Here is a 72,089-nt window from a genome sequence, read left to right as displayed (position 1 = left end):
TGTGGCTGCCTCGCTGCTATCGCTCTGAACTGTTTAGATTTGGGTTCGTCGCCCGCTACTTCTCTGCCTCTAGCTTCACTGTGGTGGTTTGGAATGTATAGCACTCCTAGTGGCTGGTGGCAGTAATTGCCACTCGGACTACTTTAATTGAACAGACTGTTTTAGGGTATTTGTGTGTGGTTGCATAATGAACTGTTTGTCATGACATTATTTTAATAGTATATTGCCAATGAAATAACTTATAATAAAAACTAAATTAAGAGTATAATCCTTGTCTTGGAGTCATTCGTCTGCCCACCATAATTCCCTGTATATTGGTAAATTCTGCCTGGTCACGGGCAATCCAGTTAGTGGACCGGTGTGACATTATATACATTTAATTCTTATTCAGAATTATTTTGTAGCTATGCACATATGCACCTCAAACTCCCGGCCCGCGTCCGGCCCAGGTACGGCCCGCGACTTGATGTCAAAATAATAATGTAATTCGGCCTTAAGGGTATTTTTAATTGCGATAAACAACAACACTGATTAAAACAGACGGTAGATCAAAGTACGGTGACAAATCTCATTTGTACTCCCCACTAAGGCCAGGCTCTACAGTCTACATCCACCTACACTTCAACTCAATGCAAAGCGAACTGTAGGGGGAGGGCGTGATTAGGCTACTATGTGAATGAAAGAGAGAGCAATGCAAATTCGGTGAAAACACGTTTGAGGCTAGAATAACAAAATCCCGAACGATTTTGAAATTCCGCCCGGACACATTTTTAGGTTTCAAAAAGAGGACATGTCCGGGCAAAAGAGGACGTCTGGTCACCCTAGGTAATTATTGTTTGGTACACCAGGCCCTGTAGTCGTTCCTAATAATTCTGATCCTGCTGGTCCTAGTGAGCATTTATAATTATTCTTTAGCCTTATATCCCCTTCTTCTATTTGTTAGCCCTTTTGTGCAAAGGAGGGCTACATAAAACGTAGGCTGCCGTCTCTTCAAGTTTTAAGACGGTTGTCTTCCAGCTTATTATATGACTTGACTTGTGACTTGCTTGACCTAAGCTATGACTTGACTTGACTTGACTCGACCTAAGCTATGACTTGACTTGACTTGACTCGACCTAAGCTATGACTTGACTTGACTTAACTCGACCCTCACAAAAAAATTAGACTTGAAGGTTAAGACTCGAGACTTGCTTGAGACTTGCATATGTGTGACTTACTCCCATCTCTGCCTCAAACACAACAACCTGTTTGAAAAGTTTCAGTCTGGTTTCCGTCCTGGCCATAGCACAGAAACAGCCCTGGTTAGGGTCACCAACGACCTCCTGATGACAGCAGATACTGGTTCCCCATCTCTGCTCATCCTTCTGGACCTAACAGCTGCTTTTGATACAGTAGACCACAACATCCTCCTACATCGCCTGCAGTACACCATTGGACTCTCAGACAATGCCTACAACTGGTTCAATTCTTACCTGACCGGAAGAACCGAGCATGTCGCCCTGGGCAGGGCAAAATCACATACCCAAAATGTCACCTGTGGTGTCCCTCAGGGTTCTGTGCTGGGCCCCACCCTTTTCACCATCTACAGCGCCCTCCATAATTATTGGCACCCCTGGTTAAGATGTGTTCTTTAGCTTCTAATAAATTCATTTTTTTCCCAAATAATATAGGACCACAATGAAAAAAAGCATAAAATCCAACCTTTAATACAAGTGCATTTATTTAGAAGGGAAAAAATCCCACATTAAGTAATAATTATTTTACATCAAATCATGTGTGCCACAATTATTGGCACCCCTGATGTTAATGCTTTGTACAACCCCCTTTTGCTAATAAAATAACACCTAATCTTCTCTTATAATGTTTCACAAGATTAGAGAAAACAGAAAGAGCGATCTTCAACCATTCCTCTTTGCACAAAATCTCCAAATCATCCAGCGACCTGGGTCCTCTCCTCTGCACTCTCCTCTTCAACTCACCCCACAGGTTTTCAATGGGGTTGAGGTCTGGGAACTGAGATGGCCATGGTAGGAGCTTGATACGGTGTCTGGTATTTCTGTGTAGACTTGGCCATATGTTTAGGGTCATTATCTTGCTGAAAGACCCAGTGACAACCATCTTTCGGGCAGAGGCCATCAGATTTTGATTTAAAATGTCCTGGTATTTCAAAGCATTCATGATGCCATGCACCCTAACAAGGTTCCCAGGCCCTTTGGAAGAGAAACAGGCCCACAGCATCACCGATCCTCCACCATACTTCACAGTGGCCATGAGGTGCTGTTCTGCATACTCATCTTTTTGTTACGCCAGACCCACTTAGAGTGTTTGTTGCCAAAAAGCTCTAACTTTGTCTCATCTGACCAAAGCACACGGTCCCAGTTGAAGGCCCAGTACCGCTCCAGACGTTTGTGCTTATGATTTTGAGTGAGAAAGGTTTTTTCCGTGCATGCCTGTAGATAACGCCTGATGGTTGTTTTGGATACTTTGTGACCCCAAGATGCAACCATTTGATGCAATTCTGTAACAGTGAGTTTTGGAGATTTATTTATTTCTCTTACCATCCTCCTCACTGTGCGTGGTGGCAAAATAAACGTGCGTCCTCTTCCAGGCTTGTTTACCACTGTTCCAGTTGTTTTAAACTTCTTAACGATTCCTCTGACCATAGATATGCGCAGGTGTGCGAGTGGCTATTTTCTTGTAGCCATTGCCTTACTTGTGAAGGTCGACACACATCTGCCTTACTTGAACAGTGTGCGGATGATACACAATTATATATTTCCATAAATGAACCAACCCCGTTAGCCAAACTCAACACATGTCTGAGAGACATAAAAATTTGGATGACTAATAACTTCCTGCTATTGAACTCACATATGTCAGGACCCTGTCGGGTCTGTGCGCTCTGCGCCAGCCCCGCCCCTTTTCCCACTCTGTCTGTCCATTGCAGCTGGGTGGCTGGAGTCGAAGCAGGTGTGTTAACTTAGGCCTGATGACCTGCCCATAAGAAGGCTCTGCTCCAAGGGGCAGACGAGCTCCCTCTCCGCTCCTCCGTCGACGTTTTGTTCAGTTACTCTCACACCCTAGACAGACATTTTGCTTTCTCGCCATATACACTGATATTTATATTCTATTTAAATAAACATTCTTGTTATTGTAAACCTACGTGTGGACCTCCCTTATGTTATTCACGCTTTGAGCCAAGTGTGTGTAACACATAAAACAGAAGTTATGGTTTTAGGTCCTAAAAAGATTAGGGACATCCTATCTACATCACAAGTTACATATAGTGATCTCTCACTGACCTCATCCACAAGTGTTAAAAATCTAGGAGTTATAATCAAGAACTTCATAAAGCAGATCACAAAAACTTCATTTTTCCCATTTAAGGAACATCTCAAAGATAAGGAAGTCCTTATCCTTACCAGACGCTGAAAAATTAATTCACGCTTTTGTCACTTCTAGACTAGACTATTGTAATGCACTATACGCCGGCTGCAATAATACCTGTCTAAAAAGCTTACAGCTTATACAAAACGCAGCTGCTCGCACACTCACTAGGACCAAAAAATATGAACATATTTCTCCCATCCTAGCATCTCTACATTGGCTACCTGTTAAAAGTCGCTCACAATTAGATGTGAACAAGGAACATATTTGGCATTATAAAGACTTAATTATGAGTTATTTTTACACTATTAGCACTGTTGGCTTAGTGTCTAATTCCATTCAAATAGGCCGTCTTTGATAAGTATTGTTAGGGGTGAATAACTGTTCTTGTGGTACTACCACCTTACAAGCCCCATACTGAGTCATGCATATTCAGGTCATAATTCATATGGAACAACTTATTTAATAACTATGAATAAGGGGTAATTAGGAGCTTACATAGGGGAAATTCTTAATTCTAATAAGGGTAGAATAAGGTCTTGCAGAATAAGGTACTAATTAGTGACTTATAATGACTAACAAATGGCTAATATGCGACTAACACATATGTTAGTAAGCAGCTAACTAATGGTGAATATGTGTGTCTTAATATAAAGTGTTACCAAAGTCGCATTGACTTCAAAATTCTACTTCTAGCATACAAAGCCATAAATGGCAGCACACCCGAATATATTAAAGATCTTCTATCTTCTATTCCCATATAATCCACCTAGACCCTTACGATCACAAAATACTGGACTTCTTGTAACTCCAAGAATTTCAAAAACTACAGTAGGAGGCAGAGCTTTTTGTTACCGCGCACCTCTCCTCTGGAATAATCTTCCTCCCTCAATTCGTTTAGCAGACACCCTCCCTATTTTTAAGTCTAGACTTAAAACATATCTCTTTAGTGCTTCCTATAGTTAGGTATGGTGCAGTGTGGAACTGCAACCACTTCAGGGTCTCATTGGAACGGACCACCTCTGCTGTGGGCTTGTGTGACTGGTGCTCCAGTCATGCCTCCCATGGTGGCTACTGACCACACCTGTGCTGGTGCTGACTACCCTCCACCATGCCTTAGTTATGCTGCTATGGCATAGCACTGTCATGGACTTCTCATGTGTCATGCCATACAACTCTCTCCCCTCTCCCTCTGTCTCTCTCAACTCTCCCTCCTCCCTCTCTCTCTGTCCTGTCATTCAACTCCCTCTCCCCCTCTGCCTTTTCCCTCTATAGTATAATAATTATATCCCCATTGATATACTTATATCAACCATCATGACTTACAGAAATACTAACACACTTTATTTCTCTTCCCTTTCCCCTATACCTCACCTGTGAGGTGAACCATTACCAGTCATCAGCCATCTTTGTGCCTGGCCCTCATCACACCTGAAGTCCCATCCCCCCGAGTGCCATTGCCATCATCATCCCTATGACTGCCCTACCATTACCTGCTGTGGTTCCCTGCCAGGATTCCCGGCCCACGCATCCCAGCGACCCATTACCCTCCAAAATTACTAATGGATTACTGATGGACTATTTATTCCCTATACTGGACTGTTTGAACCTTCTGATACTACAAATGACTTTGCTCTACTGTAACTGACCCTAGGCAGATGGGTTGGGCCCTTGAGTCGTGGATCTGTCTGAGGTTTCTTCCTATATGTATCTCCAATTCTAGGGAGTTTTTCCTTGCCCCTGTTGCCCATGGGCTCTCTTTGAAGGTTTAACACTCTGTAAAGCGCCATGAGACATGTGTAATGTTTTGGCGCTCTATAAATAAAATTGAATTGAATTGTTCCTTTGTCTTTCCCATGTTGAAGAGAGATGGCCTCTGTGTCACGTCATATTTATAGCCCAGGGAAACAGGATGTTAAGAATTACTAATTAAATGTTCCTATATACTCTGATCGACTTTGTAAACTACTGTAGAAATGACAGAAATACTTTAATTACATTTATTTCCTAGGAATTGTGGAACAGGTGATTTTATGAAGAATAATTATTTCTCAGTCAGCGATTTTTCCCCCACCTTAAAATTCAGTTGAGTTGTAGGTTACATTTTCTACATTTTTCAGTGTGAGAGTATGCTTCTACAATAAAAACTGAATTTATTTTAAGGCTTTTAACCAGTGTTGGGAGTAACGCGTTACAAAGTAACGCATTACTGTAATTCCACTACTTTTAGCGGTAACGAGCAAGTAACTAAGTATTTTTTAAAATCAGGTAACGCAATTACAATTACTGAAATTTAAATGAGTTTGTTACTCGCGTTACTCTCTTTTGTGAAAATCGAAAACTTGCAGACAAGAAGACAAGAGGCTCACTTCTGACCTGACGTCGCAGGGTGGCACACACACCAATCGAATCAATCAATGAGCATTAAACCACATCATGGCCGACAGTGCGGATAAGATGAGCTTTCTCTCCTGGAAGTATGGACATTAATTTTCGCTCGTCGAAATCAAAGACAGAAACGTAGTGGTGAGTTGTAAAATAGCCTACGTGCAGGTGCAAAGACCCCACATCTAAGAGTTCAACCTACCTATGTAAATCATAGAAGTTAACATTGCAAGACACTTATCTTTTCTATGACGCCAGAAATATCCTCTTTACCTTGTTCGTTTTTTTAACATTAATTTTATTTAATGAAAACATGTCAGTGAACTATGCGTGACTTTCCCCGTTAAAACCGAATGAAACCTAATTACATTCACGTACCTCTTAAAGTGACAGTCACTCAATAAGACCTACACACCACTCCTGTAGGCTAATGTCATTAAAGACAAGTGTAATCAACATGAAGTGGCCTATTCAAATTACTGATTATTTTTAGCTATAAGTAATTATGCAGATGCTAAAGTACTATTAATTGTTAACAACATATATTTAGTTTATGATTATGAATTCAAAATATGAAATAGAAACAAGATGAACCATTTTCTGTGGGTTGAGCAGACTAGGATTGCCACTGCTGTGAATGATCTGTGATTTTTTTGGTCACTATAACCGTGTCCATACCGTTAGGTATGTTATCGATGACATGCATCCTCTGTCAACTGTTGAGTCAGTGACCCACTAGGTCTAAAAAAATATGTTTATTGTGTTTGACGACCCACTAGGTCTAAACAAATATGTTTATTGTGTTTGACTGTTCAGTACTGTTCGTATTTACATCTAAAGCGCAGACATAAAAGTAACTTAAAAGTTACTTTTCTTAGTAACTAATTACTTTTGATATACAGTAACTGGGCAAGTAATTCAATTACTTTCAAAAGAAGTAATTAGTAACTGTAACTGAATACTTATTTTCAGTAACTTGCCCAACACTGCTTATAACCAGTCATTTGTGATTTGCACCCCCATGGTGAAAATGCAATGTAATATTGCTTTAATTGCCCCTATCTTCAGATGAGATGTTATGAACTGCACCAAAATTCATTTGTATGATTAACCTGACACCCTCTGGGAGTATGCCAAGTTTTGTATGAATTTCATCCATGGGGGGCTATGAAATAAATGGATTTATGTGTACATTCAGGACTGTATACCCATCGGCCTGTAGATGGTGGTATTAACCCTCTGGAGTCTAAATCCCCCCCTGGGGATTAGAAAAACTGTTCAAAACATCTCAATCTCTGCTAGTTTTTGTCCTAAAAACATATAAGTGACACCATTTCAGAAACCTTTAATCAACTAGTTTCCAAATATATATGTTTTAAAAGAGAATGGTTTCTCTGGGTGCAACAAACATACAAACATGCAGGAACACACACACACACACACATAAATACACACACACAGACACATACCTACACACACACGCACCAGCATATACACACATGTACATAAAAAATTACACAAACACATGCACAAACACGCCCACACGCATGCACACATACAGTACACCCTTACACACACACACACACACACACACAGACACACAGACACACACACAGTACACACCTCACACACACACACACACACACACAGTGCACACACACACACACACACACAGAGATGCACAGTGCACACATAAACACACCTCACACACACACATACACACAGATGCACAGTGCACACACACAGACCTCACACACACACACACACACACACACACACACACACACACACACACACACACATCTTTGAGCACGTTTTGTGAGACCACCGGAGCTGAGAAGTGAGTGTGTGTGTGTGATGTACTATAACCTGTGTGTGGGTTCGTTTCTGTGTGTGTTTGCATGTGTGTATATGTGTGTATGTGCATGTTCTGTGTGTGTTCTCTTTCTTTCTCTCTCTCTCTGTGTCTGTGTGTGTTCTGTGTTATCTGTGTGTGTTCTCTCTTTCTCTCTCTCTCTGTGGGTGTATCTGTGTGTGTACCTGCGTGTGCGTGTGTGTATGTGTGCGTGTGTGTGAATGTGTGCCTGTGTATGTGTGTGTGTGTGTGTGTGTGTGTGTGTGTGTGTGTGCACACGCGCGCGCATGTGTGTGTGTGTGTGTGTGTCTGTGTGTGATCTGATATTGGAGTAACAGTGACGGCAGAGAACACAGTGAACATAGAGACACATAAAACACACACACACACACACACACACACTCATAGACAGAGAAGCACTCATACACAAAAGCAAGCGCACACATGCACACACTCATTTACATACATAAAAGTTGCAGTAGGGGATGGAGTAGGCGAAGGAAACAAAAGCGTGATTGATATTTGCGGAGAGAATGTGCAGGACTGAGCGGCGGTCATATTGTGTATCGCTTTGCGGTAGTTATTTATTATTATTATTATTATATAGCAGAGTAACCGCTATGAATACTCTATGATAAACCTAACAGCTATCTCAATTACCTAGTAATATTAACACAGACCACTTTCCATTCAATTCAACTTTCCATTTCCACTTTCTCTCCATCCATTTACTTCCAACTATTCATTACTCTATTAAACTGTCCTCCTATCAACATCCGTTAATCTACCTACAGTAGAATAGAATAGAAGAATAGAATATATACTTTTTTTTTATCCCGTGAGGGAAATTCAGTTCTCTGCATTTAACCCAATTTAACCGAATTAGTGAACACACAGCACACAGTGAACACACAGTGAGGTGAATCACACAACCCAGAGCAGTGAGCTGCCTGCCCAACCAGCGGCGCGCGGGGAGCAGTGAGTGGTTGGGTGCCTTGCTCAAGGGCACTTCAGCCGTGGACTCGTCGGGGATCGAACTGGCAACCCTTAGGTTACAAGCCCGAAGCACTAACCAGTAGGCCACGGCTGCCCCTAGTATATACATCCATTAAACTATTTGTCTATCAACATTCATTAAACTATCTGTCTTATCAACATCCATCAAACTGTGTCTATTAAACTATCTGCCTATCAACATTTATTAAACCATGTCAACCTTGCAACCACCATGTTGTCCTGGGAGATTTAAATATTCATGTTGATAACCCCTCATGTCACCATGCAGCTGATTTTCTTCAGCTACTAGACACTCTCCACCTACAACAACATGTTGACATCCCAACACATTCTAGGGGACACACACTTGATTTGGTCATCTCTAACTCCGCCCCCATCAGCAACCTACAGGTTTATGATCTTGATGTGTCTGATCACAAGGTTGTGTCAATGGAGCTGTCTTTCCCCTCCCCATGCACCAAACCAAAGCGACAGATCCATTTCAGAAAATTGAAAAACATCAATGCGGATGCCCTGGCCCTGGCCCTCCAACTTCTCTCTTCTGGCTCTACTGTCTTCCCCTCTGTTGCTGACTCAGTGGATTTCTACAACCAGTCACTGAGCAGTCTCCTGGACCTCCACACTTACATCCAGGTCAGTCTCATTTTCGCGCTCAGCACCCTGGTACAACTGTGAGCTGCGAAAGATGAAGACGGCTGGGCGTGTTCTTGAGCGGCGGCTCAAGGCCTCTGGACTGACTGTTCACAAACAGGCATACAGAGAACACAGGAGGGAGTATGCTCATGCTCTAAGAGATGCACGGTCCAAGTTTTACTCCAACATTATCAACAACAGCCCAGGTGACTCTAAACAACTGTTTTCAACAATAAATCACCTTCTCAAGCCACCCTCATCCTCCCACTCTGAGACCACTGAGGAGAGGTGCAACATGCACATTACTTTTTTCAAACAAAAACTTAATAACATCCGCTCCCACCTCTCTGCCAATGCTGTCCTGCCCCTCCCAACTGCTGACCCACCGTTTCAGATTGTCCAGCCCCTCTGCTCTTTCTCTGATGCCACACAGGAGGAGGTGGAGCACATCATCAAAAAAATGAAGCCATCCACCTGTGCTCTGGACCCTTTCCCTTCAGCCCTGCTGAAAGCTAACATCTCTGCCGTCTCTCCACTCATCACCAGCATCATAAACCACTCTCTCATGGCTGGCCATATCCCTTCTGCATTAAAAACGGCTGTCATCAGACCTTTGCTGAAAAAACCCACACTGGATCCAGAAGTTCTCTCCAACTACAGGCCCATCTCCAATCTTCCATTCCTGTCAAAGGTTCTGGAAAAAACAGTTGCAGCACAACTTTTTGATCACCTCAAACACAACAACCTGTTTGAAAAGTTTCAGTCTGGTTTCCGTCCTGGCCATAGCACAGAAACAGCCCTGGTTAGGGTCACCAACGACCTCCTGATGACAGCAGATACTGGTTCCCCATCTCTGCTCATCCTTCTGGACCTAACAGCTGCTTTTGATACAGTAGACCACAACATCCTCCTCCATCGCCTGCAGTACACCATTGGACTCTCAGACAATGCCTACAACTGGTTCCACTCTTACCTGACCGGCAGAACCGAGCACATCGCCCTGGGCAGGGCAAAATCACATACCCACAACGTCACCTGTGGTGTCCCTCAGGGTTCTGTGCTGGGCCCCACCCTCTTCACGATCTACATGCTCCCCCTCGGCAATATCATTAGCAGACACGGAATAACTTTCCACTGTTATGCTGATGACACACAGCTCTACCTCAGGACAACCCCCACTTCATCTGCTCCCCTGCCAACATCCACACTGACCACATGTCTGGAGGAGATAGAGGCTTGGATGAAGCTCAACTTCCTTCAATTGAACAGCTCTAAAACAGAAGCAATTCTAGTTGGCTCATCACATCAGCTCCGCTCTTCCACCATAAAAAATATCACCTTCTCTGGACAAAACATCTCCCTGTCAACATCTGTCACCAACTTGGGTGTTAAAATGGACCCACAACTCACTTTTGACACCCACATCAAACATCTCTGCAAGACTTCATTTTACCACCTCAAGAACATTGCCAAACTCCGTCCAACTCTCACCCTGGGCGATGCAGAGAAGCTCATCCACGCCTTTGTTTCCTCCAGGCTGGACTATTGCAATGCACTCCTCATTGGGATCTCTGGCAAGAGCATCCAGAGACTTCAATACATCCAGAACAGTGCTGCCAGGATCCTGATGAGGGTGCACAAGCATGAACATATCACCCCCATTCTGAAAAGTCTCCACTGGCTCCCGGTTAATTTCAGAATAGAGTATAAGATCACACTCCTCACCCACCAGTGCATATATGGACATGCTCCCCTCTACCTACAGGAACTCCTCACCCCCCAGACCTCCTCACGCCCCCTGCGGTCAACAATCATTAACACCCTCCAAATCCCCAGAACCAAGCTTCACAGGATGGGTGACAGAGCTTTCTCTGCTGCTGCTCCCAGGCTATGGAATGCCCTCCCTGACGACCTGAGGGCCCCACAGACATTGAACACTTTTAAAAAAAACTTTGAAAACATATCTTTTTAAAAAAGCTTTCTGTTAAATGTATTTTGTTGATGTGTGTGTGTGTGTGTGTGTGTGTGTTGTATGTGTGTGTGAGTGTGTGTGTGTGTGTGTGTGTGTGTGTGTGTGTGTACCGTAAAACTCCAAACAATAGCCCGGGCTTTTATTTTGCCAAATCGCTAAAATGCACCGGCGTGTATTTGAGACAGGCGTCTATATGAGACAGGCGTTTAATTTAGTGTTGCTAGTTGAGTGTAGGTTTATTGTAGGATTATAAATAACTACCCAATAGCATAAGCAGACGGAAAGCATGATGACAGGAGGTTACCACATTATATTACGGTAGGCTACTTTATTTAGCCTATAATTCGAATGTGTTTCACAAATCAGATCATATTAGAATTAGCCTACTATATTAGATATGTCTTAAATTATTGGCAGCTTAAAATAGGCCTAACAAAACGATGTGACAGCGGGCTGAACCTGTGAACTTGTTGCCCCTGATAACACATCAACAATAAAGAATGAATGCTACCCTGTAAAACAACTGCAATCGTGTGATTAAAAATGATCCTATTAATCGCTATCACCGTGATCCTCAACTAGGCTACTACAAGTTGATTTGCGAATTCCTCCTCCTCATCGCTCTCCTCCACTTGCCTGCTTTGCTTGCGCAGCTCCCGATGCGCAGGGCTCTCCCTCTTTGGAGACAGACGTTAGCTCAGCCTTTACGCACCCTCTTTGGATCAACCGAGAAATATCTTGCCGCTGCTTCTCCCGAATTTTGTTTGGCAAATTTCACAACTGTCAGCTTAAATGTCATTTAAATCAAGTCTTTTTCTTTTCCGCCACGGTATTGAGAGAAATGCGGAGAAACGCGGAGAAACGAGAGAAAGTGAAACTAAACAAAGAAAGTTCGTGATAAAATATGTTGTCTAGTGCGCAAATGTAAAAAAAATGGCATTAATTAAGTAATGCAGGACATAGGCCAATGTCGAAAAAAGTTAAGCATTTGGAACTCTGGCTTTCACCTCCGCAGTCATGCAATTATAAATGTAGTGTGCGCAATCTGCACCATGCTGGCGATCTGACGGGTATAAGAATAAATACAACCCGAAACTAAAAAAACAGACCAGGCTTCTGTTGGAGACCGGCCTTTACCCCAAATCTGTAGCCACACCAGGCGTTTAAAAGAGACATGCGTCTATTTGAGACTCGGCTATTGTTTGAAGTTTTACGGTATGTATGTATATAATCTATTTTATATTGCATTATTTTTTATCTGTCTTTATCTGTTATCCATTTGCATTATAATTTTGTAGCACTTTGAGATTGTCCATAATATAAAGTGCAATACAAATGAAATGTATTATTATTATTATTATGTGTCTTAGCAACACCTAACAATCTCAATTACCCTAGCAACAACCTAGCAACCACCACTATGTCAACGTAGGAACCACCATAACCAGCATGTATTACCTTGTCTCCATCTATCTAACCTTCCCTTCAACTTTCTCTCCATCCATTTACTTCAGACCATTTATTAAACTGTCTATCTGTCTATCCACATAAATTAAAATATTAGTCTATCAACGTCCATTAAACTGTTTAAAAACACTCATCAATATCTGTGTCTAATTCAATTGCTACTTAGTAACCTCCATAGCAAGCAACTCTAAAAATACATAACTTATAACAACATACTGTAAATGAAATCCTCATTCGCTGTTTAACCCCATCTCTCTCTATCTCTTTTTGTTTTGTTAATTAACAAATTATATTTTACGTTTCATTTTTGGCATTGTCATGGACTGGTAATTCCTGGGAATTGCATTTCTAGTTATTACACTTCATAACACTACATTTTCCAACAGGATTTCCAATGTAATGGAATCAGCATTCATTGAGAAGTTTGGATCCCTTGGCACACCTTTGTGTGGAAGCCTTTTTAGGCACGTAGGCTGGCCACCTTTGATACTTTCACTTGCCTACAAGTGTCGGTAGTGTGAGAAGTTGATGGAAAACCATATAGCACAGTAGAACAATGTGCATTGAGAGGGACAATAGCCTATAATATCATTTTTATTTTCTAGCTCATCATTTTAATTCAGTCTGCTGAACGGAAAACCATTTTGGGGCTTCTAATATCGCTCAAAATTACACTGAATCATGAGTTAATTCGCCTGAAAATTTAAGGAAAAGGGCCTTGGTCAATTTAAGGCTTTTGATAGGCTTTTTATAAAATAACTTATTTTAACACATTTTTGTAAAATGGAAAATAAGTCCAAGGGAGGCCATTTAAAAAAAAATAACGAAAGTGAATGGATCCACTTTTGTTGACATAGGCTTATAGGCTAAGCCTAAAACTTTTCCCCCCCCATTTAGATAGGCTAGGCCTATACGTGATCATTGCTGACTCACTGTGATCACTCTGTTGGCGAACTCTACCCTGTTCAACTTTGTCCTGAATTGTTAATAATGATTGCATAATTTGAGTGTCAAACACGAACCAATCAGAAAGTACCAGCATGACACAAAGGCACCAAAATATCCAATCAGACGAGGAAGTTGAAATAATGGGAGTGTCTATTTCACGAAGGAAGGAAGTCATCTGTAGACTCAGCCGTGTTCTAAGATTTTGTAGCCTACTGTAATTTACCTGTTTATTTGAGTTGTAAACTACACTATAAAAGTGAAACGGTCAGACTGTTTAGTACTGCTTGATAATGGACGAAGACGGCGCAAATGATGGCGCTGTACAATATTACAGACTGACAGAAGTGGAGCAACGGAACACTTTTAAGAGTACATGGATTATCATCAACCACAATATTTACGATGTCACAAAATTTCTGGAAGAGGTGGGAGTCTTTCCTTCTGCTGGTAGGCCACTGCAAACAGCATTTTCAGTTAGCCCATTAAATTAAGTGACCGGGTATGCTAGTGTTGACGTTATCTCATGGTCTACTTGGACGATTCACACAGTTTCCCCATGTAGCTTTCTGTCAGGAGTAATATAGCCTACGTTGGCTACATAAAGGACGTGCCCACTGATATTGTCCTGCATGAGCTGTAGCTTTAGGTTCACTTGAGGTGAGGGTGCGACGGGTCAAGACAACTAGGCATGGTCATTACGTAGTACGTCATTGCCCTTACAAAAAATAACACTGTTTGAAGCTTTTCCTGTCTATGGTCAAAACTAGTTTAGGAAGAATAAGCTACTTGCTCATATGCACAATATTATATAGGACATTATAGAGTTTTGTAGCCCAGGCCTACTTCAGTTTTTTTTTTTTTTTTTGGTAATGGTGTCATGAAAGTGAACCAACCAATTCTCACATGGGAAAATGTTTGCATTGAAGTAGTTTTCAAATGTATTTTCATTATCCATTCTGCTATGATGTAGGGGAGACCGGGTATGATTGTAACACTTTTTTTCCAGCACCTGTAACTCGCTCATTTTTTACAATCCTGTAACCTTTTTTTCAAAATACCCACATTTGTCTACTTCAGATAGAACCAACTCAAATTTCTGCAAGAAAATTACAGACCTTGTAATCTGGTGTAAAATACAAGGTGACCCTTTGTTACAACCCACCCCACTACGGGGTGGGTTGTAACACATACTGGGGTAAGTGTAACAGCTAGATAAAAGACATAAAAAGAGAGGTCAAACCATGCAATATTTTTCAAAAACATGTTTGGGGCATTGAAATAGGTGTATGAACACAAGAAAACTTTAATTCTGTTTCTCTTTGAATGGCCATAACCTTTGTATGTGGTCGTGTGTGTGTGTATGTTTGTGTGTTAGATGTGTGTAGGGGTGTGTTTGTGAGTGTGTGTGTGTGTGTGTGTGTGTGTGTGTGTGTGTGTGTGTGTGTGTTTTTCTCTGTGTAAATTTGACTTGATAGTAGGCTATAAAACATTGCACAAAACTTGTACTACAGATGTGCCAGTGTTGATAAGCTACAACTGACAAAACAATGGCAGAGAAATTACATTAAATGATGATTAAAATGACACATACATAAGTGTGTACATATAAGTGTTACAACCTACCCCGATCCCTGACAGCCATATGTATCTTGCTGTGTAGGCCTAGTGCTTTGGTTTATGCTTGGATGAAATGCATCATGTTTTGCCTCAGAGACTACAGTTTAATATAATATGAGGCATGTGATTGTGTCTTCAATGGTAAAAGTACTGAGAAAAATATAGTCGTGGTGAAAAATTTCACTTTCTTATGCCAAAATCACCTTTTCCTTTGCCAAATTAGAACGGGTGACATTATATAGGCTTAAAAATCACCATGTCGGATAGTGGTGGAGTGGTGCAAGTGCTGAGGTGATCATATGTCCAATATCTTATTCCTGTTCTGTGGAAATGGTGATGTTTCAACTATCCCTGTGTTACAACTATACACTGTCTCATTGTGTTAAAAATTATGCATCTGGTGTCATACATTTGGTGTCAACTTCAAGTTGTGTGGCTGGCTGGCTGAAAGATTTCAGCTATCTAAAATAAAAACCCCAAACAAATGTGTACCCGCAACACATATATTTCACTTTTTACCCAGCCACACAATTGCTTGAAAGTGACACAACATTGTGTTGTCCCTGAGCTTACACGTGATTTTACACATTTACAAGTCACTTTTTTGAGTGTAGAAAAAAATGTGTAGAGGTCCAGCGATGATTGTTGTTGGTGGTGCACCATTCGCCAGTGATCTGAAAACCATAATTTTTAACTTGGTATGAATATTTTGAAATAACTTTCTTCTTCTTAGCAATTCCTGAGTTCTAAGTCCTAGCCACAGTCTGATAACATATCATCAAACAGAAGCTGTGGAAGTTAAACACCTTTAAATTAGGTGAAATAGACACAAAGACTATAAACATTTCACTCTGGTCACATGTAACGGTGAAATTGAATGAAGAAGTATAAAAGAGCAAAGAAGTTGCAAAAGGACAGTTTGTCACTGCTTGCTTTGCTCCAGTGGACTGCCTGGAAACCAATGAGCTAGTTATTGAGTGACATACAGACATTTTCAATTTACAAACAAGTCAATTTTGTTGTCTTTGTTGTATTTAAGCTAAAAAACATAGCTAAATTAATATTTTTTTTACTGCAGCAGACCTTGAGAAAGTCATGCTTTTATTAAGCTTACTTTCAGACTGGACTATTGTAATGCCCATTATATTATGAACAAATCATCTCTTGCAAGATTACAGTTAGTACTAAATGCAGCCGCTAGATTGCTTATCAACCCAAGGAAAGAAGAACACATCACTCCAGTACTGGTGGCTTTGCACTGGCTTCTTGTTAGAATCCAGTATGAAATGGCATTGACTGTTTTTAAATCATGAAATGGTCACGCTCCAGGTAATGCAACAAACATGTTAAACATGTTTACACTCCATCATGACCATGAAGATCTGCATCCCAAGCACGCCTGCACACACAAAATTGACCCTGCTTTCAGTATCCATGGATCACGCCTCTGGAACAGCTTACCACAAGACCTCAAATCAGCATCTGTGACTGTTTTTAAATATCTACTAAAAAACCATCTCTTTGGACTCTCTTGTTTTTAAGTCATCAAGCCTGTGGAACATTGGATTGATGCTACTTTTATTTTGTTTGTATATTTATGTCTGTCTCTGTACTTTTGTTTTGGTTTTATGTCTGGAGGTGTCAGTTGGTGCCTGAATCCTCTTTTAAACTCTGTCTTTTAACTGCTATACAAATGACTTACTTACTAATATTAAGGGCCTATGATTTCGTAATTGTGCTATGATGTACCTGCAACATGTTAATGGCATACTCATCTAACACTGTTATGTTAACAGCACCCAGGAGGAGAAGAGGTTTTGAGAGAGCAAGGTGGAGGTGATGCTACTGAGAGCTTTGAAGATGTTGGTCACTCCACAGATGCTCGGGAGATGGCCAAAGACATGGTGGTTGGAAAGTTACATCCGGTAAAGTAAAATCTGAATCCTGAGAATCAATAATATTGATATAGTACCCTCCAAAATCATTGACACCTCTGCTAAAGTTGACTAAAACAGGTATAAAAATAATCTTTTGGTGACTTATTGTAAACGCACAATGAAAACAATGAGGAAAACGCCAACATTGAAGGGAGGCCAGTTTATTCCGAGTGAAAGGAAATTTCATAAAGAAATCAATATTTTAACGAAAACATGTCACCCACAATTATTGGCACCCCTGCTTGTAATACCTTAGGACATAGAATGGATGAATTGAGTATTGCACTGCTGTCAAAAATATTGCGTTATTGAAGCGTTAGCGCAAAACAATTTAACAGCGTTATTTTTTTATCGCGAGATTAACGCTCTTCCTGACCTGTGAGAAGTTTTTTCATAAACTGCTGTGGCCTCGTTAGAAAACTACAGGACCCGGCTGTAACCAGAAGCAAAACAGTAAGCTAGCCCCACAATGTCATTGTTTGAGAGAGAGAGAGAGAGAGAGAGAGAGAGAGATGTTTGAATTAGACTTGAATTAGGCTATAACAATTAAGAGCTTTTTTATGTTATTGCAGTATCTGAACTTCTAGGAGGAGAGATGTTTGTTTCTTGCTCAGTGGTGCTGCCAACATTGTGTCAACTGTCCCAATAGCCTACTTATTGACAGTATTACTACAGACATGAATGGCTGTAACACTATACAGTGGTTTGCAATAATAATAATAATAAAAAACATTTGCACAAAGCAAGCCTATCCACTTTACTTTGATATGAGTATTAAAATGATAAATCAAGGGACATTTTGAACAGATAAAAATGTGTGATTAATATGTGATTAATCACGAGTTAACTAGGACATTCACGAGATTAATCGAGATTAATTATTTTAATCGATTGACAGCACTAATTCAAAGCCATGCACTGGTATGGCATGGTAAGCTCTATTTCGTAGAGGGCCTAGGTATTAACTTTGAAAAATGTCTCTGCCCCCCGCGAAAGTAGGCATACAGCCTACATTTTCATGAGGATTACTCTGCAAACCAAAGGATACGAAATAGGCATAGGAGTGAAAAAATAATAAGACTCAAGCTGTGGCACTACTGGTTGAGGCACCTGTGGCGCACGCTGGTGACCGGGGTTCAAATCCCTCACCACAAACCTCTCCGGAACACATCAAGAAAAGGCATGCATCGTTTAAAAATATATATATTTAATGTAAGATTTTCTCAGTTTTGCGAATTTTTTTTATGTTTGCGATGTCTGCTGAAAAGAGCTAATTTTTCTAAATTTTAAGTTAATATGTGAATTTGTGGTTCAGCATTCACACACACATTTTCACATTTACATAATTAGTGCCCTTGAGCAAGGCACCTAACCCCTCACTGCTCCCCGAGCGCCGCTGGTTGGGCAGGCAGCTCACTGCTCTGGGTTGTGTGATTCACCTCACTGTGTGTTCACTGTGTGCTGTGTGTTCACTAATTCGGTTAAATTGGGTTAAATGCAGAGAACTGAATTTCCCTCACGGGATCAAAAAAGTATATATTCTATTCTATTCTATTCTATTCTAATTAGTGTCAGACTCAAGTGTCTGTCGAGAGAGAGGGGGGGAGGGAGGCAGTCGTCCTCAATGCCGCATATAGGTAATGTCTAAGGAGGAAATTCTCCCATGCGCGTAAGGGTGCGTAAGGGTGCCATATTTTGCGCCATTACCTTCACTGGCTTCATAGGCTACATTGTTAAATAGTGAAAATCCCGTTATAATCACCCACTTTCTGTATTGGATCTTACCGATTATGATCTTCAGTTTTAACTTGACGAGAAGTCATTATCCCATAGCATACTTCGTTCGACTCTGTCCGTTTCTATCCAACTTCACTGAAGACATCCATACATTTGCACAGACGTCTGCACTAGTGGAGCAGCATAGTTTATTCTCTCGTCTTTTAATTCGTTTACAATGGAGATTGAACTCGTTATGTCTGTCTCTACTGTGTTCGAAGTTGCAGATGTCAGTCTACATGTCTTAGCATAGATAAATTGATATTATGCGAGGCAGCTGCCAGCGAAACCTTTTTGTCAACCGTGAGTTTTTGAATTATAAATCTACACACCTCAAGCACGTCTTGACTCTTTATAAACAAAACAAAGTGAAATTTCGTGCAGTAATTAAGTGTTAAGCTATGTGATGATGCACCATTTTACTGTAGGCAGTTCTTTATTCAGTTCACCTTGCATACGTTTTCAAAATCAAAGACTGGTTGGTGTTCTTTCTGGATTTAAATGGCATTCAGGAGGTCAATGAGAAAGTCCACGTTCCACGTTTTCATATCAACCTAAATTAAGGAGGTGGTAGATTAGTCTGGTTCTTTTTTTAAAATAAATCACGCCTCTTTCATAAGCCCGCCTTGATTCCGAATTTGCACGGTGTGGGTGTGACAGAAGCGCAGATGGGAGAATCCGCTTAACAGTGGCTCGCGCAACAGAACTGCGTAAAAAAAAAGCTTACGCACGATTTACGCGCAAATGGAAGAATTCCCCCCTATGTGAACTGGTTAGACGAGTGTAGGGGAGGGGGAATGATCGCACAAGACAATTGCTCTTCATGATGCTGTTACAATGGATAGTCTCACAGACGGCTGTCGATTTTTAAATGTCGGACGTGGCACATAGCCTAATTATGAGGCTACTGGATTTAATATAGCAAGTCCATAGACTTTGATCATCTTATATTATATGCTTTTAAAATTAAATGTGCTGCGGGGAAGCATTGGGGAAGTCAGTTTAGGTTGTCCTGTAACAATTTGCCTCTGAGTATACTGCCACTACGAACATCATATAAGGTTACGGATGGGTCATTCCACCTCAATTCAACAAATGCCTTCTGCTTGGCCATCTCAGATTTCCTTTAAAATTTTACCACCTAAAGAGTAACCATTTAAACCAACTTAGCCAAAATATTAGATTGGTATACCTAATACTTCCAGAGAAAAAAAAAATTGAACATGGTACCCCCCTTCTGATTTTTGGCACATTGGCGCCCTCATCTAAATCTGCAGCAAAGTTCAGATGTCATTATTTCAATTTTTTTTCAAGCTAAAGACTTCAAATATTCTGTGAATAATGATTGCTACCTATAGATGCCACATATTCATTCGTAGGCCGTATGTGTTGATACTGACTGTGTTTCAATCTTGTGAAATCAGAAGAAAAATTGCAGATTTTTTTCAAACCCCCACATTGGGTGCACCATTACATACATTATAAACAAAATGTTTGGCAAATGGTTATGTCTCTCTACAGAAGTGTTTAAGCTGTCTTTGAAAAGTAATTAAGAGGTGTCTATATAGCTTTTTTGTTGGAAGTATTGTAACACAAAACTGACAAATAATCAATTTGGATATTGTATCTCGTTGTATATTGTATATTGTTTAGAGGTATGACAAGCTATACCAATGGATTGAACACATGTCCAGAAAGAGTATGAAATGGGCTTTCAGACTGTGAAATTTAAAGATGGTATTATGGCTGCAGTTATTTAAATTTTATTTTTTAAAATATAGGTCTATTACAACAATTAGCGTTGCTTTTTTTGTGCTATTATTTCATGATTTCATAATCCTTGTCTTATTCCTAAGTATCAGATGTTTATGTCTTATTCTGTTAAACATTTATTTTTTCATGTACTTGCTGGGTGATGAACTAATTAAACATTTCCTGTATTTCCTAAATACATTGCTGCTGCCACTATTTAATGCCACTAGATGTCACTATTTAGTGATATCAGCAATGTGTTGTTATAGTAGACCAATATTTCAAAAATAACATTTCAATAACCATAGTCATAATACCATCTTGAAATTTCACAGTCTGAAAGCCCATTCCATACTCTTTCTGGAGATGTGTTCAATTCATTGGTATAGCTTGTCATACCTCTGTAATGGGGAGATACAATATCATCCAAATTGGTTATTTGTCAGTTGTGTTACAATACTTCCAACAAAAAAGCAATATAGACACCTCTTAATTACTTTTTCAAAAACAGCTTAAACACTTCTGTAGAGAGACATAACCATTTGCCAAACATTTTGTTTATAAATTGTGTAATGGGGCACCCAATGTGGGGATGTGAAAATTATCTGCAATTTTTCTTCTGATTTCACAAGATTGAAACACAGTCAGTGTCAACACATACGGCTTACGAATGAATATGTGGAATCTATACGTAGCAATCATTATTCACAGAAATAATAAAAGTTATTACAGTTATAGTAGTATAACAAACAAAGTTATAACAAAGTTTTTAGCCTTTTTGAGATAATGACATCTGAACTTGGCTGCAGATTTAGATGAGGGCGCCAATGTGCCAAAAATCAGAAGGGGGGTACCATGTTCAAAAATGTTTTTCTCTGGATGTATTAAGTATACCAATCTAATATTTTGGCTAAGTTAGTTTAAATGGTTACTCTTTAGATGGTAAAATTTTGAAGGAAATCTGAGATGGTCAAGCAGAAATGTTCTCTAAAATCCGTTGAATTGAGGTTGAATGACCCGGATGCGAGCAACCCCATGCAAAAGAAGGTCTTAAGTTAACGGGCAGAAGGCCTGTTTACATGTCAAACATGCATTAAATCTAAGAAACGAAAAACACAAATATCACACTGTATTGTGTCGTAAACAGTTAATGAGTTCGTGGCCACCTAGCGCGCAACTGCATCGCGCAGTGAGCTGAAGGACCGACACTTGTTTATTAACACAAAGCTTTGTAAAGCACTAACAACCACCCCTCAAAGTTCATTGTCCATAAGTCCAAACAATAAGCATAACGATCCAACAGTCCAAAACGATAACGAGAACTCCCAAAAACGAAAAACAAGTTTGTTGAGTAGCCTAGTCCTTCCAACAATCTCAGCTTTTGCGTTTGTTAGATAAAAGGCATCCTGTCCTGCCATATTCCAATGAGAAAAAATCATCCACAAGGTATGGTCACAGTAATGCAGCATGCAGGAATCTATAACGCACGAAACTTTGTTAAGCCGGCTCCATACATAACAATATGTAGCGCCCTCTAGTGCACGGCTGACTACACCTCCCCTTGAGCTATGCTAGTAATGGTAGAGCAAGGGGAACTCCGTCCCAATGAGTGTACAAACACAGGTCCCTTTTTCTTAGAAAAGTATAAAAATACAATCTTTATTAAATAGTTGAAGGCATTGTTTTGGTTGGTCAACACTTAACACAAAAGGGAAAACAAAAGGGAATTAAAGCTGCGAGCAGCAATGTGGGGGCCAAGCTTTGGAAATTTGGAAAGACAAACCCCCCTCCGCCCCTCCCCCTGTGACCACCATAGAGGAGTATTTGTGTGCTTTTGTCTGGGCTTGAGAGAGATAGAGAGATGAAAGCGTTACTGAAAAATGAGCTGACTTCCTGTGATTATAGCGCCCCCCTAGTGGTCAAAAGACATGACATGGGACAGTGGGCGTGTGCAAATGGAACGCCCCCCCCACGACCACCATAGAGGAGGGTGTGTGTGCTTGTGTCTGGGTTAGAGAGCGAGAGAGATGAAAGCATTAATGAAAAATTAGCTGTCTTCCTGTGATTATAGCACCCCCCTAGTGGTCAAAAGACATGAAATGGGAGAGTGGGCGTGTGCAAATGGAACCCCCCCCCCCCCCCCCCACGACTACCATAGAGGAGGGTGTGTGTGCTTGTGTCTGGGTTAGAGAGAGAGAGAGAGATGAAAGCATTAATGAAAAATTAGCTGACTTCCTGTGATTCTAGCGCCCCCCTAGAGGTCAAAAGACATGACATGGGAGAGTGGGCGTGTGCAAATGGAACCCCACCCCCCCCCCCTCCCCCCCCACGACCACCATAGAGGAGGGTGTGTGTGCTTGTGTCTGGGTTTGAGACAGAGAGAGAGTGGTTGTGAAGAAAATAGCCAAAATTAATTTCATTTTTTTTTTGTGTGTGTGTGTGTCCTTGGGATGTGTTCCTAAGTCCACTTACCAAGTTTGGTTTCGATAGGTGAAAGTGTTGTTTATTATAGCGCCCCTATTGTTCAAACGTCACCAAATTTAGTGTAGGTCCTCAGGATGTGCTCACAAGTCCACGTACCAAGTTTGGTGTTGATACGAGAAAGTTTTGCTAATTATAGCGCCCCTAGTGGTCAGAGTGCACCAAATGTATTGTGCGTCCTCAGGGTGGGGTCCCAAGTCCATATACCAAGTTTGGTTTCGATACGTGAAAGCATTGCTGAGATATGAGCCTACTTCCTGTTACTATAGCGCCCCCACAGTTGTCAAAGGGAACCAAAGTTGTTGAGGCTTCTCTTAATTGGGTTCTGAGCCCATGTTCTAAGTTTGGTCTTGATACGTGAAAGCCTTGCAGAGATATTAGGTTCACTTCCTGTGTGGCGGCTTCGCCGCCAATTTGGATTGGCTGTTACAGGCGAGCACTTCCGTCAATTGTTCCATAAAGCAATGCAATTATAAGTCATGGTCTGAAGATGGTCTGTGCAAATTTTGGTGAGAATCGGATGAAATCTCTGACCTGTGAAACTTTTTGAAAGTTTTGACCTTGGTCTATTGGTGGCGCTACGGCGTTTGTGGAGAAGTCTTGTTAATTGGTGGGTGGGGCTATACCTTTTGCGTTAATACATTGAGCAAGTTTCAGCTTGATAGGTGTAAGCATTTTAGAGTTATTTGCATTAATGTTGTTGAGAAATTGATGAATTTTGACCTGTTGGTGGCGCTAGAGGTTTGAGGTTAAGAGTCTGTAAATTGGGGAAAGTGGTCATTGGCCATAGAGGAATATGTGTGTTAAATTTCAAAACTTTTTACTGTATGGTTCTATGGCTTCCATAGAGATATAGGTTTAATGTCTGTGTGGCGGCTTCGCCGCCGATTTTGATTGGCTGTTGTGGGCAAATAATTTTGTCAATTCTTCCAGAAAGCAATCAGATTGGAAGGCATGGTCTGAAGATGGTGTGTGCAAATTTTGGTGAGAATCGGATGAAATCTCTGACCTGTGAAACTTTTTGAAAGTTTTGACCTTGGTCTATTGGTGGCGCTACAGCGTTTGTGGAAAAGTCTTGTTAATTGGTGGGTGGGGCTATACCTTTTGCGTTAATACACTGAGCAAGTTTCAGCTTGATAGGTGTAAGCATTTTAGAGTTATTTGCATTAATGTTGTTGAGAAATTGATGAATTTTGACCTGTTGGTGGCGCTAGAGGTTTGAGGTTAAGAATCTGTAAGTTGGTGAAAGTTCTTAGAATTGTGAGTAGAATAAGTGTGCCAAATTTGACAACTTTTTACTGTACGGTTGAGTTCGACCAATCAGAGCTGTGGAATAATAATAAGAAAACGTAGAATCACTAGGAGGTCCTCGCAGCTTCGCTGCTTGGCCCCCAATTATACAGCCATCAGTATTTAACCTAGTCGAGCTGTGGATAGATAAGCACTGACAGGATACTGGGTCTCACTAACACACGTGAATAATTGCCACACCTTTTGAAGTAATACACACTAAAGGCCTATTCGGACGGGATTAGTTTTATGGGGGGACGTAGAGTAATGCAGGTTTATCATATGACCTCTGTAATATAAATGTCCAATTCGGACGGGACTAGATATCTCTGTCATTTTACTTGACATGGGAGGAGTAACTACGTTTACATTCTGCCGTCACATCTTCGTCGCCGTGCACGTGATACTTTGCGTCAGGTACGTGCGGCATTTTCAGATTTGAAAGACTACACAAGTTGGTTAAACTAGCAAACGTTAGCTTTATGTTATGCCATAAGTAGTTTGAAATGGCTAACAATATCAAGCTATTAGGCAAACTAGCTATCGTCCTATTAGGAGCTGCACAGCATGTTATGTTTTCATTCAGACTATAGTGGAATTGTTTTCAAATCAGGATGTGACGAAATATTACAGACATCTTTACAGAGGGTTGCATTCGCACGGGATTAATATTACCTAAGGTCATTTCTCCGGACCGTTTTACGGAAGGTAAAAGTGTCTGTAAATGTCACCGACATACTCCGTTATGTTTACTGACATGGCGCGTCCGGACGGGACTACATTACCTGGTAATTATTACTTTACCTGATGTCACCCCATAAAACTAATCCCGTCCGAATAGGCCTTTAGAGTGCACACTGCACTGCACACCTCCTGCTATACTATGAAGCCTACTCAGAGGCTTTATAGTTCACACGCCACAGCACTGCAAATGGTAAATGGAGTGAACCTGAGGTAACCCACTACCCTATAGCATGCTACACTTCACCCAGGCTGGGCTATCTGAGGCTATATGAATACAATGAGGGGAGAAAGGGAAACAATGGGGAAACAAAGAAAAGTGAGCCCCCTCTAACCTGCGGCTCACATGTGCTTCTCACTAACACATAAGCCTAAACCCCTAGCCCACAGGCTAGAAGGGGAAAGCAAATAAACAAACTAAACAAACCTAACAATACTGTGTGCGCACACTCAGACATCCAATCACTCAACAGCAACAGTCATACAAACATACACTGTAGAGAACAACAGCTTAGCAAGGAAGGTAGCCCTCTGGATCTCTAAAACAACAAACGCATCAAACAAAAGAATACACATTAAATACTGCAATGTCACATTATACCCTTTCTTTGCAGCATGACATCAGAACATGGTACAGGTAGTATGATATATCACCGTAACTAAATCAAACACACAAACAACCAAGCAACTCACAATGGACATAGGCCTTCACTCAAATGAATTAAAAGCTACAATGGTACTAGCGTAACACAGCCACATAAGTATACATTTTCCCACCCCTCCTGCATGCCAAGCCACTATAAACATAAGGCCTACCACCAAGACTATATCAGAGGCACGCCATGGTCCAACTTGAGACATACCTGTTGCGGTACAAGTTTAGCGGCAAGCTGGTGGATGTGTAGGCTTCCCTGCTGATAGCCACATTAGCCAGCGAAGCGCTGGTGGGAAATGACATAACACCATATCAAAATAGGACCCGCAAAACACATTAACACGACTAGTGTGCTGGATAGCGTACCTTATCAAAACGGTAGACCTGTTCACACACGGCTCATCCCCTTCCACGTGCCGGTGGAGATGCTCACAACAGCTTTGCTGGTGCCCGCTTAGCCCCGCACTACCCAAACAAACACTCACTTAATATGACGGCCACAACTAGTAAAGTGAACAAAGTGAAGAAGTCGTTTTGTGCATACCTTATGCTTGACGCCGCACCTAGGCCACTGCTACCTCCCAGTCGAGCTTGTGAGGTGCAAATGCTACTGGTGAGGACCCCAGGTGTCTAATACTATGCCCGCTCCCATAAGGTCAGGTGCCTTGTCAGTGCCCATTCCTAACGCTAATTAGTGACATGGCAGGAGCGCAAAACAGCAGCAGAACCAACCAATAGCTGCCGCACGCTCTCCCCGCGCCTCCATTTAAACTAAGGCTGGGATTATACTTGCCGTTAGACCAAGCGTAAGCGTATGCGCCCGTGTGCGACCTGCTGTGTCCTGTGTACAGACTTGCTGCAGCATTACGCACCCAACTGGAGGTCTTCACTAGGGGGAGACTATAGTAACATCTAGGGGTGTCACGATTCTCCAAATCCTCGATTCGATTTAATTTTCGATTTTAAAGCCACGATTCGATTCGATTTTCGATCTTTTTTTATTAATGCATTCCTTGTGTCATTATTATTATTATTATATTCATTTTTATTTTTGCCCTCTTCCTATTCTGTTTCAGGGGGCTTTTATTTTGAAAGCAATTTTTATTTTGAAACCGTTCCATCCGTGAGGTTGTAAACAAAAAAAAAAGGTCAAACATAGACATGTGAACATAGTGAAATGAAGCAACACAGAATGATACTTTGAATGTTTGTGCACACTCTGAAGACACTCTGAAGAGACCCAAGGTTAGTGTTAATGGAATAAGTACTTATCAATGTGCATTTTAAGCCTTAAAGTCATTTTGAACTGTAGGCTAACTAAATCGTTTTTTTACTTGCTAAGTTGAGAAGGCTAAATTGGTGTTAGGCTAACTGACGTGAATGAACGCAAAAATGCTTCCACACCCGTGATTTCAGAGTAACAAGAGGTTGATGTGCATTTTTTAACTGGCTGCAGCCTAAAATTAGAGGAGTGTTGATGCTGCACGTGTGTGGTTTTGCGTTTTGGGCATACATGCTGGACGTCACGTTGGGGGTGTGGCTGCATTGTCGATTCTACTTTTCAGTTCGAAGTTCGAGATTGAGATGTAATTTCGATCGATTTCGATTTAAAATCGAGATCGTGACACCCTTAGTAACATCAGATGGTGATGTGGCCATGTGCCATTGTTTTCTCTCACGATTGCCCCCAGCTTCGATGTCGATAATGCGTCTTGCAGTCACCTTTTTTTGGAGTGATCGCCCCCTACTTTCTTATCAGTATTGCATCTCGCGGACGCGTCATGTTCGCTTGCGACGACGTGCACGACCGACGCACCAAACAACCGCAAAATACGCGAGGCAGCCATGATACGAACACGAACGCGTTGTCTGCAGCAAGTCTAAACCTGCCTTAAGGGTAAACCTATTCATTCGTGCCCAAAATGAATGAATGGTTTGGGAGCGTCGCCTGGCTGTGTCGGCAGACTGCAATACAGTCGGTCTCGAGGGGTTAAATAATGCACGTTACTTGAATTTTAAACCAGCTCTTCTCTTACCAGTAGCCTATATCCTATAGCCATACTTTAATAATCAGATGTTATGCTCATTTTTGTAGGCTACACCTCACCGGCAAGCACGCACGCAAATGCTGGTTTTGCACATCTACAATATAGGCTATTAATTGGCCAGGCTATATAAAATAGGCCTAGGACTGTATTTTGCCTTCGTGCAACTTTAGTTGTGCTCAATCTAAATTATTGTCAGTAAGGATAGGTCATATTACCAAATGGCGAACCTCGAAAATTATTTAGGATAGAGCCGTGTCCATGACGCACTACAGTTATTTAGGCTATTGTTTTGTTTTAGTGTTTTTGTCCACCATGGCAAACATAGTTGAAACGTTCGCTCTTAACTTCTGTATTTCCAATCGGCTTTCACAATCAGCTACAGCTGTGCTGATGATCACCATGAAAACTTGCAATGTCTATACAGAACTGCTTTCACTTCCCCGAGTCGCGCACGCAACATGCACAACAATATACCGATATTTAGCAAACACATGTATTTCCAGCTCTCAAAACTGATGAGGTCCAGATCTCAGTGGCCTCATAGCTGCCTACAGCCATGCCTAGTAAGCCTAATGATAGCCTAATAGTTATGACATTGATAGCCTATTAATGACCTCATGTCGCCGAGTGGGGATATGTCGGAATGAACGGCGAATACCAGCTGGCTTGTAAAACATTCGAAAACTCTGCAACTTGAATTTCCCATTGGGGATCATTAAAGTATCTATCTATCTAACTGCGATCTGAGATGCTGAGCGTCATGTCTCTTTTCTCCGCTTGTCACCAGCGCGGTGTCTTCGGGTTTAATCGTGTTTTTCCGGCATGAGCCGAACCTGCATGTTATTAGGGCGGTCTTATGTTGCCCCCTTGCGGTTGCAGTTTTAATTACAAATGCTGAACCTTCGGGATTCCCGATGTGCGGCAAAGAAAGGAGCATTCTCAACCCGTACCATCTGTATGCTGGGTCCTCCTCACATGGAAGATCCAACATTGAGCAAAGATCTACAGTAGGTGTTGAAATGTGATGGCCGTTTCTCTCACGCTTTGCGTGATCCACGCTCTGCGTGAAATGTATTACAACTAGGGCTGGGCAGTGGGCACGTTAACGCGTTAATATCACGTTAACTCATCAATCAATTAACGGCGATAATTATTTTATCGTGCATTAACACAGTTTTTATTGTTTATTTTATACTGTAAAAGTCTGTTGCTCACAGGCTGGTCACAGGCGTCTCATCGCGTCTCATCATGCATTGAAATTCCATAGTCTACATTCACGAAATCAGGAGATGTGCAACAGAAGTGAGAGAAGCCACTGGCTGCAGCCATGGAGGTATTATAAGAACTGGAGAAAGTGAACAAGTCCCGCCCCCATTCATTTCAATGGGAATGCTAGGCTAGTGAAAATTGCCAAAATTGAACGATTTTTTCAGGCTTCAACATGGCGTTTCAAGGGGCTTGTTTCCGGTGCCGTTTTACTTAGCCAATTAAGTGCCAGGTTACCGATTGACGTAAGGTACAGAAGGAGAGCTCGTGCCCACACTAAGCTAGTGCATGAGCTGAGAGTGGAACAGCCACCAATCAGCATGAGGAAAACGCAGGGAAAACGGCACCGGACATGATGTATTTCTGGAAAATGGCGACGAGGAAGTGCTTTGCTAATCGGCGAAGCTAACCAGTCAAATCCTGACCCCCTGGCTGCAGCAGTGCAAGAGCAAGTCACATGTTCACGCTGTCACACGCACGCCTAATGTTTATGTTTTGCGCTGGTTTTGCGGCTACTTTGTTCAAGTGGCATTGATAAGTTAAAGTGTTGTTTTTTCCTACACGGTAACGTTGTTGTATGGAAAGAAAACATTAGCCTTGAGTATTTTAATATTCAGTTGTAAACAAAGACATCTTCCTATGTAGCCCAAGCTGTAAATGGACAGAAGTTCGCTCTAAATATCTAATTTGATCGATTATGCTAACCGTTAGCATTTCTATGGGATTTCTCATAGACATTAGCCATAAGCTAACGCATTCGTTTCTATTCTGTAACTGTAGGTATGATAGCCTACGTGACTGCACTCATTGAAACATTGAAGGAAATAACTGAAATGTACTCTGTTGTTCTGCCTAGTTTTACAGTAAAAGTTTGAAAAGAATTTCAGCATCAGAGTTTCCCTTGGGAAATTGGTTAGCCCTATATCCATCTATTCTAATGTAGCATCATCATTACCAAACACACAAGTGGGGGCAGAATTACAAATGTGTCATAGAGTGACAATGCATTGGTTGATTTGGTTAAAAACTCACAGGTTGGTTATTGATTATAATAGTATTGTTGCTACTCAGAAATAATGAGCTGTAAAGTAACTCCGACTTTTAAAAAACATTTTTTTAAAGGATATATCCTATTATCGTTATCGTCAAAATCACTAAAAATATCAAGATATTATTTTTTGCTCATATCACCCACCCCTATAGGCCTAAATAAGAAATAATTTTAACATTATACCAGGCTAGGCTTATTACAACAAGTATTATGGAAATATCTGACTACACGCACTGTTAAAGGTTTTACCAAAAAAAGTGTGTGTACAATAAGCTTTAATTTGTTAAATAAACAAACAATAAAGCTTTGTATTTGTTTTGATTACATTGTGTAAGTTGAGATTTATATAAATCATTTATTTAACTGCTAGGCTACTGTATAAACAAAATGCTGATGTTAAATGTTTGCAGGAAAAAAAATGCTATGGCACTTGCGTTCATAGCATAGTTAAAACTATTTATTTTTTTTTTTCCTGTAGGTTGTAAGTGCTAAAGCCGGTCGAATCCTTCGATCAACATAATTTAGCTCTCCAGGGGTGTTTGAAAAAGACCCAGGGTTCAAATTAGGCTACTCCAGAATTACACTTCAAGGCTGTTTTATGCTTCTACATTGAGTCAAGGGCCTAGCCCCAGAGAGACCTGTGTGTCACTGACTCACTGTGTACCCCCTCTGCCATCGCCTTACACCCACCTCCAAAAAAATGTTACCTCGTGTTGAGATGATGTTATTAGTCAACTCACCCTCTGTATTGATAGCTGGTGGCTTCAAGCAGCCTCCTGTGGGAGGTAGCAACACGCTAGTTCACTGACATAAGCTTTGCAAATAACTTGAGATATTCTGGTTACAATGACTGGGTTGTCCGAAAGTGTCGTAAAGTGTCATTTTGTCCGTAATGTTTTGAAATCATCACTTCACCAGCAAGCAGTACTTTGTGGGCAGTTATGGGAAGGCGTGCTTGCTAACATAACATTATCTATCTGTGTTGATGAGAGGACTGACCAATTGATCTGTATCGAATAACAAGGAAGTTCAAGTGACGTAGATCCTGCCTAGATGAGAGGGCTGACATATTGCAATAGGCTCATTCGACTTCATGTAGTCACGACTGCAGACGTAATTACTTCTGAGAAGTATGATTGTGCATACTAGTGGGACGTCATGGTTGAAAATGTATCAGAATCTCAGAAATAATCATGTCTGCAGTCGTCTTAAGCCGGCTTCATGAAGTCGAATGAGCCTAATGTCTTTTGAATTGCAATGTCATTGCCCGTTCCATACCCCCGGCCCGATTTGTTCTGTGTGCATGCACATACCTGCTTAGTAGGAAACCTACACTGAACAACAGGCAGTTTATGTATGAAGTTCACTGTGAAGCTGTTTAATGATCTGCATACTGCATCCAGAAAGGAGGTTTAGCAAACACTGAGATAAACTCCAAACTCTAGATTGTCTGAATCAGTGATGACTTAACCTGAGGATGACATTTTAACTCTTTGAATGCCACACTGTTTTTGGAAGCTATGTCCCAGAGTGCCGGCAAGCTAGATCATTTTTGACTATTTTTGTAGAGCCACAGCGTATTCTTTGTCATAGTTATGGACACATACTATGGCTCATTTGAAAGGAGAGACTCTGAGCTCTCAGTGAGTGAAAAACATGTATTGCTACGTGTCTCCATTCCAGAGAAATCCCAAGCTATCAAAATTTGTTTTCTAGAAAAGGAGATATAAGCCACTTTAAGACAGACGCGTATTTCCGCAATGTTCACAGACTTTTTACGGCAGGGTGTTTTTTTTGTTGTTGTGCTGTCTGAATTCATATGTCCGTATATCTGTTGCCGCCACAGCTGCTATGTGAATATAATCGCAGAAAAAAATCTGCACTTGTCAGTGATGATCAAGGGAAGTGTTGCGTGTATTTAAAGAGCCCTATGTCAATGAACAGTTCTATCTCTCTAACACGCTGCAGGTAATGCAGCAAGGCTAGACTCTTCCATAGCCTACTCCCGGGGGTGGCTCTCTCTCCTCAATGCTCGGGCACACTGATCTATAGCTAAAACTGGATAGACTATCCCATTGTAGAGACTGCCACCTGAACCTGACGTCAAGTCAAGTCAAGTCATATTTTATTTATATAGCACATTTAAAAGCAACAGCATTGCGCCAAAGTGCTTTACATAAAATAAATGAATAATGATAATAATTAAAGTAATTATAATAATAATCATCGATAATAATAATACAATATTAGTAGACAAAAAAATGGCCATTGTGATAATATTAATGAAACATAAAAACTAAAATAAAAACAAATAAGAATTAAAGAAAAGTTAAGAAGTTAAAACAACAGTGGAGAAAAATGAAACATTTGAGGGAGAGGTGGAGAGGTCAGGGAGTGTTAAAAGCTAGGGAGAAGAGGTAAGTCTTTAAGTTGGATTTAAAGCTAGTAATAGTGGGGCAAGATTTGACAGTATCGGGAAGGCTATTCCAGAGTTGGGGGGCATAGACAGAAAAAGCTCTGTCACCTTTGGATTTAAGAGAAGCAGAAGGAATAGAAGGAAGACATTGTGAGGAAGAACCAAGAGGTCTAGGAGGACAGTAAGGAATTAAGATCACGGATATATTGAGGTGCTAAGTCATGTAAGGCTTTATAAACAAAGAGCAGAATTGTAAAATGAATTCTATGTTCTACAGGGAGCCAGTGAAGTTTAGCCAACACAGGTGTAATGTGGTCATGTTTCTTAGATCCAGTTAGCAATCTTACTGCAGCATTTTGGACAATCTGGAGTCTGCAGGGTAGATTTAGTTAAACCTACATACAATGAGTTGCAGTAATCAAGTCTAGATGATATGAAGGCATTTATAAGGACTTCTAAATCACTGTTAAAGACAGGACTTAAGTTTAGCTATTAATCGAAGCTGGAAAAAACTCCCTTTGACCACGCTGTTAACTATTAAAAGTCAAGGAAGAGTCTAGGAAAACACCTAGGTTTTTAACAACACTGTGGTGGTTAACAGACAGAGAGAGCCAAGAGCCTTGCTAACAGTGTTGACAGAATTTGATGGTCCAAAAATGATCACTTCTGTTTTATTTTCATATGCCTGATTCGACACAATTCATGTGGCAATATCAATCAAATGCCGCGTTGTGATATAATGTCCAGATAAAATGTCCGGATTGTGAGATTTCATGAGTTTTTGATCGTCATCTACTTAAGTTCTCTTCATGATAGACTTTCAAAAATCACACATAAGGTGAGGTAGAGTGTCTATTCTAAAACGGATAGTTCCGGTCCTTGATTATGATTGGCTGAATCGTGTTCGATGTCATTGTATATAGGACGATAAACACACACCTTGGCTATGTCTCATTCCGCCCACTTCTACCCTTCGACCACTTAGTTTTAAGTAGGTAGTGTAGATAACACAAAAAGTCAGTGCACTGAAGGTACCCGGATGACCCCCTAAAAACGGTCAAAAAGTTCAGTGTGGAACGATGGACCCTACTCGCACTAAACGGACGCCATCTTGACTAAAAAGCGGAAGGGGAGGGACCAAGGAGGACGTCGTGGAGGTTTTTCAAATTTGAAAACAATGGCGGACAATTCAACCGAGCCTGTATCGTCGCAGGTCCGGTTGTCTCTGCTTTCATAAATGTAAGCAATGGTGGTAAAACGAGACATTGTACTGTTGTCTAATGCATCACTTACATGTCCCTCACTGACTGAAGCCGACATAATTATTTGGCGAGTTAATAAGCCTAAAAGTTACAGGTTAATGCTACCTAGCTACCTAGCACGTTAAGCCAGACAGCCACTGGGATGAGCATGTTATACATGTTAACTCTGGTATTAATGTAAGTAACAGCAGAAATACAAAACGTTTACTGTTGTCTAATACATTAATTACATGTCATCACTGACTAAAGCCAACAATCATTGGGAGAGTTAACGTAACCTTACATGCTAATGCTACCTAGCTACCTAGCACGTCACGTTTGTAACGTTCATTCCGCCTGTCATTTCCTGTAAGTGTGTTAACAAAAGTGTTGATTTTGGGACAGTACTAATCATTGAAAGTGGGCACTACGGCAGTAAGTGGTCAGTGCACATTCTCAGGGCACTGACGAAAGTAGGTGGAATGAGACATAGCCCTTGACTCTGCTTCGCGTCCTGCCTAACAACGCCCCTTAGCTGTTTGATTATACAGTATAAAGCACGGCCTCTCGGGGCTTATTGCTTAATTTTCGTAATTAAAAAAAAAACCAAGCCAAAAACGCAATATTACGTTACAGTTGGCACTCAAAGAGTTAAATATATTTTCAGTACAAATTTGTAAAACTTAATTAGCGATGCTAACCTGCCAGTTGGTGAAACTACTCTTTAGCCTTTCCACTGACCGAGAACTGGCTCTGTTCCTGTTCGCGTACCAACATTTGGATCGTTTGGAGCATTTTGGCCAAACAAAAGCCGGTTCGGAATGTGGCACCTTGTTTGGAACAAACAAAAAAGTAGTTGTTTTTGCCATTCAGAGGAGAGAAGGCTAAAAGCAACGTTATTGACAACACACATACCTGACTGAGCTGCTTTCTTATGAAGCCTTTTTAAAGGGAAACTATGCAGGATTGGCGTGTATATTTTACAAAAGTCCTTAATCGGTCAGTCTGCCTATTCATGAGCATGATCGAGACTTCACATGAGACTTCCTAGACCATGGGTGCATCCCGAGGGCTCCTGAAATTGCAAGCGTGGTTCTACCGCTACAGACCACTAGGGCGGCCGAAAAAACCATCGTTCGACCGGTAATGACTCATTTAATCATATACACAGTATAACAGTATGAAACAAATTGATTAACCACCTGCCCAACCAGCGGCACTCGGGGAGCAGTAAGGGGTTAGGTGCCTTGCTCAAGGGCACTTCAGTCGTGGCGTGGACTGGTCGGGATCGAACTGGCAACCCTCCGGTTACAAGCTCGAAGCCCTAACCATTAGGCCACGGCTGTATTCATGTTCTATATTTGTTAAAAAAAACTGTTTCAATCATTTTCACTTTAATGATATCTTGAATGTTTCTGAGATGTCACGTCTCTTGTATGTCTGGTGAGCCAAAGAAAAATGTCCACTATGGTGTAGGCTAGATTGAAGTTTTATTTTATTCTAGACCTATTGTATTCTAATTGATCCATGATGAGTAGCGTTGTAGAGATGGAGAAATGTTTTTCAAGTATAGGCCTATTAAGGATTCCGCTGAAAAACGGGCTGTGTCCAATTGTCAAGGGCGCACGCTGGATAGTACCGTTCCAGTACCTTTCCAGTAGCGTCTCAGTTAGCTTGCTCCTCAGTATGCGTCCCTACATTTGGACAGCACAAACTAGTTGGCGTCACCTGACTCGGGGAGGGGGGGTGTTGCTTGACGATTTGCATGACGTGTGGAGCTTGACCTGTGCTGCGCAATGGATTATGGGATATCTGAGGCCAAAAAAGATGCATCGATGCACGCTTGGAAATCACGCCAAACAAAGTACCCATCTAGTGAGAGCGCTTGACTTTCGGACAGTCTATTCTGACTAACTTCAGGAAAATGCACGCTGCCCAGCGTGTGTACTTAAGATTCAGACACAGCCACGGTAGTGCTCTCCCAAAAACTTGGTTGGATAAGACAGGATATCATTTTGTGGTCTTATCACCCTTCACAGTTTATTTGTTTTTCTATCAATCTGACAAATCAAAGTAGCGGCCTTGTGGAACTTGTACTTAAATACCGAACATAACGTGATCACCTGAATATAACCTGAACAAAACCTACGCCCTACCAGGTTAAATTCGGAGCCTATGTTACCGTGACTTACATAGCCTGATTGTTTTAGAACTGAAATTCCGCCCAATCACCCCGCCGTCTTCAGCAAAAAAACGCCCAATTAGGTCTCAGAGAACCATTGAACGCAAAATGTTATTTACCCGCCTACAGCTTATTTCCCCCCGCCGAACGATGTAAAAAGAAGCCCTATTGGGCGGGCACCCGCCCAATCTGGCAACACTGATTCCGCTTACCACTTACTATGGGTTTACATACAGTTATCTCCATAAGTATTGGAACACATACTAAAGTTGACTATAAAGAGGAATATAAAATATATTTTTTGAAATTGATCTTAATGCCTGAAATAAAAAAATAAAATAAAAAAGACCTCAACCTTTAAGGACATACATTTTCTTTGTGAATGAATAATGTATCGTAAATAAATAAATGTCTTTATTTTTTAGATGGCAGTTATTTCATAGATCCAGGACACTATGCACCCTGATAAATTTCCCTTGGCCTTTGGAATTGGAATAGCCCCATATCATCACATACCCTTCACTATACCTAGAGATTGGCATGGTTTTATTTCAGTTAGCCTATTAGGTAGTTTCATTCTCATTGACCTCAATGCAAATAAAACCAGCTAATAGGCTAACTGAAAGAAAACCATGCATTTCAGTCATCTTTTTCATCTATTTTTCATGAAAATAATTACAATTGAATTGAGGATTTCATAGCCACTTAGCATATACTTTGTACAACATAAATTATTTTAGAATTCAAATAGCATAATGCAATGTCTCATTTGTCTTAATTGAATTGCAAATTGCAAGTTGCAGTTTATTGCATTTTGTTCCTGTATTGTCATTACAGTTATTGTCATTACAGTGCACTTTGTTCTTCCAAAGTCTACTTCTTCTTATTACAGTGCATGAAAATGCACTGTACTGTTCTTCCTAGGCTTCTTCTTATTATAGTGCATGAAACATAGCACCAACATAGCAACCATTAAAATTAAGCGTTTATGACCGTTTCCATAGCAACCAACGTGATTATACTGCAGTAACTTCTTGTTTCCTGATAGTGGCCACCATGGATACCCTAGCAACAAATGTTTCAAAATAAAAGTCCTCACTAGCAAGTTAGCTAGTCAGCATGGTTAGCATAGTTAGCATTTTTAGCATAACTGCTAGAAATCATTAACTAAGTTAGCTAATCAACCTGGTTAGCATTGTTAGCAGAGTTAGCATTGTTAGCATAGTTAGCATTTTTAACATAACTGCTAGAAATCATCAGCTAAGTTAGCTAATCAACCTGGTTAGCATTGTTAGTAAAGTTAGCATTGTTACCTTAGTTAGCATTGCTAGCATAGTTAGCATTTTTAACATAACTGTTAGAAATCATTGGCTAAGTTTGCTTATCAACCTGGTTAGCACTGTTAGCTAGGGTTGGGTACCGTTTGAATTTGAACGATTCCGATTTCGATTCCTTGTTTCAATTCCGGTTCCTAATGATTCTCGATTCCGATTATTGTAAAAGGCAGGGTCAAAAAAGTTTGGATATTTTAAATGAGCTAGCTAACCAACGGTCTTTCTGAATTACATTCACTATACATTTCTCACAGGGCTGTTTTCAACTACAATATAATCCTCTTCTTGTTGCCTCAGCTCGGTTATGCAAACACCTTTTTTCGTTGGTGTTTAGCGGCTTCTTCTTCCGGTTCGCGGACTGGGAATCGATACTAGGAATTGAAATTTAAACTTTTGAACGATTCCGGGAGAATTGGAAAGCTAGTCCCGGTTCCCATCGATTCTCGATACCCAACCCTACTGTTAGCATAGTTAGCATAGTTAAAAGTTTTACCATAACTGCAAGAAATCAGTAGCTAAGTTCACCAATCAACCTGGTTATCATTGTTACCATAGTTAACATTTTAACATGAATAGAAATCATTAGTTAAGTTAGAACTGGAATGTTTAAGCTTTAAACTGTCTACCTTCACACTATCAACTTTCTTTAAACTATGCAATCACCATGTTTACCCTTATTAGTAGCCATATCTACATTGTCTATCTATACATTTTTGCATTTTCATGCACTGGTAATTCCTTGGAATTGCATGTCATTGTCATCTTTTTTTTTTGTTTGTTTAAAGGATGATTGGGAGAAAATTGCTAAACCTCCAGTAAGTACCTGAAAGACATTTGAAAGGTTTTAGTTGTGATAAACTACTTCTTTAATATCTCTGGTTGCACTCTTGAAATTGTTACATTATGTTTACTATGCTGCAGTTACTAGAAGTAGGCCTATATAGACGTATTATATTTGGCAGTGACACTTTTTTCCCCCTTTGGTACAGGAGTCCCTTGTCACCACAGTTCATGAAACCAGAAGGTTTGGGCTGATTTTATTTTCCCGTATAAGCTTCTAAAATGAAGATGTTCACGTTGGTAATAAGGTGTTCGCTTTGAGCATTAATTCATTATCTTAAAACATTATGGTTTGTATACCTGTACCGTTTTAGAATAACGGGTGCTTATAAAGCATTAGTAACACTTAGTAAATAATGAACTAATTATGAACAAAACATTTACAAATATTTGTAAATGAGTAAGAAATACTATGTTAATGTTATATATGTATGTTATTCCTCATTTGAAAAACATTAGTCAATGGCATTGGCTATGTAATGATGAAATAGATAAGAAGTAAACATTTATAAACAGTGAAGTCTTTCAGCAAAAACAAAATAAACAGTCTCTTCAAATGAACTGGGCATTATTTGTAGACTTTGTAAAATTTTCAAAATATTATTTGTAAATATTTTGTATACTATTTTTATGTAGTTCATAGCTATGTTGTTATTGCATTAAGACTATCGTGTAAATCATTAAGTGTGATTGAAATAAAAGCCATTGAAACATTGGTTAAGATATGCATACATACATATAAATGTATTAAATAACATTGGCTGAATATCTATATCCATTGTATCCAGGAGTATTAGACAATATACTAATTATGAACAAAACATGTACGTGGTTTTTTAAAATTATTAGGACATGCCCTGACAATGTGCAGGCAATAATTCCAAGAAGTACAGAAGACAAACATTTATTGATAACTTGTTCATATGTGACTAAGCTTTTGTTTACTATTTACAAGCCTTATGAGGAAGACTTCAAATGAACTGGGTAACCCAGATTCACTAGCCTAGAAATCTAGACGCCCCTAGCGGCTGCAAATGTAATTTGGCTGGCGGGGCAGTCTAGCAACGCTCCATAGAGCTTAGGAGCTGAGAACTGGAAAATCAAGCGGGCCAATCACAGCGTGTATAGAGTCGGTGGGTGGGCTTAACATAATGGTGACTGACATGAGACCAGAAGTTGCGACGGTAACGCATCCTGTTATTTGAAAACAAGAAGATGATTCGTTTAGCGTTATCCTATTGCGTGGAGAGGGAAGGTTACGCATCCTGCTACTTGAAAACAAGAAGATGATTCGTTTAGCGTTATCCTATTGTGGGGAGGGAATTTGAAAGACAACTGTTTATCCCACCCCTCCGATTGAGCCCTGTCTACAGTGAGTGTCCAGACCCTACATCTTGATGTGGGTCTGGCTCGTCAGGCTACAGATTCACTTCTCTTGTTACTAATTATTTTATCAATGATGTGCAACGCATCTACAAAGTTAATTGCATCCACTAATCTGAATTTGGATACAAACACTTACCTGTAACTCACTATACGCTATTATAAACAATTACTTCCTGTTTAGATGTCATTTACAAAACTTTTTGCACCCCTTAATCTAAAGTGGAAGCATGTTCTCATATTGAAACATTACTTCACTGTGTGTCACTCAGCCACATATTTTACAAATGATCTGTTAATGTTTACAAATTATTTACAAAGCTTTTTGAACCCGTTAATCTAAAGTGAAAACATATTCTGATATACAAAAACTTAACGTAATACAGTGGGTACGGGTTGAGAATGCACCTTTTCCCGCGGGACTCCCGAAGAGATCCCGCAGGCTGTCAAGACGATTTTTTTCGAGGCTAAGGCAATGTACCCAAACAACCACCAGGTGGCAGAAAGTTTCAACCGGCATTTCAACATTTAATGATGAAGACCGCATATCCGTCAATAGTTGACTCCTAAATCTCATTTAATCATTAAAATGAAGGTGATGACTGGCGAAATTAATCAAACGACGTTTCAATAAACCATTGTTGAAATGAATGAAAATGGTTATAGAAAATCGCCTACAGCCTAACGCTGACACAGCTGATTCTTTGATTGATTCTAAGCTGTTTTGATGTAGGGGATGGGTAAACTGGCGCGCTACAAACATGCTACCAATCAAATGTAATATTAGTAGGACTAGCCTACTTAGACACTTTAGTCATAGGCAGCGTTGTCATGTTAATTTGGGCTAGAAGTGCTTGCTTGTGGTGGCGCTCCTGTCCGCTGCTTCTCTCGAATTGTGTTTGGCAAATTTGGTATTGGGGGAAACGCGGAGAAACGAGATGGTCAGTCCTCATATTTTTTCTTCACGTTTCGGCTAAGTAATAAGTCTTCTTCCGTATTGAACAGACGCTCGGCATGTCAGATTGCAGTTGCAGAGTTTTCGAATGTTTTACAACCCAGCTGGTATCCGCTGTTCATTCCGACATATCCCCACTCGGCGGTATTTAACTTTTTTTTTTTTTCAAACAACGTGCCATTCCGACATGAGGTCATTAATAGGCTATTAATGTCATAACTATTATAGAGCGTTCATGCACCTCGGACCTTCGGAAATTTCTGACCTCCGATAGTGGAAAAATGACATGAACGCTAGGTCGGGTTGGATTTTTTGTTCGGAGACTCGTGCGGAAGTTTTGTGCCCCGAGGTGTCCGACTTGACGTCACTATCCCTTGCAACAACACAAGAGGTGAATTTCACTGTCATTACGAATAGGCAAGGTAATTTGTCACTAAATTAACAACACAGATAGAAACACTCGCCCAAGACATTTTCCTTCTTGCTCAACCATACTAAGCAGTTGTAATAACGTAGCCTATTTATGCGTTTCCTGTATTTATTTCCCGAACTGATCTCATGAACACACTTTTTTCGGAGGTCGGGACTTTTTAAAGGCGGGTCCTCCGAGGTTCCGGGCTGCATGAACGCAGTATTAGGCTATCATTAGGCTTACTACGCATGGCTGTAGGCAGCTATGAGGCCACTAAGATCTGGACCTCATCGGTTTTGAGAGCTGGAAATACATGTGTTTGCTAAATATCGGTATATTGTTGTGCACACTCTAAAAAATGCTGGGTTAAAAACAACCCAAATTTAGTTATTTTCAACCCAACTGCTGAGTAAAATGGGGTCCAACACAGCATTGGGTTATCTTAACTCAGCAAATTGGGTTATTAAATTTAACCCAGCGGATGGGTTGATATTTTAACCAATGTGTTGGGTTATTTTGACACGAATGTTTAGTTAAATTTACATAATGTTTGGGTTATATTTGAAACCAAATCCCAAAAAAATCCACTGGTTCATTTTTAAAACACTTCACTTAAATAGCCAAACTTAAAGTCACACATTTTGTTGACAGCTTGGATACAGACAATATATTATATGAGAAATGGGCAAGAATAGCCATGCAATGAAATAAAACAGACATGATTATTTATTTTATACTTTTCTTTATTTTTGAACAGTCTGTGATAGGCTAGCAATGTCGCCACAGTAGTTCGTACAGTCTGTCGCCTCTGGTTTGGCCAGTTTTGGCACTTCCTGCAGGATGATTGAGTGATACGAGGTCCAATAGACTTCCTCTATAGCTTTATTTGTAGAGGAGGGTCTTGTCGTCAAAATAAGCCCTGATTGGGTTATATCCGAGCATTGTGACTAACACTATGGGCGATTTAGTAAGAGACGTCCCTTGTTTTGCTAACGTAGCCAGTAACCGTGTTCCGTACGCTAGGTTCGCGAAACCGTAACAGTAGTTCGTACAGTGTTGTTTTGTACAATTTAAACACACATTTTACACCTTATAACGTATTTTCACGTTGTTTAATGTCGGTCGATTAAGTAGTTAACGCATAGGTTTGTTGGTCATGACCTGACAATAATTATTTTAGGATTTAGCTTACCTGCAGTTTAGCCTTACTAGCCAAGTCATTTGATACTGCCACGTCCTTTCTGTGATAACTAATACTTTTGAATAAATCAATAGAAACTCCGAGTGCAGCAGTGACAACTTTTATTATAAACACAAAGTGCATCAAGTCTCAAGTGTTTGCGTGGAGGGGGACATAGAAAAGTGTCACATGTAAGAACACTTGTGAGACACCTGAACAGGTTGTTATGAGGCTTCGTGCCGACGGCGAACCACAGCCAACAGCACCACTCGTGCGATAATGCTTAATGAAAACACAACTGCATGTTAGTATTGCTAGTACTGTCCCTCCTTCGTTTGTATACAGTACAACGTTAGCATGTTTATATGTCATAACATGTTTATGATCGCAATGAACGGTAAGGTTACTCAACCGCATAATAACATTAATTTGTAAAGCCTTCATGTGCATGGAAGACGGTGTAACACCGCATTACAGCATAGGACATTCATATGTGCCATGTTAAAGAGAAATATATATTGTAAAGCATTTCAAATGTGAAAAGAACATAATTGCAGCAATCACAAGAGAATGCATCAGATTAAGATCCCTTGTAAAACCAGGACACAGAACACAACATGCGTACTGAATAAAGTGCCATTTCAAGAAGCCCTTGTAAGACCAGAACACAAAACAAAATATATATGGCTGCAGCAGGGGTGTGGTGGTGGCAGCAGCAGCAGGGGTGGTGGCAGCAGGGGTGGTCATGGTGGCTGCGGCAGCAGGGGTGGTGGTGGTGGTGGCAGCAGGGGTCATCGTGGTGGCTGCAGCGGTGGTGGTGGCAGCAGGGGTGGTGGTGGTGGCTACAGGGGTGGTGGTGGCAGCAGGGGTCATCGTGGTGGCTGCAGCGGTGGTGGTGGCAGCAGCGGTGGTGGCAGCAGCGGTGGTGGTGGTGGTGGCAGCAGGGGTCATCGTGGTGGCTGCAGCGGTGGTGGTGGCAGCAGGGGTGGTGGTGGTGGCTACAGTGGTGGTGGCAGCAGGGGTCATCGTGGTGGCTGCAGGGGTGGTGGTGGCAGCAGGGGTGGTGGCAGCAGCGGTGGTCGTGGTGGCTACAGCGGTGGTGGTGGCAGCGGTGGTGGTGGCAGCAGGGGTGGTGGTGGTGGCTACAGGGGTGGTGGTGGCAGCAGGGGTCATCGTGGTGGCTGCAGCGGTGGTGGTGGCAGCAGCGGTGGTGGCAGCAGCGGTGGTGGTGGTGGCTGCAGCGGTGGTGGAGGTGGCCGAGGAGGAGGAGGCAGTGGTTCCCCAAGGTGGAGGAGGCTACAGTGGCGGTGACGGTTCCCATGTGGGCGGCGGCGGAGGTGGTGGGAGAAGACGCGTAGGCAGCGGCGACAGCGGTGGAGACGTCAGCGACGTCAGTGAGGTCCTCCGGGTCCTCATCCGTATCCGGATGAAGGTGGTGTGGTTTCCAGAGGCCTTTGACGAGCTGTTAGTAGGTGTTTAGAAAAAGATGTTAACTCAATGAATTGTCCTGTCAAGCGGGAACGGGCCTGTAGATCGGAACCCGCTCTTGATGGTAGAGGGCGTACAGTGCACCAGCCACTTCAGGAACAAGTCACTGTCCATGTAGCCTCTCTCCGACACGCCGTAGAGTGCGTTGGTTGGCCCCTCCAGGCTGTAGGCTGTGCTGAGGAAGATGACGAACAGGGGGATGCTCTCCCCAGCAGCGTTCACGCAGCAGTGGACAGTGATGTGGTCACACGTACACGTGCCTCTGTCCCTTGCGACAGAGGACACGTTGCCTGGAGTGGCCCCTTGTCTCCAAAGCCCGTCTCGTCGCAGTTGAACCCATGCTGCTGGTACAGGGCCTGGCAGATGGCCCCATGGACCCTCTCCCTATCAAGGGGATCAGGCCTCCGCGAGGCCACAGTGGCAGGTTGCCTGTTGTATGTTGTTACATCATTCTTGCAAGTCCTCCAAGCTGTCTGGATAATATTTTGCTTACCATGGATATGTACACAAAGCCGGCTACCTGTGGAAGTGTTTCTAATGTAAATTGAAGATGCCAGAGCATATGCCAGGAGTATTTCAAATATTTATCCTGTTTATTATTTAACATTGTTAATGGACTGTTATGAGGACTTGAAGCGAGTCCACCACATCTTGCTCAGGCCCTTCTCCATGTTCATTATGGGTGATGTCCGTCCAGACGCCTTACAAATCTCAGTGGCCAATAACAAGGGTAATGGGAAACCCGTGGACCACCATCCAAAAAATGTAGCCCACCAATGCCTCCTCTTCCCCTGGCATGAGGGCCCGGTTAGGGTGGGAAACGCCGTGCCCATGCCCATGCCGCCCACGCCTCCTGTGCTGCAGGGTGGTGTGGGGGGATGCTGTGGTGGGCAGCCACCTTGCTGAGGCTCCCGCCCCCCTCCAATTCCTGCAGGGCCTTTGCCATGGCAGCCTCAGTATATTTAGGCATTTTTTTCTGAGAAAGGAAAAAAAAAATCATACAGCAAATATATTAAAACTAAATTATTATTTCATGGGCAGTGATTATGTTGTTGGAAAGTGGTGCTACAAAAACATTATTTTTATTGGTTATGTGGTTTGTTGGATTCATGTGTTCATTGAACACAGAGGGGATTTTATTCACATAACTACTAGGTGGGTGCCTTTTTTATCCAGTAGGTGGCAGTCCAGGATAGGACATAGCAGAGCTGTGTATATACGGTTCTGTTATTTCTTGTCCTGGACTGCCACCTACTGGGTAAAAAAGGAGCCATCTAGTAATTATTTGAATAAAATCCCCACGGCGGTCAGTGCCATTTTACGCTGTGTGTGCACAATATTAATAACTCGAATTCAGTCTAACCATTTCATTGGACTCTGATCTTACACAAATAAAATATTGAAATGGCACTTAATTCACTACGTGTTGCTTACAAATATATTGTTGTGCTGAAATCTATGTCTGGCGTTGTTACCAACAACGTTTACCTTGTGCGTCGACAACCTCCTGCCTCACCGTGCAGAAGTGTCTAGCTTGCACTGATTGCTAAGTGTAAGCCTCAAAACGATTCATTATATAAACATACGATCCCAAAACCTTACACGACTCTTCGACCTTGCTAACGTTACCAACAATGTTTGCTTAGCAATGCTTTACTTACCTTGTGCGTCGACAACCTCCTGCCTCGCCGTGCAGAAGTGTCTAGCTTGCACTGATTGCTAAGTGTAAACTTCATTGCTATTAATTATATAGGCCTAAATCTACGAATCCAAAAACATTACTCGATTCTAAATTATGTAATTACAATCTGACCTTCAGATTTACTCATGGCAATGGCGAATTCATTCTGCATGACTACTGCATATCTGATATCTAGCGATAACGTTAACGCGCGCTTTGGATTTTTTTTAATGTCCCTCCATTTTCCCGGCATATTTTAATGTTGCAAATTACGTCATGAAATAAAATGATAAAATGTCCGCTAATGTTACACTAACAATCTATATTCAAACCAAATAGCTTTTTCAACATGTCTACATAGTTTTTCGGTACATTACACTTGTACATTTTACCTCATATTTTCACAATTTTTGTTTTAAATCTTCCCCCACTTCAAAGGTTAAACCCTCCCCCGACGCCATTTTGAAATATTCCTTCGGTATTGACAAATATGTTGTGCATGTCGGTATACTTACTGGGTTTGTGGAGTTCGTGTTGAATGTTGATCAGTTGACTCGGTCGGAGATGAAAGAGGACAAGACAAGGTTGTCGAAGGTACTTAGAGTTCTTATTGACCTGGAAATAATTATTTGCATTTTATCGTAAAAGGTTAACTGTACGAACTACTGTTACGGACGAACGAACGTTTCCCTATGGCAAGGAGCACTGTACGAACTACTGTTACGGGGCAGTCACACGCTTGCGTCCGCCAACGTTCGTCCGTTGTTTTCCCATTCACTTTACATTGGCTGGACTTCATTTCATGCCGCACTGAATTGTGGGTCCGATGCGTTGCCTGAGATACGTTGCCTCCGCTAAAAAGTTGAGAAATGTTCAACTTTTGACGGATCGCGCAAGCGCCAGCCAATGAAATTCCGTGTATGCAAATTTTCGAACACTGACAAACCAATCAGTTCGCGTTTATGGAAATGTGACAAAATGAGGCATACGTTGGCGGACGCAAGCGTGTGACTGCCCCGTTACGGGGCAGTCACACGCTTGCGTCGGCCAACGTTCGTCCGTTGTTTTCCCATTCACTTTACATTGGCTGGACTTCATTTCATGCCGCACTGAATTGTGGGTCCGATGCGTTGCCTGAGATACGTTGCCTCCGCTAAAAAGTTGAGAAATGTTCAACTTTTGACGGATCGCGCAAGCGCCAGCCAATGAAATTCCGTGTATGCAAATTTTCGAACACTGACAAACCAATCAGTTAGCGTTTATGGAAATGTGACAAAATGAGGCATACGTTGGCCGACGCAAGCGTGTGACTGCCCCGTTACTGACTGCTTCCATGAAGGCAGGCAGATTCCACGGTCCGTTTCGGGGGTCAGCCCTGTCAATCAAAGAAAAAAAAAGAATCAGTTATTTACAGAGCTTTATATCAAGACTTCCATGAACCATTATCAATGAATGATGTTGACAAACATTAAAAATCCACCAGGAGACCTAATATTATGGCGTTGTTTTAATCCTAATACAGGTAATACAAAACGTGCGTTTGGAGATGAGCTGGATAAGCAGGCTAATAAACGTAATTTCAGTAGTGGCGATGCTAACGTTAGCTAGCCAATGTTAGCACGTTATTCAGTCAGTGGATCCAAGGTGTTTGTAACGCTACTACCAAAATACACCCAATAAGTAACATGGCTATAATATGAAGCTACCCTGTTGTTTGCCATGATTATTACCGTCAGTTACGTGTGTTGGGCAGAGACTACGTCGCTGTAGCCTAGCTAACATTAGCTGATAAACCTCAGCTGCACCACAAAGCATAGCCTAATCTTGTTACTTGTCTGCTACCATTACCTACAGCTGTTATGCTAATTTTAGTTCGTTGTAAAAGTTCGTTTTGTTTCTGTTCAGCGGTTCATACCCAGTGAACACAGAACTGTGTTTTTTATGAGTCTGTCTTTGTGTAGATTTAACATGAACAGATATTGTAAGTTAATGTTAACTTATCTTAACTGCTAGCTAATATAGCTGTCATGCTTGAGGCTGAATGAAATCGCCAGGCAGAATAGCTGCTATTCAGAATATCACAAAGGGTATGTCTCTGGGTGGACTTTTAAAATCCGTCTGGATTTCTTTTTAAAATGCAGAAGTTAAAAACAGATACATACCTTCCGAAATCGCCTGATTTCCATTGCATTTGTTGGCAGCAGCTGCTGGACTGGACGGTTGAAAGAATATGTCTACCGATTTTTTTCTTCAACCTCTCAAATAACTATGCAGCTGTGTTAAATTCACCCAGGTGCTGGGCAGTGTGCTCCACATCAGGTGGGGGAGAGGAGGGGCACAGTCCTAAATGGTCAACCCAGCGGCGCTGTACTATCAACCCAACAAGCTGGGTTACAGAAATGACCCAATACGAGTTAAAACAACCCAATAAAATGACCCAGCAGCCTCAACCCAGCGGTTTGGTTGAAAAAATAACCCAGCATTTTTTAGAGTGCATGTTGCGTTCGCGACTCGGGGAAGTGAAAGCAGTTCTGTATAGACATTGCACGTTTTCATGGTGATCATCGGCGCAGCTGTAGCTGATTGTGAAAGCCGATTGGAAATACATAAGTTTAGAGCGAACGTTTCAACTATGTTTGCCATGGTAGACAAAAACACTCAAATAAAACAATAGCCTAAAAAATAACTGTTAGTGCGTAATGGACACGGCTCTATATCCTAAATAATTTTCGAGGTTCGCCATTTGGTAATATGACCTATCCTTACTGACAATAATTTAGATTGAGCACAACTAAAGTTGCACGAAGGCAAAATACAGTCCTAAAAGCCTATTCGATATAGCCTGGCCAATTAGCCTATACAGTATTGTAGATGTGCAAAAGCAGCATTTGCGTGCGTGCGTGCTTGCCAGTGAGGTGTAGCCTACAAAAATGAGCATAACATCTGATTATTAAAGTATGGCTACTGGTAAAAGAAGAGCTGGTTTAAAATTCAAGTGTAGTAAAAAAGTTTGTGCACATCCCCGGTCAAGTTGCAGAACAAGAGTAAATCATAGAAAATGGAAAAAGGTTCGCACACTTGAAATCCTTCTTTTTTGATTTTATTTTCTTTTCTTTAGCACAAAGGAATGACGTTTCGACCGTGTGGTCTTCTTCAGATTAAAATTCAAGTAACGTGCGCTATTTAACCCCTCGAGACCGACTGTATTGCAGTCTGCTGACACAGCCAGACGACTCTCCCAACCCATTCATTTGTTTTGGGCACGAATGAATGGGTTTGCCTTTAGTTTAAATGGAGGCCGGGGAGAGCGCGCGGCAGCTATTGTTATGTATGGTGCTGGCTTAACAAAGTTTTGTGCGATATATATATATATATATATATATATATATATAGATAGATTCCTGCATGCTGCATTACCGTGACCCTTAGCCTACCTTGTGGATGATTTTTTCTCATTGGAATACAGCAGGACGGGATGCCTTTTTATCTAACAAACGCAAAAGCTGAGATTGTTGGAAGGACTAGGCTACTCAACAAACTTGTTTTTTGTTTCTGGAAGATCTCGTTATCGTTTTGGATTGTCGGATTTTTATACTGATTGTTTGGACTCATGGACAATGAACTTTGAGGGGTGGTTGTTAGTGCTTTACAAAGCTTTGTGTTAATAAGTGTCGGTCCTCCTGTCCTTCAGCTCACTGCGCGATGCAGTTGCGCATAGTGGCCACGAACTCATTAACTGTTTAGGCTACGACACAATACAGTGTGATATTTGTGTTTTTCTTTTCTTAGATTTAATGCATGTTTGACACGTAAACAGGCCTTCTGTCCGTTAACTTAAGGCCTTCTTTTGCATGGGTTGCTCCCATCCGCCCGTAACCTTATAGGCTATTATGTGCGTAGTGGCAGTATACTCTTGATTATAATAAGAGGCAAATTGTTACAGGACAACTTAAACTGACTTCCCCAATGCTTCCCCGCAGCACATTACATTTTAAAAGCATATAATATAGGATGAACAAAGTCTATGGACTTGCTATATTAAATCCAGTAGCCTAATAATTAGGCTATGTGCCACGTCCGATTTCGCAAGTGATGTAGTAGGCTACATTTAAAAATCGACAGCCGTCTGTGAGACTATCCATTTCATGAAGAGCAATTGTCTTGTGCGATCATTCCCCCTCCCCCACACTCGTCTAACCAGCTCACTACAATATAGCCTACCTATATGCAGCATTGAGGACGACTGCCTCCCTCCCCCCTCTCTCTCGACAGACACTTGAGCCTGACACTAGGGCTCGGGATCATGACATCAAAACTTCGCGGGCACAGCCATATTGGCAGCTTCATTCCTTAGTTTAGCCTACTATGGATTACTATGGATTTACTCCCGCCTATTAGAGTGTTCCTGTTACTTAGTTTTTGCCTTCTTGGTCGTATGTTGCTGTGTAGTGGGGTGTAACAGTGCAACCCACGATCGCAAGAGGAATAGAATAAATCACTACTATATTTCTGCTTCTTGTCTTGTGCATCTGAATGAATGGATATTACGTTCGGTGCGGTACCAAATGGCGGCGATATTCCTAGAATGCAAGGCGTGTGCCCGAGCCCTATTATGTGTGTGTGTGTGTGTGCGCTGAACCACGAATTCACATATTAACTTTTCTTTTCAGCAGACATCACAAACATAAAAAAAATCGCAAAACTTTCATTCTTTTAATAAAACAATGCCTTTCGTCTTGATGGGTTCCGGAGAGGTTTGTGGAGTGGGTTTTGAACCCCGGTCGCTGACGTGCGGTGTAAATGCCTCAACCAATTGCGCCACAGTTCAAGTGTTATTACCACTGCTCTTAGCATACATTTTAACACTTGCCAACAAATATAAGGGATTCAGTCAGTCAAGTTCATTTATTCACGGCATGCATTTGAAACACCGATCAAAAGTTCTGACATGTTAAACTGACGTTAGTCATTAATTCACCACATGATAAAATGCTGTCATATAGCTTGACGCACAGTAGCCTACGGTAGTCTATGTCTATCTCTGAATCAACATGAACATGCATAACGAGATCCATATAAGTAGCTAGAAACGTATTTTGCGGAGCTAGGCCAACAAGTCGATGGTTACAATGAATCACCCTCACTGCCCTATCGCATATCTGACCATCCATTGTTACAATGTTACAAAATGCGCGATCTTCTCCATGCATGTAGCCTACGGTTATAAGTAAAGTGACAAGCATAGGCATGTATTAAAGAGATTTCTGTTAAATACATTTTATTTTCAGTTGTCAAAAGTGGTGGGGACAAAATCTGTGATAACAAGTGCTGGGTACATGTAGCCTACCCAGCGTCGCCGGTTAAAATGAACATGCCTCCGTTTTAAAATAGCGTAGGCTACACATTTCTAAGTATTCCTAGCATATAAATGTAGCCTAAATGTCCATCTCTTTCGTCTTCGCCTTGACAATAATAGCCTATTCACGGAAATGCGATCTTGTAACCGTAATGAATTAATCTAAGGTTGCCTATCGAGTCTTTCAAGTTGAATTGAAGGCTATTTCCTTCTGATAGGCCTATAGGCGATTTTCTAAAACCATTTTCATTCATTTCAACAATGGTTTATTGAAACGTCGTTTGATTAATTTCGCCAGTCATCACCTTCATTTTAATGATTAAATGAGACGGATATGCGGAGCATTTCTCTCCCTCTCCATTGACCAAAACGTTGCTCTGGCATCTCTGCTGGAGTTACTGAGTTATAGGCTACGTCGCGTGAGAGAGCTGTGAGGTAGGCTGTAAAACATTCGAAAACTCTGCAACTGCAATCTGACATGCCGAGCGTCATGTCTCTTTTCTCCGCTTGTCACCAGCGCGGTGTCTTCGGGTTTTTCCGTGTTTTCCGGCATGAGCCGAACCTTCATGTTATTAGGGCGGTCTTATGTTGCCCCCTTGCGGTTGCAGTTTTAATTACAAAGTCCCGAACCTTCGGGATTCCCGATGTGCGGCAAAGAAAGGAGCATTCTCAACCCGTATCAGTAGGGAATTATGGGTGTGTCTTGAGGTACGCACAGGTGCCGCAAATGTAGAGTAGAGCTTGATTTATAAAGGGAAATCGGAAATTGTTTTATAAATCAGAATATTTCTGTGCGCACGCACTTTCTGAGTTTTGAGCGCACGCCATCTTCTGGCGTACATCCTGCGCAAAGTTTTATAAATGAGGCCCCAGGACTATATTTTCGCAAAGACAAATCATTCTACAAATACATTCAGTACAAAACCATACAACACTGCCATTTGTCCTTTGGAAATATTACAAAATAATGTATGTCTGTTGCACTTTCCAAAGAGAAAGTAATTCTCTCCACATAGCTTAATAAGGCTGGCTTACATTGTACGATTTTGGTCTGTTTTAACAGTCAGCGACTAAATTTCCAAAATCGGGAGGAAATCATGGGAGTTGTACTGGAATCGCGGCACGCTCCCGTCAACTATATCGTTTAGTGTAAGGTGCCAATCTTAGAGGTGTTAAGTCCGTCGGAGGCAGTCTTTTTCTAGTTTTGCCGTTACGACAATATCAAACATGTTTGATATTATCGGAAGTCTTTTCAGTCATGGCTCATGCAAATAGTGACGTGAACATTTAAGACCAATAGTGACCTTGCTCCAACACGAAACAGGAAGGGGCAAAATAGGCAACAGCTGTAGCTTATATGATTTTTTGTTATTTCATTTCTTTAAATTATTAGTCTAATTATTCTACGTGACAGAACAGCTCTATATCTGGTAGGGATGTCACACATGAAACAATGCTGCAGAAATGCGAAAAAATGACTTTGATATGTGTAGGCTATCATGTGAGTTCCTGTTAATGATGATGTGTAGCCTATTGCACGATGGAAATAATTTGAAGGAATCTAGCAGCAGTCTTGTAAATAGTGACCCGTAGTCTTTGCAAAATCGTAATCTGAGACTGGCCTGTGACTAGACTGTGACTAGAAACTCAATGAATTGTCTTTAGATGTGAGAGGGTCTGAGACAGTAGTCTTTCAAAAATCTTTTCCAAATCTTTGCAAAGTCTGTCAATGTAAGGTAGGCTTTACATGTATCTTAAGCCAGGTCACTTGCAGGACCCTCACCTTTTTCACATGAATATTTAGGAAAGGTTGGTGGCTATAGTGATGAGCAGTGGCGTAACTATAGTAGGTGCAGCAGGTGCAGTCGCACCAGGGCCCGTGACCTCCCAGGGCCCGTCGCTACCCACGTCCTGCCTTTTTTTTTCTTTTAGAACTTCACCATTAAGAATCAAACTATCAAATAAAAATGGCTAAATCAAATTTACCATCTTTCCTTGTCATCATACTGTTTCGCCAGCTTATCTTTCTTTCTACTGAGATACAGCAAGGATATCTGGGTAGCTACAGTAGGCTTAGCGATTTGTTGCGATTTTTTGAATGGATAGTGCGGCTGCACATTTCAGTCATCGTTCAGTCATCAAGCGGCTGCAAGAAGCGGCAGGAGCGTAAAGAGCAAGGGGAAGGGTGGCCAAACTACTACTAACATCTATTTTTCAACTTGCCAAAATGCTGGTGGTAGATTACCTACGACAGTGTAACATCTACATTCGGGGAAGTGTGTAGCTAATTGCTCTCATGTTTCTGACATTGCGTGTGACTGACAACAGCTGAGCGATCTTTTTCCAAACTCAAACTTATTAAGACTTACCAGTGGGGTGTCCTACGAAGCTCGATTAGTGGCTTAGCGAGGTATGTTGCGCTCAAAACCAGGGTATGCTGTCATACGAAAGTGGATTTGTTTTAGCGTCGCTGTATCACCATGGTAGGGGAGAGTGGGGTAAAGTGAGACATTTTTTACATTTGCCTCCCTCCAAGCGAGCTAAAATGATATATCAGTTAAATTGACATATTTCCCATTAATTCAGGATGTTTCCTTGCAATGGTAATGACCAGAATGTATTTTGGATGAAAGGCAGTGAAAATATGATGTTTTTTTAAAAAGTGGTCTTGTGTCTCACTTTACCCCAGCTTAGGGGTAAAATGAGACAGACCAGAGAAGTCACTGGTGTAAAGTGAACCAGCTTGGGGTAAACTGATTCACTTAGTTTTTCCACTCTGAAACAACAACAGATGTTGTAACAGTTAGAATCCTGACTAGTAATGGAATCATGGGGATTGGTCAATTAAGCAATTTTTTTTTCTAAGCACTTAAAAGTAATTCTAAACCAAATCAAATACAACATAGCCTAATGTAATTCAAAATGTTTAATTAACATTCAATTGAGAGATAGAAATCACCTTGCCGTAATTCAACTTATACACTACAAAATATTCTTTAGGCTGTATAAAAGTCTTCATATAAAAATATCATTGAACACAGCCCACACTCACACACTTATAAAAATAATAAAATAAAATAAAAACAATTTCAGCCAACAGAATACAGTCTGTGGGTCTGAACACAGGACCCTTAGAGCCAGAACAGCCTGGCTGGGACTCAACAGGACTAGATCCTCAATTAGAGCATCAGTCATTCTCTACAACTAGGCTACTCTACATTCCAGCCCTGCAGATTGCAGGGGAAGATGAACAATTGCTACAAAATATCCCGTTTTGTATATAAAAGTCTTAATATAAAAATACCATTGAGCACAGCCCTCACTCACTCACTTAACAAAATAATAATGATAAAATTAACACAATGTCAACAAACAGAACATAGTCTGTGGGTCAGAACACAGAACCCAATTAGAGCCAAAACAGCCTGGGACTCAACAGGACTAGATCCTCAATTAGAGCATCAGTCATTCTCTACAACTCGGCCTCTACATCTACTCTACATTCCAGCCCTGCAGATTGCAAGGGAAGATGAACAATTGCTCTCTACGGGTGGTCCCTCCACGCCTCTTAGGTTCAGGCATCTTCTTCACCACATCTGCTTTGGGAACATATGCCACATCTTTATCTTTTAAAGCAAATGTGGGTCTCTCCCACACTTTTTTGTTTCCCTGAATTTTTCTAAGGAATTGGGTAAGTATTTCGTCATCCTCAATCTTTTCGACCATGCCAATATACCGGACGCTTCTGTGTTTGGTAGTAAAGTTGATCATGACAAAGTCACCCACGGACAGATCATTGTTTTCTGGATCACTTCTCTCACCGTCAGAGCTCTCATAATCATCATCAAGTGGGACAGACACATCACTCTCCTCAGAGCTGCTAACCACGATTTTCCTTTTGGTTGCTTTCTTTTTCGGTTTCCCCTTTTCTTTGCTGTTTTGCTTTTTCCCTGCTAGTTTCTTTTGCCTTTCTTTACAAGCTTCTTCAATTGCCTGCTTCTCAGGAGTATCAGTCATGATGGCTGTCTTCACACGCTTCCGTTTGCTTTGTGTCCTGGGGGGACATTTGGGAAGTGGTAGAATTTCCCGAGGAGACACATATCCAGGTTGGCTGGGAAGACTTGGCACATCTGAGTCAGCTGGCGAGGCACATCCATGTGAACCAGTGGGTGGTTCGTCTGCAGGTGGATCATCTGCAGGGGCTGGACCATCCAGATCATCTGCAGGGGGTGGACCATCCAGATCATCTGCAGTGGCAGGCTGGAGCTCAGGGTTTGGGCGGTCTGACACCATTGATGGTGCAAACACTTCATCAGGGAAAATGTCTCGGTTATATGGGAAAATCCCAGTGGACCTAAATCCAGAAGTGATGTTGCGTGGTGTCACTGCTGACATGAAGGCCTCGTTCACAAGTGCTGCAGTCTGGTAGATGGAGACTGTTTTGCCAGGGTTAGCCCTCATCCATCCATCCATAGCACGGCTGTATTGGGTCTTGAACGGGCCATACACGGTCACATCGAGAGGCTGCATGCGATGGGATGTGTGGGGTGGGAGCGTGAGCAGGACAATACCGTTGCTCTTGGATAGTTCAATCGCCTTGAGTGAGATATGAGCTTTCAGGTTATCCAGGATTAGCAGCACGGGACGATCAGGGGTGCAGTTAGTGTGCTGTATCAGGTGATCAAGGAACTCAGGCCAGGTGTCTTCATTCATCCACCCCGTTCTGGTGGAGGTGCCTTTGGCTCCTGGAGGTGCTCCTACCATAAAGCAGTCCTTAAACTTGACTCTGGGGAAGATAAACATCGGAGGTGTGGCATTCCCAGCAGCATTCACTGCACACACCACAGTCACCAGTTCTCCTCTCTCAGCGGATGTGACAGAACCAACTTGTTTTTTTCCTTTCTCTGTCACGACCTGATCAAATAGAAAGTTTAGAATCAATGGCATGTGCAACCACTATTCTGGTCTAAAGATACATTGTATTTCTTTTCAGTCCATTAATATAGTTCAATTCACAGATTCATAGCATTGTACATACCAACACTTTACTGTGCACTGCATTTTAATGTGTACTAGAACCATACTCTTAACCTAATCTGTACCAGAATGTTTAATATGTACGAGCACTTTAATATGCCCTCTGGTGTCCATGTGTAGCTTACCTGCTGTGGCTTTTGCACTGTAAAGACACCTGTCTCATCCACATTATATATCATGTGTGGAGGGAATGCATGCCTGTTAAAGATGAGAGGCATAGTAAGAACCATATCAGAATCAAAGATCTCACAGGTAAAGCCTCCGTAAAGCATGTGCAACTAAATAATTAATTCTGTCACCTGTCCATCACTACAGCCAGATTGTCAAAGAACTCCCTGACAGTAGTTTTATTGAAGGCTGTAGCCCTTCCCAGGGATGTTGCCTCTGGAGTTCGGACAGAGAGATGGCGACGTGCTAGGAAGCTGCGAAACCAATCTTCACCTAGAATAGACAATTCATTATTATAAGATTAAGATAGCTTTAGTAGTTAGGCCTTAATTAACCTACATAATCATGTGATCTCCTGCACACCCTAGCCTACCTGCACATTGTGTCTTTGACCAATTGGCAGGGACAGGGATATTGTTTCTCTCTGCATATTCAAATGCAAGTTGACGGCACTTAAGTGGAGGAAGGCCATGGAACTGTTGAGCTAGTTGTTTCAAGTGTTTGGCAAGCTCCTCCTCCATCTCATCTGTAAAAATTCTCTTTACCTCAGCTACTGCACCCCAGGCTACTGATTTTACTTCCCCTTTCTCTTTTTTCTTTATGAATCTTAAAAGGCTTGACTTGTCAATATTTCTGTCCCTTGCAGCTGCTCTGATAGACTTCTTTCCTTCCTTGACCTCAGCAGCTGCACTCTCCATCTCCTCGAGGGGTGTTTTGCCCCAGGTTGTCTTCCTGGTGTACTGCCTTGGCATGATGGCTTTTCTACAATGTTCATCACATTTAAAATAAAAATTTAACATTACATATGAATTCATATGTAATTAATTATAATAATAATGATGTGTTATTAATAATTAATACATTATATAAATATTATAAGATATTATAATATATAAATAATATAAATAATAATGATTAATTACATTAAAATATGTTTAAAACTAAACTTAACTTGTGCCTCATGGTGGGGTAAAGTGAGACACTGTATCACTTTACCCCACACCATTTGTCTCATTTTACCCCACCTCCACCATTTTAGAAAAAATGACCTCTCTAAGAAATTCAGGCTAACCTTCAGCTAGCATCATCACGTGATTGTATATGTTGTTAGTTCATCAACAGGTATGATATAAGTTTTTCTACCTGAATCAATTCGTTTTGGCACAACAGCTGATTAAGTTGAGAGCAAGAAAATTTACTTTTACATGCACAAAAAACATTTTTTGGAAAAAAACATGCTTACCTCAGCAAAACGAGCTTCTCTCCTTCATGGCCAAGGGGAAATGGGAAGGGCTTGAAAACAAAATGGTCACATGGGCACAAATGTGTTCTGTTGCCTAGATACAGGGTGTGTCTCACATTACCCAGTGTCTCACATTACCCCATCCTCCCCTATCTTATGCTCGCAACCAAACCTGGTCGGGAGCGGGTTATGTGCTTAGTTATAGCTCAAATCGTGAAATATCACCGCCCTCTGACCAATTCTAACCAATCCATTATCTTGAAAAACGAAGTTATCTCACGTGTGCTAATCTGTCATGCTTTGAACAGGTCCAGCCCCGCCTCTGCAAACATTTTGAATCTCGAAGGTGCTTTTAACTATGTTGTGCGTGCAAATATGTCACTACTATGGACATGCATGGCATACAATATCTGATGACCATCGACTTTTTGATGTTATAGGTTAGACACTAAAAAAGACCACCCTAGATTTCGCTACCACTCATAAATGCGGAAGTAATCGTTTTTAAACCTAGGCTGTCTTGTGCGTCTCCACATTTCCCGATTGGTCAAAATCACCCCAACCACGAGAACGCGCACAGATCTGAGCTGAAAGCCTAGTTTGACAAATTTATCACATACCTGCTGTCGTAGGATCACTTAACTTAATACCCGAGTTGAGGCTTTGTGCAGCCTCGATATGTCTGGATAACCTAGATTTGTCTAACTTGCTTCGTAGGACACCCCACTGAGGCGCAGCATGGGGAACTAGAGGCTCAGTGGGTTAGCTATCCTGTCCATTGAAAATACGAGAGCCAGAGCATTAAATATTGGGAACATTGTTGATGATTTTGCACAACCAAAGGTCTCATGGCCTAATTCATGCATACTGGGGAGTGTATGCATATGTTATGGCCTAGGGGTAAGGCCACAACAAAAGAGGGAGTCGAGAGGTTGGATTGTTAACTAAAATATGGATTTATTAACCAAAGCAAATCAACTAATAGCAAACGAACAACAAAGAGTGTAAGATGGGTCCAAGTCAGTTATCAGTAATGCATGGATGTTGCGTGTTTGCAATGTGTCTGAGTGTAGTGTTGCATGTCCAAAACCCAAAGTCAAAATGGCCCTCTCAAGGAGAGACGGAGCAGCCTTCTTAACTGCACCCCTCAGCTGCAGCCCATCAGCTCGTTAGGTCCTTAGCACACCTGAAAACAAGACCAAGACAAAGACAACGAGCAGAAGGCCTCACAGGCCGTCACACCCTCCCCCATAAAACAGAAACCATAGGTTTCTGAATTTCATAATACAATCAGGCCCAAAAACAATCCAATATGGACAACATTAATTTACAATATGTAATTGTTAAAACCATTGATAAATCTGCACCACACTTCCAGTCTAACTCACCACTCCAGGTACCCAGGTCCTGAGAAACACACATCACAAAGTGATGGCAAGAACAGGCAGACAAACACACAACGATAAATTTAATCATGTGCCAACACAGTCCCACCAGACGTGAAACATGTCCAGAAACAAAACTCACAAAGAGAATGCCATGCTGACCACTTTAACCAAAAGTTTTCCCACTAACTAGATCCCCATAGCTAGCTAAACTTACCTACATGATCTTCATGTGCATTTGCGGTGGGTTGTTGTGCACCTTAAACCAGCGGGTTTGCAAAGCGACCTGCAATAGGCAACGCCACAAATTCCCACGGACGTGCTCCCGAGACAAATCACCCAAAGATGATTGACACTAACCGCATTTCCACAACACTACAACCCCCCTGACGCAACCCAAAGGGGAAAACGCCACTTAAGCCTAACAGGGAAATCAGACTTACCAAATTAAAGTGGCAAACAAACTTTTTTTTAAGCAACGACACACGACAAAACTATGCAGGCCAGTAACTAAAGAAAACAAAATTACCCAACTATCCAACCAACCTCTCTCGCCCCCCTTCAAAGAAGTGCAACGCACTCACCAGGCAGAGATTAACTCTATTGCAGAGACAAATATCGGCAAAACGTATGTTAATATGGCTCCACCGACCAAAACTAACCTGTAGAAAGGCACAGAAAAACATAAGTCGCACATTTTCAAAAGACACACAAGAATCAACAAGCCGACAAAATAACTGTTGCAAACTGACAGTCAAGCAAAGTATGCAACCAAACAAACGAATACCTCGCATTTCTGGTCTTCAAACCCCTACATGCGAGAAACCAAAGATCCAAAACTCACATTAGCCTACGGCACTACCCCGAACGACTATGTGAGCAGCAGTCCAACCAAATCACACCTGCTTGCCTGCACCTGAGCAGACACCAATCAAGTGCTACGACTGCAAACCAAATTGTACCTACCGGCACCCAAAGAACCAAAACTTGCACTAGCCTAGGGCATCCCCCGAACGACTATGCAAGCAGCCTAACCAAATCACACCGGCTTGCCTGCACCTGAGCAGACACCAGTGCTACGACTGCGAACCAAATTGTACCTACCGGCACCAAAGGACATTTCTGGGATTTCTGGCGTTAGCCTACCTGACGCTCTGCACCTGAGCAGACCATCCAGGCGATCCCAACACTACTCTATACTCCCACACCAAAAGGAAAACACGTCAACTGTCCGAAGAATGTGCGCTATACGCACCAAATTCACTACCCTCCTGCACCTGAGCAAGGCAAGGCATGTGACAAACGACAATTGCATGAATCCTAAAGGGAGCAAACACAACGATCAAAGACGAAAATAAATGTGCGACTAAAATGTAATCTAACAGAAAAAAACTTTGTTTAGACGAGCCCCCATGTTATGGCCTAGGGGTAAGGCCACAACAAAAGAGGGAGTCGAGAGGTTGGATTGTTAACTAAAATATGGATTTATTAACCAAAGCAAATCAACTAATAGCAAACGAACAACAAAGAGTGTAAGATGGGTCCAAGTCAGTTATCAGTAATGCATGGATGTTGCGTGTTTGCAATGTGTCTGAGTGTAGTGTTGCATGTCCAAAACCCAAAGTCAAAATGGCCCTCTCAAGGAGAGACGGAGCAGCCTTCTTAACTGCACCCCTCAGCTGCAGCCCATCAGCTCGTTAGGTCCTTAGCACACCTGAAAACACAGACAACGAGCAGAAGGCCTCACAGGCCGTCACACATATTAATGATTTTATTTGGTTTCTGCACGGTTGAATAAGTTAGGCTAAATTACGTTTAGTTTCTGCGCAGTGCGAGTTTATAAGCAAGCAATCTACGCTTACAGTTTCAGCAGAGGGTTGAAGAAGTTTCAGCGCATTCATTGGGTGTTCCCATAATTCCATGCGAGTTGATGTTAATGCAGTAGGCTAATATTAGATTACACTGGCCTGCAGACTATTAATAAAATATTTTTTTATGTTTTCAGAATGAATCATGTAGTCTTGTGATTTTTATTTGAAATTGTATCTGTAACTACTAAACTACTTCGGTGCCTCGGGTCCTTTGCATAGTCACCCTTAATGTGTATTGCATGTATCAGAGCTAATACTTCCTGGGCTACAGTATTTAACTATCCTAGCGTAAGAGCCCGAATAATTTTATCACACCGGGGCCCGCACCTGCCTTGTTACGCCACTGGTTATGAGAAAAAGAAAGATGATGTTTGGGTGCATGATATCAGTGCTCTGCTTTTGATATGCAGTCAAAGGTGAACATAGGATGAACAAAAACAATTATGCAGATGGAACGTAGGTGGAATGTGATTTTTTTTTTTACACAATGCACTTGCAAAAGTACGTCTGTTGAAGTATATATGAATGATTGATTTTGTATTTCTTTCTCCTCTTCAGCTGGTGGTCAAACTGGCTGATTCCAGGTCTTGCTGCTGCCATTGTGACAGTAATGTACCGTATGTACATGCCTGACGAGTGACGACACAAGTTTAGACATCCAGTGCCAACCATAAGAACAGCCTGTGTTGCACACAATGCAATTCTGGAGAAATCACTCATTTGTCTACATTCTCAATCCAGTAAAAAATATATCTGTTTGTATGCATATTCAAGAGGATCCCAATTTCTCCTATTTCTCAGGCTCTCAAGTGGTGTTAAAATATTGGGTATGGTAATGAATTAAGAAAATAATTTTCTGTCATCACAGATGGGTGGTAATTACCAAAGTTTCAACAATAAGTATATCCAAATGTTCAAACATGTGATGGGCCACTGAGTAAATGTCACACACTTAATTGGAATGTGATCAGATTATTCGGTAACGCTTTAGAATAGCATGTGCTTATTAGCTATTAACCATGCATAATAAACAGTTAACAATTAGTTACTAACAGTTAGTTAACTGTTGTTATCCTTTAATAACATTAACTAACTGTTAACATACAGCTTGTAAGTGTTAATAAGCAGCATTTAAAGGTGCTTACAAGCATATTTGTTAACAGTTAACGTGCAGATTGTAAATGTTAACAAGCAGCTTGTTAATGGTGAAAAAAGACATTTCTTACCTACTTGTAGTAAATTCTGCAGCCCCCCAATGTTATTAAAGGATAACAACAGTTAACTAAATGTTAGTAACTAATTGTTAACTGCTTATTATGCACTGTTAATAGCTAATAAGCACATGTTATTCTAAAGCGTTACCGATTATTCCTCTATAAACCAGATGCAAGGCAGACCAGTTGTGTGGTGACAGCACAAAAATACATAAATACAATGGATTTCAATACATGTTATGCATACAGCTATATACATACCCACATATTTTCACCTTAAATTCACACATAATTAAATTATATTGTAGTTGAACTAACATTACATGTCTCAGATTATTTAAATGCACAAGTGCCTTACCAATGTATTTCTCAAATGTATAGGTAATTATATGAAATAAAGTTCAACTATGTTAATGGTTCTCTTCTAGTCTGGTATTCACCATACTAAACTCAATCTTTTAAGATTGAACATTAGTCTGGCGAGGCTACGCTTTGTTTCTACTGCACTTCGCGTCGATAAGTTTCGTTTTCGGTGCGTCACCACCCAATAGCGTGCCAGGAATAGAGTATGGCCATTTCTGATTGGAGCCAAAGATTCTGGCGGTAAACAGCGAAAATAGATGCTGGTATCCAGCCTGAGCTGCCGGGCGAATTCAAATTCCCGGAAGTTCAGGCAGGGTTCACCCAGCCTAGTTCTCTTCTTCATAATGAGGGGAATTCTCCCATGCGCGTAAGGGTGCGTAAGTCCAAAAAAACGCGCAACTACGCGCATTTCCCTCTAAGTGAATTCTGCCATCCACTTAAATCCAAGTACAGCTCGCTGCGGCTTGCGGGAAGGCGGGCTTCTGCGCATGCGCGTAGCAGGAAGAGGGGAGATTTGCCTGCCCGTTTGTGACGATCTGTTGGATTGCTTATAAACAAATTATAATTTGTCTTTATTTCAAAATGTTTGTTTATTCATCTGTTTGTTCCAGATAGTTTGTTATTAAAAACCATTAACGAAAAATAATTGTTTGTCGTCGTTGAAAAACGGTAATGGATTTCAGTTAACACTAGAAGCGCCAAGCGCCGGTCATTTGACCGCTGACGCGTATTACTAGAAGCGCCGTGTAGGTTTGACCTAGATATACCTAGAACGGCCGGGCTGCGGTCATTTGACCGCAGTGATTACAAAAAAAAAAAATATTTTCACTCGATTAAATTCCAGGACCCTACGTTCATGACTTTTCCTAAATACGCGTGTTTTGTCACCCAGAATTTTTACATGATCAAAAGCACACCGGTACAAGCTAATTTAGAGCTATTTTGCGCTCACTTATGTGACAACACTATGTTGTCTCGCGTTCGGCCATGTTTGTCCAGGCTGCTATTCTCTTTTCTCACAGCAGATGTCGCAAGGGTTTCCTTATTTTAATAACTATTTTTCATTTACATGGCATACAGTAGTCTATGGAGGCGATTTACAGTGGTAAAATGCGAGTTTGTTTTGAAAACGTTGCGCCGTTGTTCTATTAGGTAGGCCTAGGTGTGTAAAAAATATTTTCAGCTGAAATTCGTCGAAGCCTGTTTATGTACGTAGGGCGCGTATGCCTACGTACATTCATAGTTGTATCTTATCTTCTATTTGTAGGCTATCTTTTAAAGCTCAGACTAATGTATAAGCATTTTCTTACATATTTGGTGGACAAACAAATCTATTTCCAATAGGTTGTGGTACATTAATTCAGTGGCGCAACGTTTACTCTCTCGACTACTACGCAGGAGACCTGGGTTCACAACTTGGCACGAGCGAAATAAAGTAGTTTATATTGGCTGAATTCTCTGACCGTTTTTCAACGTCGACGAACAATTATTTTTTTTTGATGGTTTTTGATAACAAACTATCTGAAATAAACGGATGAATCACAATACTGTTTACCATTAACGAAAAATAATTTCGCCAGCCAATAATTTTCTTTGCCAAATTGAGCCGCCATCTGACAAACTTAAGCCAGTTAGACTTTTTGCATCTAAAAATAATTATATCATAGAGACACGCGACAAATAAACGAGCCTAGAAACTAGGCCTAGGCTACATGAGATTTTCCCACTGGACACACCACATCAGTATTGTGCTCGTTGCTACGATACACAGGACTCACAGTGAGTTGACGACATGGGGGAAAGAAGCAAACAACGTAGCTTAATCTTGATCTCGCCTTACATAGGCTACTTTCCTAATTCCTACGTAGGGCTAGTCAGACTTTTGTTAAATCTTCAGGGCTCGGTTGCACAAACACCAAAACCATGGATTGATGATATGAACCAAATATTCTGGAACAGACGGATTTACAACAATGTGATAGGCTATTAGGCTACTGCGACTTCCACCGTTTCCTTTCCAGAGATTGCTGCGCTGTTCACAACGCATGCAGTCTACATTGAGGTGAAACGTGCAGAACGTTGTCCAAAACAATACAATAACATTGTGTGTTGAGATCTAGTACAATGTAGACATCTGTAGACATGAAGTGGCAACTAAAGCCATTATCAGTCATGAAAACTTTGGCGGCTGCAGCTTCATTTAGGTTTTGGCTGAGCCAGCTAGCCAGCCAACTACTTCATCAGCCAGCCGTTATTCTCAAAGCAAATGGCTTCGGGGTCTATACATAACACACTATCCATTGCAAACATAGCCTATTTGAAACCGATCATTCCCCCTCCCCCATACACTCGTCTAGGCTAGGCTATACAGACATCACCGCGGCATTGAGGACAATTAACTGCTTCCCCACCCCCACCGCCTCTCTCTGTCCCCTGCATAGGCTAGGCTGTAGGCTGGCTGTTTAGGCAACTCGTGGAAGAATGCGCAATCATGTTTCATCGCATATGCGCGTTTCAGAATGTTCGAATTCGCCAGCGTGCGTGTAGTTGTGGGAATAGAAAAAAATAGAATAGAATATAGCCTATATTTATTGATGCCTTGCTTAAAAGAACTTCCGCCAAGGACAGGTCGGGGATCGAACCAGCAACCCTTTGAATGTGAGGCTGAAGCTCTAACCAGTGGGCTACAATTCTCCTCTGTTGATTTGTTAAAATGTGTGTCTCAATGCTGAATCTCAAATTCACATAGACGTTAGCTTAAATTGTAGAAACAATAGGCCTATAGCTTTTTTTCAGCAGACATCGCAAACATATCATACACATTCACAAAACGGAGAATATCTTTCTGCTCAGCATAGCTCTCTGTCTCCCTCCCTCCTATGTAGCTAGACCCTATAAGATGCTTCTCCCTAAATGAATAAAAATTGTTTTAGAAAATAGCCACGGCCTGAAATCCTGGCTACTGTGTAATTGAAACCAGACTGTTAGGTAATTTGTTCCAGGTCCGATCATTTTCGGCGGCGCAAACATATAGGCTACCTAGTAAATGAATAGAAGTGAATTTGGGGAGTGAATTGGAACTAGCCACCCATTCACTTTTAGAGCATTTTAGTTGAAAGTCAAGTTTGCTAAAGGTTTGTTCAAGAACTCTTCCAGAGTTTTTACCTCAAACAACACAAATCAACACAAATGAATGAACAGATAACTCAAACGTGCTGTATGTCATAATGAAACAACCACAGACTATCAACAACACGGTCTGACACAAATGATACATGGCTTAGTGCAAACTGAATTTATGACCAAACGATTTGATTCGTGCACGAAGCGCCATCTAGCGATCATTTTGTGTAAGTAACAGCCTCCCAGTCTAAGGACTCAGCGGTCTTTTGACCGCCTCGCCGCGCTTTAAGGCCGCGTTCAGACTGCAGACGAATCTGATTCAAATCTGATTCCTTCTCATATCCGATTTTTAGGGCTGACTGTTCACACTGCCTTTAGCAAGTGTCCAAATCGGATATGGCTCTGTTCAGACTGGGTCACATTAGTAACAGATCTGACAGGTTGCTGTAGCAACGAAAACAAACATTTCTGCCATGAGGAGGAAATACTTTCTAATTTGGTGTGATTAAACATAGAACAATACAACTAGGTGAGTGTTCATTGAATGCATACGTGTGCGCATTTGCGCAACAGAAACCGAAACTAATCAGTGGCAGGCTCCGCTTCAAACTGTTGGAAGGCTATTTAATTATTTAATGCTATTTAATAGAACAATGTGGATTCTTGCAACTTCCATAGAAACAGAGCAGAGACTGTAGGCTATGCTCTATTTAGCATTGAGTATTGTTAAGTCACGTTTAATATAACATGGTCAAAAGACATAGCCGTAACGTTGCTCCACAACTCGAAATAGGTGGGCGGTCACGCACGTAAAGTCACGTAACGGACAGTCAAATCCGATCTGAGTGTTGGGAGCTGTTCAGACTGAGACGCATCTGTCCATATCCGATACGAATGCGATATGAAACTACCTCCTGGATGTGGTTTGCAAAAATCGGATTTCATGTGACCTGTCACTGTTCAGACTTCAAAAGTGACATCCGATACAAATCTGAATGGGCTAAAAATCGGATTTTGGCTGGCAGTCTGAACACAGCCTAAGTAGTTCACACCAGCACGGCGCTTCTAGTAGGTCGTCAAAGCGGTCAAATGACCGGGGCGCGGCGCTTCTAGGTATAAGTGGGTCAGAACGGCGCGGCGCTTCTAGTGTTAATCAATGTATACTTTGAAAATAGGCCCTGGCAGGGATGCGAACCCAGGTCGTCAGTGTATGAGACCAGAGTGTTACCATTGCACCACCGAGTGATGTACATACTATTAAGAAAATGTATGGGATTCGTTTAATCAACGTGTTGGTGAAACACAAAGCATTCATAGCGCCACTGCGCAAAGCTAGCCACAGTGGAAGTTAATATGTGCCCGATGCCTAATCCCAAGAGCAGCAGACTTTGAAGTAGCCTACTGGCAAGATAGTTGTCTATCCAAACTTAAGTGCAATGGCTAACACATATTTATGTAGGCCAGCAACGAGTCGGCCTAGGGGGAATTGTTATTAAAATGGCATTTTTTGAAATTTCAAAACAAAACATTGCAGTCTATCTCATCTACGGGGAATAGAACTTCGGACGCCCACCTTGATGGCATGGATTTACGGCACAATTATTGCCGTGAGTCACATTACAAGTATCACTTCCTAAAGTAACATGACGGCTACATCACTCTCATGTCACTCCCAAAATGCACTTGTCCTTGATGCCCCGCCTTCCCGCAAGCCGCAGCAAGACGCTACTCCTTAAATCGGCCATTTAAGCGTGGTAGAGAGAGTTGCGCGTTTTGGGTGGAGCAACCCCAAAATCTGGGCGTTTCTTATACAGTATATACAACTCTTGCGCGCATTCTGCCATGGCTTACAGTTTTTCTCAAATGCTAAAACACATGTTCCCCAATGTCTAAACACAATACCCTTTTCTAAAGCTACATAAGCACAACCACACCTTCTCACTTCAAAAATCAAACTTTCACACCAAAAGAGCAGCTCAAAGCTTTCAAAAATGTAAACACTATAGACATCATTACACACTACAGCAAAACAATTGAAAACACAATGCTCAATTTGTGAGAAGGTTCTTTGTTTCATAACTGCCAATGCATATTTTTAAAAACTTTAGAGTAACGGATCTTCTTAGATCTCTGCAGAGGATTAGGCATTTGAAGACTCTTGGAAGGTGATCAAGTCTTCCAAGAGAACATCCAGGCTTTTTTAGTATTAGAAGTCTCTAAACATCAAGGCCTTAACAGTTGGCCAACGCGTAAATGATTCGGTTTCAGTGAACAGCTGAAACTCAGGTTATTTTCAGTATTTGCTTAGATTCAAGAAATAAACCTAAGACTCAGAAAGAATAGAAAAGAATCACAGAAGAGAGACGTTATCTTACCATCCTGTTTGGAAAGTGGTAGCCTGTGTCCCAAAACGGAACAAAAGCTGAAAGAATGGTTTAAATAGTCTTTTTACTTCAGCACTTAAATACAGCAAAAATGTGGCACAATACTAGCCTGATTACCATCGACTTTCAAAGGCTCTGCGAGACTTTAGTCTGACCAACAGCCTGTGCTAACACGGTTTCTTGACAGCGCTGGTTGACCCGCCTCCTTTAAGTGCCTCGATTTGCTACTGGTAGATGTCAGAAAGCGGATTGCCGAGTTTAAACCAATAACAACACTCTTTCCGCTGCCTTGAACACGCCTCTACCCAGAGCCGTTGGAGCTGCTCAAAGTTGATTGGTTCTCGACCAAAGGGGGCAGTTCCGCAGATTTCGGGAACTCAGAAATCCTTCTCAATGAGCAGTTGACCAGACCAGCAGCAAAAGCCTGAAGGCGTTGCGTCACTGGGAGGGCGTGCCAGGCTAGCACAATACAGCTTGTTGGTTACAATTATGTAGAAAAAAGGTAATTCCATGTTGTGGTGAAAAAGGAAAAACAAAAGAAATTAATCCAACAGTGTCGTAAAAAGCAAAAATAGTCGACATGAATTCTCGTTCAGTGATCTCCCTTGTCCGAGTGTAAGGCCACGAGCAGCAGGTGCGATGATGCTGAGTTCCGATGCTCGCTGGAGCACTAAGTCCAGCTGCACGACGAAGTACGGAGTTCACATAAAGACTATCGCGAGCAACAGAGTAACACAACACCTGGTCCTCCCCTACACATTCCTGGGGTGGACCCCTCTTCACAGAACTTCATGTAAACTAAACTTACTCCAGAACATTCTAGACAGACTAAGGTAGGCTACGCATCTCCGTGTTACAGATCGGAGTTTTAGGCTACATACTGTACATTCAGTGTTGACGAGAACATTAGTTGAGACAGAGATTAATTCAATATCGGCATTTACAGGTTTTAACATACAAACAGTTTACATTTGGTAACAGGCATATACACATTAAGATGTAGCATTACATTCTATTGAGAGTAGGCTACTTGGTTACATTCAACAGTGTAGGCTACTTAAACATGTTGGTTGGCTACGTTCAAACATCGAAGGCTACACATTTACGTTCATACGGAGTAGCCTATGTTACATTCAGAATTATAAGTATTTCATTGCATTTGGTTACATTGTCGTGTTTTATTTAATCAGGTAAGAAAAGGCATGTCTTTATTGAAGGCACGGAAGTCGTTTTATGGTCTTTTCATATTTTTACTTTCACACATTATTCCCCAAATTTAACCCCATCTAACGTAGGCTAATAGGCCTACTTCTTGTATGTTTTATTAGTGAGCACTTTCATAGCAGAACATCTTCACGTTGTTCGGCCATTCAGTCGTTTATTGCATAAGAATTTCATAGCGTCATTCATCCAGTCTTCACAACTACCTCCAAGTGTTCATTTCAGTCTTTCGGAGTTAGCCTATTTGGTCAAGTAGGGGGAGAGCAGGGTCAATTGAAACACTTTTCAGTTTAATGTCTTTTTCAAAACAGGTGAAAGGGATACAAATAATGTTGTCATATGATCAACAACTCACATGTGTCCTCTCTTTGTTACCAGTGTAATTTCATATACACCTTGAGTGATCGCGTTGTTTTTTAACTTTGAACGTAAGTTGTCATTTGTTTCAATTGACCCGCCCAGTCGGGTCAATTGAAACACATGTGTGGGACGAATGAAACAGCATATTGTAAACAGAAACCATTCACTTTACTCTAGTTTTCATGAAACATACCTAACAACATACTTCTGTACATGTCATGGCTAAAATTTCACCTGATTCTTCAAAATATAAGTAGGTCAAAAAAATTATTTTTCCATGTGCGTCAATGTCGAGATACGCGTTTCGATTAAACTCACATTTCTTCATTTTATACCATGCTGATGACTACATTTCCATCTCATTTACTTATTTCCCGTTGTAAGCCTTGTTGAGGGATTCACAATTGATCTTCCTCTTTTATTTTGAAAAATTTTTTTTTTTGCATTGTTTTTTTTTTTGCATTGCAACAACTGTTTCAATCGTCCTGACAGTGCTAACTAACACTTAAACATATTTTGCTTCTAAACCTCAAAATGCTGACATTTAACACTTTCAGACATGTTTAAAGGAGTCATAGAACGCATTTTTTGACCATTACAAATTGATCTTTGAGCCTAAATAATGTCATATGTAAATTTGTGGGGCTGAAAACGCCCCAGGAGCACTGCTAGATCGCCTAATACAAGGTCATAAATAAGCCTTGCAATGAAACAGTTTGTTTTTCCCGCCCACTCAGCAAGTTCATGAATATTCAAATGAGATGCGCGCTGATTGGTCTATTGGCCGATATGTCCTGAAAGTTGATTGGCTCAATCCACCGGTCTGAAGCTAGAGCAAAGTGAAACTACGTTTACTGCTGGTAAATAAAGCCAAAGTCTTTGATAAAGCTATCAACAATGGATTTAAATAAGGAATACAGCCGTACATGTATAAACCGAGTCAGAAGAAGGTTCTGACGAAGATGAAGTGCAGCAGATTCCCCAACAGAATTAATGTGTTAGATTGGTAAGTTTTATCAGTACATTTCTTAGTAGGCTATAGTAACTCTCCAAAGTTAGCTGTAATAACGCTAGCATAACAACGTCTCTGCCATAGACCACATATCTAGATACTAGCATCGTAAGAGCAGTTTAACAAGAATTATTAATCGAAGGTATGCAAATGAGAGGGGGTGTATCTAAAGGGGGATGGGCGCCTATTACGTGTTATCTGAGCTCTGTTCAGATTGGAGCATTTCAACACGGCTGTTTCTATTTCCCAATTTGCATACGAAAGCAGGCGGGGGACGCGGTAAAGTCTTTGGTTTTGTCCTTTGGACACTGCTCGCAGCCTAAAATCAACAGGAACAAGGTGAATGTGGTTTTGAATTCTAGGACTCCTTTAAGTAATGATTCATCTCTCGTATGGTCATGTGATCATTGCATGAAACAATAAACACGAGTTGTGATCACAAAAAAATTACCGCACATAAGATTTTACTTGCCGGTGTCAAAAACAGGTTTGCGGGGATAACGTTGGAATTCGATGACGTCATGGCACGAGATTTCCCGTGGTTGCCAAGTCTTGTGTGTTGAACAAACTGACTACATATGACATTTCAGATGTGCATGGTTTTCGAAGAAATCGCTGTGTTTCAATTGACCCGGCTCTCCCCGGCCTAATCACACACACTCTTCAACAGTTACGCACATTCCTTCTCTTTCATTCAAACTGGCACACTTAATTCAAAAGTTGTTAGCGGGACAACAGCAGTGGACACATCACTATATGTTTTCTGTTATGTTACTTTCCTAATCTACCTAAGCATGGTTTTCAAGGCAGATGTCTCTCCTTGAGAGGTCACCTCACATCTGGCTGATTTGTGCTGCCGCAAAAGCAGCGAAGTGGGCGCGAATTCAGGCATGCGTTCGGTGCTCCATGGCTGTGTCCCCTGTGTGGATGGAAGCTCCTTGCATAACTCGCATTGAAATGCAAGTGGCCAACCTGCGACGTGAATAATGAAGCAACAGCGAACATTAACGCTAGTCAATGCTGACTATTGTTAGCAAACTTTATGTAATCTAAATGTCTAACAGAATATGCTTAGTTATTACAAGATAACAATCATTTGAATACTGCTCCATGTACTTACCAACAACTCTACCACAGCTCTCTTTAGCCTAGTCCCTGGCTTGCCGGTGTACCATGGTATCTGGTGATCAGATCAGATTGTGATATTTGCATAAAATTAGTGAATATTCAACAAGTCCCTCCCTACTTGCTAACAGCGCTCTGCTCTGCCTCGGCCCCTCGAGTGCTGGAGATTCACATTTTCAGGAAGCGAAGTGAGCGAGATAATTGGGAATAAAGATCTTGCCAAAAACATGTGGACATCACCGATTCATGCAGGTGCTTAAGCATTATCCACACAAGATGCTCTAGAAAAAGGAATTGCTCAAGTGAAACAACAAGGTTTTGTTGGGTTTCGAACATGAGTCTCGCGTGGGCAAAATGTTCTATCAACTGCATCTTTACCACTGCACTACGGTAAACATTGAATGACAGTGAGCTAGCATAGCTTATTATACTGTAATCATGACGTCCATGTTAAGTGTGATGGCTCATGACATGAGCAAACACAGGAATGCAAGCCTTAAAGGTATACTATTGGTGATTTCATCACCAGTTTCGCTTTCACTTTTTGTTTTCGCTCGTTTCATGCTTCCATATTTCTCTTCAGAGCTTTCCCTACAGCTTTAGCGTGTATTTTTTACAAAACTCCTCAATCGGTCAGTCTGCCGTGCCTTTTCATGAGACTTTACATGACACTTCCTGGAGTAGAGCATGGGTGCGTGCCCGAGGTCTCCTGAAGTTGCAAGCGTGGTTCTACCGCTACAGACCACTGGGGCAGCCGAAAAAAACACAGTTCGACCGGTAATGACTCATTTAATCATATATAACAGTATGGAATGAATTGATTGACTGAAAAACGTT

General features: G+C 41.4%; 1 protein-coding gene across 2 annotated transcripts; it reads left to right on the top strand.

Annotated features, from left to right (window-relative positions):
* The first annotated feature begins 13,819 nt into the window (after nucleotides 1-13,819).
* On the top strand, nucleotides 13,820-62,078 carry LOC134066202 (cytochrome b5). Of its 2 annotated transcripts, XM_062521448.1 has the most exons (5): nucleotides 13,820-14,089; nucleotides 17,078-17,206; nucleotides 38,237-38,266; nucleotides 38,441-38,475; nucleotides 61,009-62,078. In XM_062521448.1, the coding sequence occupies exons 1-5, from the start codon at nucleotides 13,955-13,957 to the stop codon at nucleotides 61,088-61,090; spliced, it is 411 nt and encodes a 136-aa protein (XP_062377432.1). In that variant the 5' UTR covers nucleotides 13,820-13,954; the 3' UTR covers nucleotides 61,091-62,078. The 2 variants fall into 2 exon arrangements, with proteins under 2 accessions (XP_062377432.1, XP_062377433.1); XM_062521449.1 differs by lacking the exons at nucleotides 38,237-38,266; nucleotides 38,441-38,475.
* Nucleotides 62,079-72,089: the final 10,011 nt, after the last annotated feature.

Source organism: Sardina pilchardus, chromosome 19 (genome assembly GCF_963854185.1).
Source record: "Sardina pilchardus chromosome 19, fSarPil1.1, whole genome shotgun sequence".
NCBI classification, from domain to species: Eukaryota; Metazoa; Chordata; class Actinopteri; order Clupeiformes; family Clupeidae; genus Sardina; species Sardina pilchardus.
The sequence above is the reverse complement of the archived record's forward strand: the minus strand, read 5'-3'. Positions and strand labels throughout refer to the sequence as shown.

Excerpts from the sequence above, each read along its gene's own strand:
- LOC134066202 (XM_062521448.1), top strand. The coding sequence starts at position 13,955 with ATGGACGAAGACGGCGCAAATGATGGCGCTGTACAATATTACAGACTG. Across the intron at positions 38,267-38,440 it reads AGAAAATTGCTAAACCTCCA|GAGTCCCTTGTCACCACAGT; the intron begins GTAAGTACCTGA and ends CCTTTGGTACAG. Across the intron at positions 38,476-61,008 it reads ACAGTTCATGAAACCAGAAG|CTGGTGGTCAAACTGGCTGA; the intron begins GTTTGGGCTGAT and ends TCTCCTCTTCAG.